The sequence below is a fragment of the Rhipicephalus microplus genome, chromosome 5 (genome assembly GCF_043290135.1).
Source record: "Rhipicephalus microplus isolate Deutch F79 chromosome 5, USDA_Rmic, whole genome shotgun sequence".
NCBI classification, from domain to species: Eukaryota; Metazoa; Arthropoda; class Arachnida; order Ixodida; family Ixodidae; genus Rhipicephalus; species Rhipicephalus microplus.
Window position 1 is genome coordinate 160,762,173 of NC_134704.1, and position 72,089 is coordinate 160,834,261.

Genomic DNA, 72,089 nt, shown 5'->3' on the forward strand with positions numbered 1-72,089 from the left:
GTGCATATGTTTTGTGATTGTATATACGTCACATGCTTTTCGCATGTCTTTCAACTATAGATTGCTGCCCCGCCGCGGATGAATACAAGTATTTTTACACCCACACACAAGCTTGAGCAGTGGAAGGTTGTTTCCCGGGGCTCTCTTGCGATTGAGTCGGCCACCACAGGGAATTAGAGTGATACGCCATTAATCCCTGCATCTAGCTGTATTCCACTTAGTAGCTCTATCGCTTGATGACAAATAGAGCGCGGGGCGCGACGTTATTGCGCACGACCATGCCTCGCGTAGTGGCGACATCAGCCTTTTGCACCGGCCCGCTTGCTTCGATTTGCTTCAGAGCAAAGAAATGTCATACCTTGAAAGATTGCGTACTGCACTATGTCAAAATGTTACTGCTTTGTAGCCATCCTATTATTCATTGAGAATTGATAACTCTGATATCACTACTGTAGAGCTTTGCGTCGGCGACACGCACCGAACGTGAAACCGCACTACGTCTGTCGTAGAAGCAGTAGGAGGCTGTCGTCTGCTAGAACAAAAACAAAACAAAAACCTGCGAATATATTCATAAGTTGTAACTTGTTTTTTGAATAACCGTTTATCAATTTTAAAGTCATTTTGCCAGATAACATACATTTTTTTTTCAGTTTATAGCAGCGACAGATGTTTTTTTTTTTCCTCACACAGATATCCAAGTCAAATCCATTCACAGCTAAAGCCACATGTTGTTTGTCTTTGTCTCCGTGGGCATGCTCTCTCCTGTGTTCGCGCTGCTACACACGAGGTACGAAATGTTAAATTTACGCAAGGAAGCGCCGTTCCTCGTTCGTGTGATGTGCTAACATTGCGCCCTATTCCCGCGGTTGTTCGAGTGTGGATCAAGTGCGAGTCGTCCAAGGAATCGGCGGGTTGGGCGGGCGCTCGAAGGACTCCGAGGTGACGGCTGACGCCTGTGGTCGCTTCCCTCAGGACAGTGTGAAAGAAACTAAAGGTAAGGGGGACACTTTTTTATGTAGACCAAGTATGCCACTCAGTGCAAGTGTGTCTTGCTGCACTCGAACGAGGCGTCGTGAAACGCCAACCTTACGCGCCTTTGCGAGTGCGGTGGCCGATTCGCTTTGACAATGCTAACGCTAGCAGAGCCATGGCGCATCGGCGCGGCCTTACTGGAGCTAATTCGAGACAACTGCGGCAACATGCATGTGTATGGTGATCGATTTTTTCATATGTGCAGTGTAGTAAGGAAGATGCACACGGCGCTTGCTACGTTGTTGATTAAACGAAGCCTGCAGTGCCATTTGATGGAAAGCAGCATTTTGTTTACGTTCGCGGGCGATACAATTCCTAACTTGGCTCGATTCACCTAGCCAACCGCCTAAGTGGGTTGATTAGCATACGTTCACGGTAGAGCGTTATTATGCCCCTAAACAGTGGCGTGTGCTTGTTAAAAGATATAATGTGTGTGCCTAGTGTAGAGAGAGAGGTGTTCGTGCAATCTGCATATGTACCTGCAAGACGCTTTTGCTTGTAACTAATAATGTACCGGCCAGCACCTTCATTGTACGCCTGACTTTGAAACAAACTTGCATGCACAATGTGAGATTTTGTAATCTGCCAGAGTTGCTTTTTATAAAATAATACACTGCCAGCATGTTCAAATAATGTTTCGCTGCTGTGTGGCAGGGGTGCGGTTATCACGCTGTTGTGTAGTTGCTGATGCAAGCACTTATAGTTTTGATGCGTTAATATTTCTCATCTAACTCATCAGGTGTTTGGCTGTTTCAGCACAAACAAGGCAAAGAGAGAAGGAAGACGGGTAATGACAGGACCAGTGCCGACTTTTGTTTGCAGGAGAATACCCATGTTGGTGTATTTATTGTGACAGCCTTTCTGTGTTGCTTTTTTGCCCAATTTATGCAACAACACAGTTGTCAGCAATATGAGAGAGAACACTGAAATTAGCTTTTAAAGATCATGGTGACTAAATGCCTAGTAATTCACAGCACAAAGTAACAACAAAAGACATCAGTATGATTAATGTGGACGAGTACAGTCTGGAATCTAAAAAATATATTGTGCAAAATGTTGCCTAAGTAAGAAACCTCTCTATGTTTGCAAATAGTGTGACGTCACTTCGAGCACCGTGCCAGCCATTCCCTCCCTCTGTGCAAGGGCTGGTTGGCAAGGAAGTTGTTTGTGACGTTCCTGATAGACCACCGAGATGTATGCGATTCTAAAGCTGTAGCCTAATATATACGTAATCTTTTGTGCAGTTACATCGCTGCATCTGACACCTACAACTTATTTGCATATTTACATTGCTCCCTTAGGACCTAACACACAAACTTGTTGTTTGCATTGTCACTTCATGAATATCGAGCGGTAAAGGTACTGAGTATATGTGAAACAAGAATCTCTGCTTATTACATGAAGACATATGAGGCCTTCGATAAAACGAGTTATACCTTTATTGGGCTTGCGTACTCGTCGGGGTGATTCATACATGCAGCTTCAGCAAATGGTATCTTCCAGCCCGGTGACCATGCAATTTTTTTCTGCACACAGCGCAAACACCGAGATGTACCCACTCGCAGATGGTCGCGTCAAGTGCATATTTACTTTGACTAAAATGTCGAATCAAGTTTTTTCTTCAACCGGTCCCTGCCATGAGTGCTAACGTCCTCGCAAACAAGACACATTGTTATTGAGACTGCACGCACCACACACAATATTCTCTGTTGAACCAATATTCTCAATACCTTTCAATGCACACTACATGCCGCAATCAACAGTGCACATTTTTGAAGACTATGCCACTGTTCCTCGCACAGGCCACCACGTGTGTTCACTTCTTCAAGATAAACAGACAGCGTGGCAAATATTTTACCACACAGCTAGATGTTTGCTGACACATACTACAGCTAATGTCGACATTGTAACGTGAAGTGTAAGCTTTGAAAAATTAAAACTTGCCCCAAACACCGCACGACTGTACCGGGCTGAGCCACCAGCGGGAGTGTTTTTCCAGCCACACCTGTTACATGTGCCAGTGACATCATGCTGTGACGTACCTCGGTATGGCCTATCGCTGCATACTTTATGTGAATGAGGGTCCTGTTAGTGAAAGCAGGCATTGTTGATTTCGTAACTTGTTCATTCCCAACTGGACCTTCATTTGCACGAGTTGTCTGACTGATATTCAGGCGAACTTTTGTGCAATAAATTATACAGTTGGCAGTCTGTGCTTGCTCCATACTGTTGTTACTGGTGTTTCTTGTTGTTACTTTGCACTGCTCATTACTGCTCACCTACAGAAACTAGCCTATCTTGCTGCTGTTTTGGACAAGATGCAGCTGGCAAGTGCGATAGTGTTCATAACTCTAAATTCTCAAGCAAAAATTATCGTTTCATATTCAGTTAGTTGCATTCATATCAGTACATTATAAGATATCATTGATTAAACATTAATCCGTGTTCCTTCACATAATGCTCACAACTTTTATATCAAATTGAATGGTGTTTATAAAAAACATGGGTTTTAGCTAAACTTTATGCTCTTTTCTTGAACAGCTGACAAAACGCTATTGGATGCTTACTTGCCATGAATTGGACTGTGTTTGAAATACATTGCAATTCTTCACCGGACTGCCAGTACACTTCACATTGGGGGAACATTTATTAACCATGGATTGATTAATTAAGAACGGAAAGAAAAAAGCGGCAGGCCGGGATACTTGATATTGGTATCCGTTTTGCTACCCAGCGCATTGTCATGCAAACTTCCTATAGAGTGGTTATGCGTCTTGCATGTGTGTCTGTAAACCAAGAACTTTGGGTAGAACTATATTTATCTTACAAATTGTTGCAGGACTGTGGAGGCTGTAGGGCTGCTTAGGAATGGTGGAATCCCTGGACATGTGTTCAACCTTGCTGCATCAGCTCCTTGGTGTTTTCATGGCATCTTTACAGATGTGTTGGGTGAGTAAAGCAAGCAGGTTTCAACACAAGGAAAAGTATAATATGGCAGCACCTCTTGTGCGTGCCTTACATCCCAAGTATATCAAATATTTATCTTGCACCTTGTGGCCTGTAATTTTTAAAAAAATACTTCTTTTTGCTTTATATTTGAGTCTTGATGCTTCGACAGCAATGTATTTGTGTTTGACAGCAAGTGTTCTTAAACAAAAACTGATCTCAATAATGACAAAACACCCTTCATACTTGGTCCTTAGCATAAGTTAGCACATACCTGTAGCAGATTCAATTATTCATTTTTTGCTGGGATGATAATGGGCAAGTAGCAAAGGCAAGTTCAGATTGGAGTGGTAGGTGACGTCTGTTTAGGCTCTGCCATATTGCTTTGCAACCAGAGTTACTTGTGGCCACATATACAATGAAGCCACATGACGTGCATTCTAAATGAGATTACCATATCACATTTCGCTGCATCTCAATGTGTGCCAAACAAATGCAGATATCATTAGCTTGTCACTATAAAGGGATACTAAACCAACACAAGGTTGAAATTTAGTCGTGGTGTTGCAGCTGTGTATGACTCTACAATGGATGCATAGCCGTGATAATTGCTCTATGTTGTCGCAATAGTAATGTTACACACATTGTATGATACAAAAGAGGTCCCCGCTTATTTCGCTTTTTTTCGCAATGCTTCTTTCTTGTCTCTTCTTGCCATGTGCTCCTCCTCACTGTACAAGGAGCAAGAGTAGGGGGCACACAAACACGTATTTAAAAAAAATGTTGTAAGGTGAGCACTGAGAAGCTGAACACTTCCGAAAGGCTCAAAGAGGTAAAGGTATTGTTTCTAGCTACTTTTTGGGCACCCACAGCTAGTTGTGCTGCTGCAGTTAAAAAATAAGTTAAATGTTAAAAGTTAATTGGAGGTGGTTTGGCACCCATAATTGCAGTTACATACAGAACTAAGTTTCAATGCGTAAGCAAAATCTGTTCACTCTAAATCAATTCTAATGATATCTGAAATTCTGGAAATATTCACAGAATAGCTCAGGAAAAGGCTAAGTGGTTGCCCCTTGAACGTGAAGGAGATACCCTTCTTCTGAAAGGTCAATAGACAGTCTAGTAGTTTCGATATTACATGCACTATAAAATATTCTGGTGTGGTGCTTTTCATGCATGTTATAATGAGAGGGGTTTTTAATAGAACTGTTGTAACTTTGCCCTGCGTTGCTGAAATTGTTCACATAGTTATAATACATGAATCACTTTATGCCTTTTGATTTTATGCGAATGGTTTACTTACCCAGTCAGTTTACCTTGATTTGGATAAAAACATAAATGCTCTAAACTTTTTTTTATTATACAGCAGGTTTATTTTTAAAATACGCAGCCATTGATGTGAACACAGTTGGTGGCGTGCTTGATTAATCCTTCACTATCACCACTCTAACTACACCTGCTACAGTGCATAGTGTGACAAAAGTAATGGTACTTAACATTTTCTTTGTCAGCCTACTCACCACTCTAATAATGAGAATTACCCGACAACATTACCCAGTAAAATATAGGGATGTTATAAAAAGTAATGTCAATTCAATTGTCAAGAAACGTTGCCAAGTTACGTTTTTGTTCACTTTTCTTTTCATAATTTTGTTAAAGTTACTTTTGATAACATCCCCTATAGTTTGTTTGGCATCATTTTCGTTAGTTCTCATTATAATGCGTTCAACAAAGACAACAAACCATTAAATTTATAGTTCTTTCCTTTACTCATGAATCTGAAACAGGGAATCTCAGTAATCTTAGTGGTGTGTGACTTGTTTTTTTTTTTTTGATCAGTTGTGCATGTGTTCAAGTACATGCATTTAGGTGGGAGGGTGAACCATTGCCACCTTCTGTGACTAGCAGATTTTCTGAGAACTGACAGATGCATAATGCTGCCAAAGAAGTATAGGGATATTGGAAGTAATCGTAACGCAATTGCAATCGTAATGTAATTGCCAGTAGGCAAAAAAAAGGTGCCCACACTCGCCATAATGGTAACAAGCAGCGCTGACTGACTCTTCCATGTATAAATGCACATATATACCGTACAAAATGGAAGAGGGATAGCCGCCATGGTAGCTCAGTTGATAGAGCATTGGACATGTTATTCGAAGTTCGCAGGCTCTGTCCCTGTACAGGGCAGGTTATCTTTTTTTCCTTCTACTTTTCTTTCTTCACAATTACAACACTTCTATTCTTCTTGAACACTTTCTGGTGTAAAAAAGGTACCTTATAATCTGAAGAGGCAAACAGAATGTGCCAGTGCACGAGTTAGCTCTTGTAGTGGTTACAAGTAAGATATGTTTTGAAGAATAAATCATTCTGCCACTTGCCTAAAGAATGGCTACAGGACATGGCACTGGATGCACTTTGTTATTTTTGAATCAAGCTATCTTGTATTCTATTTTTATAAATTACATGGGATACACATGACGGTATCACACACTTTAATGCCACAAAGATTATGCAGTGAACAATGTTATAAATGCGAAATTGCATAAGGGTAAGGTGAAAACTGCACCCTCAACGAGAATGTACAGGGAGCACAGGGTGCAGGCGTCATTCCTTCTGCCCATGCTTTTCAAGTGCGAGCTGTTTTCACCTCGTTCTGACCAACTAACTAAATTGAGATGTGTTGTTATAGTGCAAGAGGATGCTCCACGGGAAACTAGGTTTGTCTCAAACTCTGTGTGTGTCTTTCAATCTATATGGTGCCCGGTTCAAGAGCTCATGCACACCAGATCGTGTAAAACAGGACCGTGTAAAATGGACCGTGTAAATAAAATAAAATGGACCATGTAAATAAACAGGATCGTGTAAAATGTCGTTTTACACGACATGCAACTGTGCAACTGTAGTTGTGGTTGTGCTGAATGACCTTTCTTTATATACACTACATAACAAACTTGCTCCTTTAGAGTCGAGTGCATCGTGAATCTTCGGATCGATTGTAAATGTTTGCATATGCGAGGCCTTAAGTTTTATAAGAAATTGCTCAATGTGCCACGAGGAAATGTGTGTTCAGCGAAAATTTGCATATCATTATATACAACTCTTAAAGCCTCGTCTACAACTTTGTGCAGGTTGACCTTGAGCAGAAAACGAGGAGCGGCAGCAGCCCCCAGAAAAGAGCAAGCACCCTCCAAGCTCCCGAAGCTCTCTTCGACAGGAACATCATGGTCACTGTGTGGCATTGAAAGCCATTGCAAGGAGTGCCTTATCAGTACACTGTGCTGCTCTTTCATCGCAGAAGACGAAGTTGACCACTTCAGAGGAACTTCACGCTGTGTATTGTGAGTGCTTCAGTGGTTTTGTTTTTGTCCAGCCAGCAGTTAAGAAATCATGTGTAAGATTCAGCCGGGATGGCTAGAGGGAGTCGGGCAGGCATGTTTGGACATTTGTCTAGCCAAGTAGTGCCAATTTTCGTACTGGTCCTGTTGGAGTTACTGCCACAATCACAGAAGCTACGTCCCCTCTCTAAATGTACAGATGTGTCGGGGAAGATTAGCTGCATTAGGTTTTTCTATAACTGATAGCTGCCAACATTCTTCATTATATAGGAGTTTTGTTCCTCACTTATGGGTGTAAAGTCCTCCACAGAAAAAATGCAACACGTCTACTTCCAGAAGGCTCCAAGGCCCTACTTGTAGGGTTTTTTTTTTTTTTTTCGGCTTGCCCCGCCGTGGTGGTCTAGTGGCTAAGGTACTCGGCTGCTGACCCGCAGGGCGCGGGTTCAAATCCCGGCTTCGGCGGCTGCATTTCCGATGGAGGCGGAAATGTTGTAGGCCCGTGTGCTCAGATTTGGGTGCATGTTAAAGAACCCCAGGTGGTCTAAATTTCCGGAGCCCTCCCCTATGGCGTCTCTCATAATCATATAGTGGTTTTGGGACGTTAAACCCCACATATCAATCAATGAATTAGGTTTTTTCGGCTTGTATCATAAGCACCTCGTTTGGGTGTACATGAACATTTTATAAACATGTACAGCGAAAAATTTGGGTGGCCGGTCGCTTTGTCGTTATCATGTTCCTTGCAGTATTCTTAAGCATGTTATGCATTACGTTGTTAATCTGGTTCATGTGCATAGAAGACATCACGAAGTTTTAGGCTACAGTATAAAAAGCCTGGAAGCAAGCTATCAATAATTTTTTAACAGAGTTGCCTAATCTCATACATGATACATCAATAAACTTTCGTGGGTATTCATCAATGTAAGCTCGTCTTAGTGTTATCCAAAATGAAGATGTGAGTCGATAGATGGAAACATCTAGTAATCGGGGTGAACAGTGGAAGTGCCTCAGACAGGCTGGCCGATGTTGGGATAGGAGGACCTATTTTTTAGAAGTCACCTTGTCATCCTTGGCGTGTTAGTTTAAATAAGGTCAGTAATGACATCATCTTTTGGTGTAAGCGTGTGTGCCTGTTGGAAATGTTTGTCTGAAAAAAAAAACAACCTATAACGCAGAAGAGTGCAGCCCTTGCTTCTTTTCAAGTTAGGTTGCGCTGATACAAAGTGTTCTCCTGTCGGAAGTTGGGGGTAGGGGAAGCAAAAAAAAGATAAATGATAGAAAAGAAGAGAAAAGAAGAAAGAAAAGGGGGATGCAAAGTAAAAGTAGTGCTACACTGCTCCTACTTTGCATCCCCCCTTTTCTTCTTTTTTTTTTCCTTGTTTTCTTTTTCCACCTTTTTTGTTACATTTGCATTGTCCCATCTAGTGCATGAATCAATGACACATGGCTTTGCTATAGCAAAGATGCCTATGTGGTGTTGGATTGAACAGTGCATTGTACTTCATTCAGTTAATTACAGACTGATCAGTCTTGCAATAAGTGCTTCCTGTCTATCACCACACATGTTCAAATGAAAAGTTTGTGCTTGGCTCTTAGTATGCTGGTATATAGCTTGTGTCTTGGACTACTCAAAATGAATGTTATTTTGCTGCTGTTTATGGTAATGAATTTATCCAACATGAAAATATCTTGCCTTGCGAACTTTGTCGGACCTGCCTTTCTTTTTCTTTCCTATGCAGGCATTGTATGTGAGGGAGGCAGTAACAGAGAGGTGATAGCTTGAGCTTCGGAAGAATAAATGCTGGCAGTGAAGCAATTACACATCAAACATCCCAGCCATTTTGCCAACCGTACTAAATGTATTTTGAAAAAAAAATATTGTGCTCGGTTACTGTATTGAAAACAGCAAAATGCTAAAATATATCGCAGAGAACAAAATATTAGGCCACATTGGTGCCTTCTGGACTTCTCAGGATGTCGTCTGGGTGTTGTTTGTAAAAAGTAAAAAGTGTTTCAAAAATACTGCCTCTTCTACACCAAATTCGGTCTAGGTATTAAGTAAAGGTGATTGTGTGTAGTGCATGAAGCTCAGTAATATTAGTGCAATTTTTTTGCCACATCAAAAGCAAGGAAGAAGTTCTCTTTATATGGCAAGTTATATGATTACACTTTGTCCTGAAGTAGAAATGAATTTTTGAAGTTTTCTTATGATGGCTGTTTTCTGCATTTGATATACGACAGCTTCCGTTCCGAAGTTCTCCGTGGCCCTCAATAGGAGACTTCAAAAATCATTTTCCTCATTTAAACAAAAATTGTAATGATAACACTTGCCATATAACAAGAACTGTTTATTTGCTTTCAACTTACACATAAAAGTAATTTTTAATTAGACAAACACACAGCTCAAGTTGCATCTCAATGTGGACAAAAACAATTATATAGTGATATTTGTAATCTGGACCTAACATTATTTTTTTTGGTGAAATATAACTTCTGTGCAGTGAGTATTAGTGGCTCAAATATTCATACAAAGTGCAGTATTGCCATACAAGAAATGCAAACGATAAACAGTTTGGCTGAATTCTTCAAAGCCTATGTAGCGGAAAAATTGCACTAATGTTACTCGGCTTCAAATACTTTAAGCACCTTTACTTAATATGTAGATCAAATTTGATATGGCAAGAAAAAGTGGTACTTTGAAATTTTTCTCACAAATAACACCCGCACGACATTCTGCGAAATTCTGAAGGTACCCACGTGACCACTACTTTTTTCTCTTCAAAACATTTCTGCAAATAGCTATTTTCAGAAGAGTAAATTACCATCATTTTTTAAACTATACATCTGTGATGTTCGCCAGGCAGTATGGTTTGTATGTTTGGTGTAGAATAGCCCAGTGCGAAAAACAACAAATGTCTGAGCATCCTTTGACGCTCGGGCAATTTCGAAAGCATTTGTTTGTTAGCAGCAATTCAGTTAAGGCCTTGTCTTTATGCTTAGGCCCAGAAACAAAAAACAAGTAACCAAAGTAGTCCTAAGAGTCATGCAGTCTCGCTGTTCCAAGGCTTGTGGAGCCTAATTTAGTGCAAGCTTCACCATTTTTTAAAAATTCAGATTCAACCAACAGGTTTTGGAGGCACAGTGCATTTTCAGCTAACTTGTTTCACACCAGTTACTTTGATAAAAAGCGGGAAGTAGAGGTAAAAATACCATTTTAAAGGCATTGTAGCTGATAACAAAAAGAACTGCTTTCTTTTTTTGTGTGGTGCTTTGCCTGATTGCTGTGCTTTTTGTAGTATAGTTCATTCTCTAGTGAACAGAGGCCTTAAAAACTAACATTAGCCATGTTGAGGTCGATTTCTTGGTTATAATCATAGTAGCCATATTAAAAATATATGACTTCAAACTTGATTGTTCTTTTGAAGATGTTTTCTTGCATAATGATATTTCAGAGTCTTAGTCAATTTTGTTATAAGAAAACGTGATGTTATAATAGGGTCACTTTTTGTAGAGTCGTTCAGTTCTACCTTACCTTTTATATTCCTAATAGAGCAGTTATTTTCAATATTGGTATTTAAAATGGAATGAGCATGCTGTATGTAGTAAGGTGTAAGCACTTACAGATAGCACATGCAACCAACTTTTCTGTTGGCAGTTTATTTCTGTTATTCTTGATTTATATGTGGGGTTTCACGTCCGAAAACCACGATATGATTATGAGAGACGCCGTAGTGGAGGGCACTGGAAACTTCGACCACTTGGGAATCTTTAACGTACACCCAAATCAGCACACGTGCCTACAGCATTTCTGCCTCCATCGGAAATGGAGCCGGGATTTGATAGCGCGACCTGCGGGTCAGCAGCCGAATTTCTGGTACTCTTGCTCCCCTATATCTGTGCAGTTCGGTTATAGTTATCTGGCTTGCACAGATTTTTAATGGCACCTGCCTTGTCCTGCTTGCTTTCATGGTGATTTTAACCTTCATAAGTTACATAGGTTTAACTCTCAAAATTGTTCAAGATGCCAATTTTGTGCACAAACTGTATAGTATAAATGCAGCAGATATACATGCACACACTATTAAATGTACATTGAGAGCTTTCACTTGCAGTTTCTAAAGTTTTACTGTGCAGGAAGCATTTAAATCATAATTTCATAAGGACATATTAATCGGTTATCTCTACCATTGAAAATTGTGACAACCTAGTTATTTTCACTGTGATAAGCATGCTGTTTTCTTTGATGTGGCAGAACTAATTTATACACTCATTCCTTCTATTATTCACATATGCATAACATGAAGGATTGTGTGCCTTACATTTTCAGTTTCATTCTGTGTGTTATATTTCTTGTGCATGTGAACTAATGTGCTAACATGTGTCTCTGACATTATTTGTGCCAATTATTTTTATTTCCAGGTGCCTATGAAGGACGCAGAAGTTCTATGGCAGTGACCTTCCAAATTTACAGTGGTGCCGGAGCCTCAAGCAGCATTTTGCCGATCTCCACAAGGCGTTCATGATACAAACACAGCGCCACACTTTCACAGTACTATGATTATTATTTATGTTTAAACATTTAGTTCTAAAATTGCTGTTACATTGTGTTTTGTGCCACCATCCTGTGGCTTAGGTGGAGCTCGTGAAATTACGGTGTAGTCACCTCATTTGTGTACCATCAACACTGCAATGTCACCATTCACAGCTGGAGCATACAGACAAATAAAAAAATATATTGATTGTAGCAGGGCTGGTGTGTATAATAGTGCTTCTCTTGATAATAATAACTTTATAAGTTCTTGAGGTCTTGCATAGAACACTGCATTAATGTGTTGCAATGTAACCACCATTTATGATCGCTAGCATGTTAATTTAGTAGTTTTGTAATGTATTTTATTTGAAAGGTAATTTTGCTTCCGCATCACGACAATTAGAAAGATGCCGATGATTCAATCCCTCATTAAGTAGCTTCTTAACACATTTGTTTCTTTCAAGCTTTTGTTTACTCATCAAGGCTGTTTCAGATAGCAAACATATTTCACCTTCATGCAACATATTAAGAGTGAAATATTCATATATATTTCTACACAGTACTTGCTTTTTCAAACAACCTGAATGGCCAATTGCTTTTACTCAAGATCTAGGATGTCTATTTGATCTTTGCAAGATGCAGCAGATAGCTGCATAGTTTCTGCATTATGCTGATTTCCGTAAGCTGCTTATCGGGTAATTTAGCATGATATGGCACTTTCCGTAAGCTGCGGATGTCCGCAACTTTCTGCACGATATGGCGCTTTCCGTAAGCTGCGGATGTCCGCATCTTTTCGCATGATATGGCGCTTTCCGTAAGCTGCGGATGTTCGCATCTTTCCGCATGATGCGGCTTTCCGTAGTCTAATAATTGCGTATGTACGGATCCGTATATGCGGAATGTTTCAGTAGGGGAAAAGAAGGTGCGGCATTTGATGCGCGGAGTAAAAGAACAGCTTTTCGCTGGGCTCGTGCGCAATCCACCAACGACAGTCGCCCAGTTCATCAGTGAGGCGACCACTATGGAACGTACGCTGCAGCAGCATTCGTCACAATATGAACGCCAGATCCCGGCCACCGCATGCTCTATCGGCTCTGACAGCGAGATACAGGCCCTCGCAGACTTCATTCGAAGTATTGTTCGGGACGAACTGCGACAGCTTCAGGCAGTGGGATCCCATCAACCTGTGTCAGCCCTCACGGATGTAATCAGACAAGAAGTCCAGCAGGCCGTCACACCCCTGACCCAAATCGCACCACCGATTGCCGAGGCCCCAGTCCTGACATACGCAGCGGCATTGCGATCCCCTAAGCCACCGGCTACAGATCCTGCTATGCGGCCCAGGTACCAGGTTATGCAGTCATTCCACGCCACTGCTTCGAGCCCGCCTCTCGGCTCAAGGTTCCCGAGCACACCCACCTATCTGCCGTATACCTCAAGACAAAGTGGTAGCAAGGCAAGCACGTGGCGCACCTCGGATAACCGTCCGCTCTGCTGTCACTGCGGCGAAGCGGGTCACGTATACAGGAACTGTCAATACCGGCAACTAGGTCTCCGCGGCTTCCATCCTGATGCTCGATGCCCGCGCTACGGTGAGCGCCCCCGGGAAATCGAAGCCTATCTCACGGGCCAGCGAACACCTTCGACTGTTCAGCACCACCAGTCGAGATCACCGTCGCCTCGCCGGTCTACGTCACCCAGTTTGCCCTCATCGTCCTTCAATCTTTTCAGGAGCCGGTCACCAAGTCCCCGCAGGGGAAACTAGGAACGGCGACTTCTGGGGGTGAAGTCGCGGCCCGGCGAACTGTAAAAGACCCTCATTCGACGCAACGACCAGACGAGGACCATTCCGGTTTTTCAGTGTTCTCTGACAGCAGAAAGATCGTTTCTGCCGAAATTGCAGTCTTCGTCGACCATCATGCTGTCAACGCCCTCGTCGACACCGGCGCCAACTATTCCGTAATGAGCGCCGCACTGGCATCTGAACTGAGGAAGGTTACCACACCATGGCAAGGACCCCAGTTGCGCACGGCAAGAGGCCATCTGGTGATGCCTACCGGTATGTGCACGGCACGAATTCGTATACGTACGTCGACATTTGCGGGCTCTTTCCTCGTATTGCGCGTGTGCTCTCGGCCAGTCAGTCTAGGAATGGACTTCCTTCGTGAATACGGTGCCGTCATCGACCCCCGTGAATTACTTGTGTCGTTCGAGGATCCTTTATGCGCTGCAACTGACAGTACAAGATTCCGGAAAAGAGCGCTTCGTGTTACCGACGATTCTGTGACTCTCCCACCTCGAAGCAGCCTCTTTGCCGAAGTAGAATTGGGACAGGACATGTCTGACGTGGTAATTGCAGACGCCAATTTGTCTCTCCTTATTTCACGACAAATCTGTGTTGCCCGAGGAATCATTCAGCCTAGCAATAGGCATGTTCACCTGCTGGTCACAAACTTCAGCGACGAATATCGCCACCTAACGAGACACACTGCCATTGCATATTGTGAAGAACTTGCCGATGCCGATGGTTCGCCCACGTTAGCTTTATTTTCATCGAATGGCCACCCTGACGAGGCCTTCGCGAGCACTTTCGACGTAAACGAGAGACTACCTTCGGCTCAACAAGAAAGCCTTTTGCGTTTACTCGGCTCATTTCAAGAATGCTTTGCCACTACGTCAAAGGTTAAACAGACACCACTTGCTCAGCACCGTATCATCACGGAACCCACCGAGAGACCCATCCGACAACACGCTATAGGGTGTCGCAAAAAGAGCAAGACGCTATACATGACCAAGTCCAGCAGATGCTTCAGGACGACGTCATTCAGCCATCAACCAGTCCCTGGGCTTCGCCAGTTGTGCTAGTAAAGAAGAAGGACGGTACGTTGCGTTTTTGCGTTGATTACCGTAAACTGAACAAGGTCACCAAAAAGGACGTTTATCCTCTACCCGGATAGATGACTCGTTGGACCGTATACGCAACGCTAAATATTTTTCTTCCATGGATTTACGTAGCGGCTACTGGCAAATCACAGTGGATGAGCGCGACCGCGAAAAGACGGCGTTTATTACTCCCGACGGCCTGTACGAGTTCAAAGTGTTGTCTGTCAGTCTATGCTCAGCGCCGGCTACTTTCCAAAGAATGATGGATACGGTTCTCACAGGGCCAAAATGGCAATCATGTCTTGTTTACCTTGATGACGCCGTGGTCTTTGCAGACACGTTTGAACAACACGTCCAACGCTTTCATGCAGTACTTCAGGCAATCAGAATAGCGGGGCTTTCTCTCAAACCCGAGAAATGTCATTTTGGATATGAAGAACTGAAGTTCCTTGGTCACGTTGTAAGCCATGCCGGCATCCTCCCAGATCAGGAGAAAACCCGTGCTGTTGCCGCCTTTCCCGTGCCCACAAATAAGCACGACCTACGCCGATTTCTGGGGCTCTGTGCGTATTACAGGCGCTTTGTCAAAAACTGTCCGAAGATTGCTGAACCCCTCAACAAGCTTACGAAAGACGGTGCCTCGTTTGTTTGGGGTCCCGATCAGTGTCATGTGTTCGACACCATCCGAAACCTCCTCCAGGCTCCGTCTGTACTAGGTCATTTTGACGAAAGCGCTGACACGGAATTAATCACTGACGCCAGCAACGTTGGACTAGGAGCGGTATTAGTTCAGTGGCATAATGGCGTAGAGCGCGTGATCGCTTATGCGAGCAGAACGTTATCCCCAGCGGAGAAAAACTATTCTGCAACCGATAAGGAATGCCTCGCTGTTGTCTGGGCCATAACAAAGTTCCGCCCATACTTGTATGGCCACCCATTCAGTGTAGTTAGCGACCACCATTCCCTTTGTTGGCTCGCAAGTCTCAAAGATCCCTCAGGTCGTCTAGCACGATGGAGCCTTCGGCAACAAGATTTCGATGTCACCATCGTCAACAAATCTGGGCGGAAACACACCGACGCCGACTGTCTCTCACGTGCACCGGTCGAAAATGCACACACTGACCTTGAAGACGACGACACTTTTCTTTCTGCCGTATCAGCAACCCGCTTGGCTGAGCAACAGCGTCACGGCTCGGAGCTCATTCCGCTCATTGACTACCTGGAAGGACGCAATTCCCACTCTCCTCGAAGCTTTGCACGCTCGCTATCCTCCTTTTGTTTCCGCGATGGAGTGCTTTACAAAAAGAACTTTCATCCTACGCAAGCTATGTATCTGCTTGTTGCGCCAACTACGCTTCGTGGTGACATTTTACGTGCGTGTCATGATGAGCCATCGTCCGGACACCTCGGCTATACGCGCACGCTGCAACGGATTCAACGCTCCTACTACTGGCCACGTCTCTCAAAGACTGTGAAGCACTACGTTCGCACATGTCGCGACTGTCAGCGACGTAAGGTTCCACCTTTACGACCAGCGGGACTACTGCAACCAATAGGCCCACCAAAGGCGCCCTTTCATCAGATTGGCATGAACTTGCTGGGGTCATTCCCCTTGTCTTCGTCTGGAAACCGGTGAATTGGGGTCGCTACCGACTACTTTACACGCTACTGTGAAACCAAGGCGCTTCCAAAAGCAACCGCAGCAGATGTCGCCCAATTTTTCGTGAACAGCATCGTCTTACGTCATGGTGCTCCAGCTGTCGTCATAACTGATCGTGGGACAGCTTTCACCGCAGAGATGCTGCAGGAAATCTTGCGATTAAGTGGCACGGAACATCGTAAAACAACGGCTTACCACCCTCAAGCAAACGGGCTGACTGAACGACTCAATAAGACAATTGCAGACATGCTGTCGATGTATGTGGACATCAATCACAAGAACTGGGACGCCATACTTCCCTACGTAACTTTTGCGTATAATACTGCTGTTCAAGAAAGTACCGGTTTCACACCTTTTCGCTTAGTCCACGGTCGCGAGGTCACGACGATGCTCGACGCCATTCTCCTGCCCGACAACTTAGGAATATACGGCACCGATGCCGCCAAATTCGCGCAGTGTGCAGAATAGGCCCGTCAAATTGCTCGTCACCGTATTCAACATCACCAAACCGCAGACGCACGCAGCTACAATCTTCGTCACCGTAAAGTTATTTTCAAACCCGGTGATGAAGTCTGGGTGTGGACCCCTATCCGACAACGTGGCCGTTCAGAAAAGCTTCTTCGCCGCTACTTCGGCCCTTACAAGGTTGTACGACGTCTCAGCGACGTCAGATACGAGGTTCTACCAGAAGGCACTTCGAGACGTTCCCGTTTCACCCCGCGACCTGAAGTCGTTCACGTTTCACGGGTGAAACCATACTTTTCGCGCTGTGAATCGCCAGTGAGTTAGTGACCTTATTGGTCTCTCCCTTACATTTTTTCCTATTTTTCTTATTTCTCATTTAACTCTTGGCTCCACAACCAACAATGTTATTCCGCCTTACACCATTCATTTTGCTTGCATGGTAATTTTCATCTCATTTTCTTTCTTTTTTTGCCTTCATGTACAGCATCGAGAGGATGCTTCTTGGGAGAGGGGGTAATGCCACCATTTATGAACGAGCTGCTGTGGCTCATACCCGTTTTGGGCTAGGAAGAAGAAGAGATTATTTTCGTTGCTCTGGTTCGGGTGAACTCCTGGCTGCAGGTCTTGTTTTTGCTCGCGACAATATGTTATACACCGCATATCGAATACAACGATCAAAATTTTAATGTTGTGATGATATGTTACAGAATAATCGGAACATTCACATCGATAAGTTCCACTGAAACGAACGTGACAAGACGAAAAGTTAGTGCAAGCGAGTTCGTATTTACCGCCATTACAAGCAGCGCCAGCGGCAGGTCTCACCTATTTCGAAAACCCGAGAGAAAATTCCGAGTTGCCGCGAAGCACTAATGGCGCCAGCCGTTAGGTTTTCCACTTCGCGCGCTGAGTGCGGCGCATAGCATGGAGAGAGACAAAATAAACAGAAAATGCAAAAAGCAAAGCCGCACCACAGCTCCCCACGACAAAGGGGAGAGCGAGAGAAAAAAAATGAAAAGCAAGATGAGCCTTAACAGTCGTGTGCTTTGTTTACGACGCGTAGTCAAAGTGAAGCAGACCACCATACAAAACTGCTTCAGGAAAGCAGGCTTTGTGCGCCAGGACCAACCTCCCCCGCCTAATGAGAATGAAGCCTGCACAGACACCACAGATCTCGATGAGGAGCTCATTGCTACTGGTGACAGATAGCAAGTGTGCCGCGTTAGCTGAGCACTTCCTCACGGCAGACAGTGCTGCCTCGTGTTGCGAGGAACACACCGACGAGGCAATCGTCGTGGATGTGATGTTGCGACAGACGTTGGCATTGTGTGACGGCAGCAGTGACAGTGCGACGGCAGCAATGACCGTACAAATTTTATTAATGTTGACCTACGCGCTGGTAGACTTCATGCGTGCCCGAGAAATGTTGCCAAAGCATTCGCAACAGCTTGAAGGTATGCGAAGCGCATCACACTGCTTAAGCTGAAGCTTCTGCGGTGTCACGGACTGCCATTTTCGCGACCCGGCGTTACGGCAAATAACGGGCGCCGTACTACCCCGCTGTGGGGCAATGTCACGGACTGCCATTTTCGCGACCCGGCGTCACGGCAATTAACGGGCGCCGTACTAACCCGCTGACCGGCAAGAACTGCGGGCGCATGAAAGAGAGCCGGGAAGTGCAGAATGGGGTGTTCTTCTTCGAACGTCGCCGCCGACGTTTGATCTTTTGTACCTATGGCGGCGTCTGCAAGGTCGTGGAAGGCCGCGATGTACCCCGAACAAGGTTTAGACTACGGGACGCACCGGCTGAGAGCCAAACAGTCTGATCGTTCCCAAGGGAAAATTTCTGGTGGCCATGCCGTATGACAGCACCCCAACAGGTTGTCACTCTCACTAGTTGAGGGCCCTCTCCTAATTAAAAAGGGGTGGGGTCTATATATTTTTGGGGCAGAATTTGAACAACGAAACGCGCACGATTGGACCCATGTAAAAGTCTCTTGTCCCAAAGAAAGAGAGCGAGGGGACACGAGGGGAATTTAGGCGCAGGATTCTGCCCTGCTAGGCAGGCAGAATCCTGCGCTGACCTAGTCGCTGACCTACATGGTTTAGAAACAGATCAACAAGTATCTCATCTAGAAGTTTTTAGTGTGGCTCTGTATCGGCTGGCCACCTAAACTTAGCCGTTCGTCTAGTTGTGACGCGATATTAACGTCTGCAACGTAGACATCGGGACTTCGCCTCGAGTTAGCTCAACCTGCCCGAGGTCACCTGGAAGCACTAGCCTCCTGGAGCCACCAGCGTTGCAACACCGCCGACATCGCAGTCGTGCCAGAACTCTCTTCGGCTTCTCGCATCCGATCGTCGGGGACGCAACGCTGCCGATCATCACACGTATGCCTTCAATTGTTTATATCTTCGAACTTTCTCCTCCGTAGTTCTATTGCTGTTTGTGTAGTTTGTAATAGTTCTCTCTCGTAAGCTGATTTATTGTTTTTATGAGTATTTTTAGTTGTATCAAGTGTTGATGTATTTTGTTAGTTGTGTTGAAGTGTTGTACTAAATCCCGTGTGCTGCAATATCACTAGAGTAAAGTTTGTTTTGTTTTCTCACGTCTCTGATCTCTTCACTGTCTCTGCTTGCGTACGGAACGAACTAACCTGCTGTCATTCCGGTCGCCGACTTCGCAATGGCAACGCTAGAGTGGCAGCTTGTAACATGCAGAAACAATCGCAGGTATCAGACTTCATCATGCCAAAGCCATAAACGCTCTTCTGAATATAAAAATGAAGTTTTTTTTAATCCTTTAATCTACATCATCTTTTCATTGGTAGAAAAAGCGAATTTGAGCCCAGAGGTACAAAAGGTACGTCCGGTGGCGACTTCTTACAGAAGTCGAGATATAATGATCATGTGTTGTGACAATCATATTTTCAGGTTTCCACGATATTTTTGTGAAGGCATTGTAATGCAGAAAAGTCTTTTCTTCTTTTCCAACTCCTCCGCAAGCTCTTCCTTCATTAAATGCGCTATTTTCAGACAGCGACCATTAGACATGAATACAAGTTGAAGGGGGGAAGCTGCACCCGGTCAGTCATTGTGTGGCGCCACAAATGAGTGAGCTACCACTGGGGCCTCCAGGATGACCGGGGATCGAAACTTAAACCCTTGTGTACGCATCAAGGCTGCTTTTGAGAATGTGCTGTTTCCAGAAAGTTTACAGCTTTATTACAAGGCAGAATTCACGCAACCATGTAAACTCGTGTTTCGATTGGTTAACTTCTGCTTGCCTTATTGGTCCTAATAAGCTATTTTCCGACTGGTGGACAGTGGTGATCTTAGTACCCATGGATGCTGCAAATCCCATACAGGCAGTGGCACAGGCTCTTTTGATTGAGCGGACTTGGGATCAACACCACGTCTCAACACCACTGACAACGGCCCCAGTCATGCGAACCAAGGGGTATGCCATTTTCTCCGTTTCACATTTGTGATTCAGTGTAGTGTAAATACCAGTTATGATAAATGAATAAACCCACAATAAGTGCTCTCCGAAATCATCGTATCGACTTGTCATCGCTTGCCTGTGTAGACTTGCTACCACGCTTCTTCGTCTTTCTGGTTATCAAATGGGTCTGGCTTGTACACCCCGAAAATTCCCTACAAAGTGATGGAGGCTGCTCGGTAGCGTTATTAATGCTCTAGTATTATGCCCCAAGTCAACAAATATCAGAAAACTACCTTAGATTGCTCCACTATGACAAAACCCCTTAATTCCCTCGCCACTATGACTACCTCCAAGCAAAACCTTTCATCCGACCTCCAGCCGGAAGAGCTTATTTCAGAGTGGCTACTCTGCTACGAACATGCTGCATCACTTAACAATTAGTACGAAGCCACGAAAGTAAGATTTCTATATTTAGTGTTACACAGTGATGCAAAAAAGTGGCACACTACACAAATTCTAACTGGTGCCCCAAATTCATGGGAAGAGTGGGCGACGCTCTTGACGACTTCGTTCACCATTCAGCACTCTGTTGAGGTCACCATTTTGCATCTACAAAAGTGAACGCAGCAGCCGTCTGAGACCCCCGGGCAGTGCTAGGCAGTACTACTATGATACTGTACGACGTCGTGTTAGGGTGAACGCGCCGGTGACAGAGGAAGACCGGTTACAGCAGCTCTGCACGGTTTGCAGCAAGATGTTCAGGAAAAAGTTATAATCACAAACCAGGAACCTGTGCTGCCTTCCTCCAAATTTTGCAGCGCATTAATCAGGCATCCTTAACAAGACTTGCATCGCGGACACAGCCGATTCACCCACTATTCACCCGGGATGCAGCTGTGGATTAAAATCTGTCACAAAACGAGCGCTAAAAAAGGGCGCGCCGCCGAATTCTCGCGACGAAGCGCAAGAGAGACGCCTCGAGGTCAACGATAAAAAAAAGAAAAGAAAGAGAAACAAGCATGCAAAGACTCCCCGGGCGTGTGTCTCTTTTCCCTCGGAAGCGTAGGTTCACCGACGAACCTGCTCACATCGGCGGCCGAGCAAGCCCTGGAAAGTTCTCGATAGAAAGGGGCGTGGTGATGCAGGTTTGAGTCATCAGTCACAGAAGGTCCTCGAACCGTCTCGCGCTTTCCCCAGCCATCGCTGCATATCGCGCCCACGAAATGATGAGAATTTTCTGAAATCTCGCGCGGAAGGTATTTAACCGAGCAGCAGAGATGGGAGATCAGGAGAAGAAAGTATGCGCCAGAGTGCGTAGGGTGTTCCGTCGTATCGTCGGCGAAGGTATTGTCCTCAGTGACAAAGCAGGAGAAGAAGGTATTTCGCGCCAGAGTGCGTAGGGTGTTCTGCCGTGTCGTCGGCGAAGGTTTTGTCCTCAGTGACAAAGCAGGAGAAGGAACTTCACGCCAGAGTGCGTAGGGTATTCCGCCTTGTCGGCCAAGCCTTTCGTCCTCAGTGACAAAGAAGGAGAAAAAGAGGATTTCCCCCTGACGGGTGAAGACTCGTCCTACAGGCAAGAGTGTGTGTCTACCACCAGCGAGCGAAGACGCGTGGCAACAGCTGCGTGTGGGAAGCCGACGTGTTACCGGCGAAGAAGTTTGGTGCTTGGAGAGCGGCCAATTGAAGACGCGAGGCTTCCTGGAAGCGAAACTTCAGGGGAAGCGGAACAACAGCAGTGCTGGACTTTGAGTGAGTGATTCTGGGAAGAGTCTCATTCAGGCTTTTGTTCCGAGGACTTTGGACTGAATGAGTTTTAGAACTCTTTAGTCTAAGTGTCTTGGATGTTCGATGCATGCGACTGCATTGTAGTGTGTATTGTTGTTTGTGTCCATTGTTTCGAGTGTGGCTGATTGTACTGTGTAGTACGTTGTTTGGTTGGTGACATATCGTATTCAACTACTGTCGAGTGTGCATATTTTTGTATTGATTTGATCTGCCTTAATTGAGATTATAATTTTGTTTTGCTTATCAACTCTCGGCTCTGACTTGTTCTTTGGGCCACATCCGGCGTCCGCTGGCGCGTCAAATAGGACCAATTCTAAATTGTCCACGCTTTCATGGTGCAGTTCGGGGGGCCGATATTTCGCTCCTTGGAATTAGCCCGGCGATTCCCTCCCTAAATAACGGTACCTATGACAAAAGCATCGCTTCTCCGGTTATAACAACACCCACTGCAAGAACAATGGAGCCCCCCTCCTGCATGTGTCGCCACTTGCGCCAAGGCCAAGTTGCATATCCCGCGAGAGACCGCCGGCCGCGAGAGAGACTTGAAGGCGATTGCAGACTCCATTGCCTTACTATCTGTCCATCTAAAAAGCATCGCAGACAAAATGCGTAGCCCCCGAATTCCTTGGCCACAGAGTATTTCCCACGCCAACAACAGGCAATGGCAACGCCAGAGTTGCTCCCGCATCGGCCCAATAGCACAGCAGTGCTGGCAACAGTTTTGAGATGGCAGAAACAATCAAGCGGCACCCGCTGAGAACCAGAATGGACATCACGACCTAACGGAACAAGGAGAACGGCCTGATCTAGAGGGCTAGTCTTGCCGTACCATCGCCGCATTATCTGAACGTCAGCTGATCACAGTCCCAGTTATACGACAGTTTGAGTGGGCTAATGTTGCCACGCTTTCTCGCCTTCCTCATTATGCCACCCCCGTAAGCGAAGAAACTCCTTACTTTCGAGCAATGGGAGGCTCAGTTCGCCAGCTCTGACCCAGAGGTGCAGCTTGCACTTCTGTGTCACGTCAGGCAGGCAGCAGCAGCCAGTGGAGTCCTGGACTGGGGGCTCACCCGTCGAGCTCATTACCCCTGTTCCAAACCCTTGCGAATAAAGTTTTTCCGTCCTTCCCTTACCGTAGTTGTTTCTGATCGGGGAAATGTTGAAAAAAAGCAAAGAGAGGAGAGAGGACTCATGGAACACCTCGAACGGCCAAGTGCTCCTGTTGTCACGAAACTTAAAGGAACGGCACGGAGCTTTCGGCTGGTTGATGGTGTATTGCATTGAAGAGCACAGGGGTTCTGGGATCGCACGGTACTCATTATTCCACACAGCTTCAGATGCGAGGTTATAAGACAATGCCATGAATAAATAATGGCAGGTCACCTCGGATTCCAACAAACTTGGGAGAAAGTGAGAAGGCGCTACTAGAGTCCTTTAATACCGTTCTGGTCACGAGACTTCTCTGTCACTCTATGGGAGAGCTTGATATGCTGCCATAAGCGGCCGCTACGCGGCGCAAGCTGGGATAGGGGTAGAGGTGTGCGCCGACTGGTCGGCGCACACCTCTACCCCTATCCAGAGGTGATGTGACATTTTGTTGAGAGGTGACATTTTGTTGTACTCGCGTGCTCAAAATGAGAAATAAAAGCAGTCTGTGAACGAGAGTTTTTGGTTGAAAAACATACCTTACAGGAAAGCCGCCTTGCAGATCACTGTAATCCGACAGACTGCATGTGCATTCAGTTCAGGGCAGTCCGAAGTAATTGTCGTCTTCATCTCTATCCGCCAAATGGGGAGGGGGGGAGTAGTAGTTAGAAGAAGGCGCCTAATTTCTGCAGCCCAGCAGGGAGCGCAGGGCGCAGCGCATAAGGATTAGAAAATCGAGAGAGGGAGAAAGAGAGAGAAAGCCAAACACTGCCTTCTTTTCAACCCAGGAAAGAGAGAAGGTGCATGTTCAGTTCGTCACACGGCGAGAGAGAAACATAACGTAGGTCACAGTGCAATATTACGCACAACACATCACAGCGCAATAACATTGCATCGCATGCGCAGAATAGGGTCTGCAGTGCTAGGCAGGCTAGGGCTTGTGAGAATGGAAGACTTGCAAGCACCACAGAGTGTGGGAAACATACCTGACCAGGGATCCCAAGCTCTCAGCCAATTGTTCAGCGCGTCTCGTGGCACGTCGAACAAATCAAGCAACCTCGATTTCAAACAGCTCTTCCTAGGCCGTCAGTCAGTCAGGCGTGTCCAAAGAGTTTTTGACGAGGGGAGCCAACAGCCCTAAAGAATCGGAAGAATGACTTTCGTGTTGTCACCGCTTTTGGCGCACCTCAAGAGCGTTGATCCGGAACAAATCAGGATAGGCTTAGCTGCAATCGTCCCCCGCGTCCAAGCGGCGCCTAGCCAGGGAGGCCGATCTTAACATCTTTTACAGACCCACGCACATAAGCACGCACAGTTTCACTTCAAGAGGGAATTGGTAGTGGTCGCAATGACGTACGTAACGTGCATCTACTAGAAAAAGGCGTGCAGTGTATGCGAAAGCTTTTTTTAAAGTCTTGTAATTATAGTATATTTTCATAATATAGCCGAGGTATGAGGTGGTTGTTACTCGCATATATTTGGGTTAAAGTACTACAAATATTTATTCGCCGTGCATGACTTCTAGAAATGACACTGCGAGAAAAGGGAAATCGCTCCAACGTTTTTAAAACTAAGTTTGCTTGTGGGAGTACTTGTTCTCTGTCTGCGCTTTTCCATGGTTCATGAGTGTTAAGCCCCGCTGCCGCTTCTATAAAATGGTGTACAATAAGCCGTATCAACGCAGTTACAGGAATTTCTACAGACTACCAAGCATACGATCACCAGTAATTTTCCCTCTGGCATATTTTGATTAAAAGAAGCGACATACTTTTGCTGAAAACCCGATTTATGCACTGGGGCCCGGTGCACAGATGTTGCATGTTGTAACTCTTGATAATGGCGAGTGCGAAGACGGCAAGTAAAAGCCTTTATGCTATTGCCTGTGCATCCGGTGTAACGAAAACCTCTAGTCTTGAGAATGTTGGGTTAAACCATGCACTTTGCCCATTGCTATTTTTCATCATGGCGTTTCTGAATAAAATTTTTGAGTGGTGCTATGTGGAGCACGCGGCAGTAGTGCCGATGTGCTATTTGGTGCTGGTACAAAGAGAAAACTAGCTTGTATCTCTTCTTCAATGAGTCATTTAATTAACCCTATTCTAGGGGGCTGCATAGAAGACTATACGCCTGACACACTTGGAAAAGTAAAGCACATCATAAGAAACCACTGCTGCTAATTGAAGGACTTGTAGACCATCACCATCTAGACTGTGGTGTTCTGCAGAAAGATGTTGAGCAGAGATGTTGACACTGAAAGGATATTGACGTGTCAAGCTTCTCGTTAATTACACCCGAAGATTTATAAATTGATACAGCACAACGATCATGCAAAGAATCCGCAAAAATAAAAAAAGGTATGCTTTGCGGCGGATAAGTTGCAATTTAAAGCCAACACATTATTACTGGTTAATTAAACATGGTCCTTCAAATACTTTTCAGTTAGTTCATAACTGTGACTTCTCTGTCATGCAACATTTTTTTTAATTTTATGAATTCTTTGCTTTTGTCGCACAGGTTGGTATCATTTCCCACTAAGCGGAGAGCTGCGCGTGGTTTAAATGCACCTGGGTAGGGTTTGCATTTATTGTTGACCAAAGCTATAATAATGTGGCACTCAAAATGCCGAAAATCAAAATGACGAACTTTTGGAATGCCGAAATTTAGGACACCGAAAAATCAAGATACCGAAAGATACCGAAAGATACAAGGTACCGAAAGTGTAAAATGTCAAAAAATCAAAACACCTAACTATCCAAACGCCGAAATATCAAAATGTCTGCGTCACCGAGCTATACTGGAAGATGAAGTATCTAGCTAAATTAGAGGTTACACCAGCACACTCGTTCACCCTCATTTCTAGTTGTCCCGTTACATTTATCTCAAGCCTTCATAAATATAGCAAACTATAAATTTTTCCACCTCCAGTCGCATACAGAGTGATTTCTTGCTTATCGCAAACACTTTGCTCTGTAAGCAGTGGGGTTGTCGCTCCCTTGACGATGCCTTGAAGTCTGGCTTGCTTCTTCTTCATGGTAGTAATAAACCAAAATTGCATGGCTGTCGTAGATCACTTTCTTCGAGATTGTCATGCGAGTACCTTCTACAGGAAGGTCGGTAGTCACTCTGGCGTTGCAGTCTTCACTTCTTGCACCTCCAATAGTGCCTAGAATACACCTTCTTGTCAACAACATAAACATAACCACAACTGCAACAAAGTATTGGTTTTCCTTTTTTGGTAACACACCCCGCCACATCTTCGTCCATTTCCCTCCGAATCGGGAGTATTCGCGTGCATGGTTCAAAGAGTTTTCGGCGATACGTCCTTTCAGCATTTTGATTTTCTAGCATTCGTCGTTTTAGGTGTTTCGATTCTAAGGCATTTAAATTTTTCAGCTTTCTGGCATTCGACCTTTTGATAAATCGGCGTCTTGATTTTCGGCATTTTGAATGAGACCCAACCTAATACTTTCTAATAAATTACTCCAATCAGCCCTCGTGTCCACGCAGCAAGTACTTCATGCTAGGATTAATTGTTACAAGGCATGGACACGTGCAAGCACACAGATAACTTAGATAAGCCGAAGATAACTAGTGTATAATTTTCTCACCTAAAGCAAAACGTAAACAAAAGCTTTCAGTCAGTACGCAATGAAAATCACTGCTAAATGAACTGTTCAGAATATTTTTACTTGGACCATGTCAGCGTTACTTATGAGCAAAAAAAAGATTTTTTAGCAAATTTTGTCACCAGTTGTACTCACTATTTTGCATTACGTACGTTTAAAATTATTTTTCGCCTACAGGAAAACTACTCCACAATTCTTTAATACAATCTATTTCTTTTCACTATTATCTGTCTATGGAAAAAATCTCCAATATGGGCCATATTTCTCTTCCTTAAGGCAGCAAAAAACACCCATGAAAGGGTTTGTGAAAATTATTTCAAGTTAAAAAGTCCCCTGTGCAATTGGACAAACTTTTCTCTATTTTAATATAGGAGTGAGTTAGTAAAAATTTTATTGAGAATATAGAATGGATTTTTTGGCAATACACTTTACGAGTCAAGCTTCAAGCTTCGAGAAAACAGTTCGCATGCGTCTTACGATACTGAAAAATGTATGTCAAGAAACATTTCACGGGAAAACCCTTTGCTCTATAAATAGATGATCCTCCGTTTTTTAAAGCTAATTTCTAATGGTCGAGCGCCAAGGTGTGGAGAGATGGCATGAAATGGCCCAGTGATAACACTTGCCACATAAAGCTGTTTGTTTGCTCCAGATTGCGGTATAAAGTTAATAAAGTGACCTTCAAAAAAAGTACGGCACTAGCGACGAAGTTGTGTACGTAGATGCCGCGAGATATGGGGACGGGAGACACGCACACGCCGCTGCGGTCGTTGACCGTGCGGGCAAATGCCTCGCGAGCGCCACGGTAACCACGGGACATACGGAGGCGGCCGAAGAAGCCGCGATAGCCCTAGCAATCGCCACGGTGCCGAACGCTACGATCGTAATCAGCGACTCGCAGGCAGCAATCCGCGGCTTCGCGCGCGGCCGCGTCTCGCGGGAAGCGGCCCGCATCCTTAAGATGTGCGGTGATGGTGACTCAGCGTCGCGATCGCCACAACAAAATTTAACAGTCTTCCTCCTTTGGACCCCGGCACACACCGATGTCCCGCTTCCGGGCAACGAGGCGGCCCACGCCGCGGCTCGAGGTCTCCCTCGCCGAGCCGCGGCACATTCCGTGGCCGCCGCCTCCGCTCCCGAGAACGGGGCTTCTGATCTGCCGGATCGAGACACTTTGACAGACACGCAGCGACAACACAGACCACAATGGTCGTGGGGTGATCGTCTCATCACGTTCCGAGATATTACGCAACACTACAGACTGGAAAGGCGAAAGTTCCCGCCACCGCATGACAAATTAAACAGACACGATGCCGTAAGCTATCGCTTACTACAAACCCACTCTTACCCCAGCCCGGTCGTCTTACGCCACTGCTACCCGCACTTACACATTCCCGATCTATGTAAAGCACGCGGGCACAGAGCAACGCTGCACCACATGCTCTGGGAATGCGCCGATAACAATGGTCGAGAAACGGCCGCCGTTCGCGATGCGCCTATGGCGGTTGCCAATACCAGGCAACAGGAAGCCTCGAGCTCACTCGTTTCCGCCGCCGTCCCGTCTGCGGGAGCCGCGGGGGACCTTCTCCGTCGGCGACGCCGCCGCTGGGAGGCGGCGCTCAGAAGCTCGGAGCTCAACGACCAGCTCTGGGCTGTCCGGAAGGCCGAAGATGCCGCCCGAGTTCAGGGACTCAGCGCCGCCATCTGAGGCCACCAAGACCAAGCTGCCGGCCAATTTGTAATAAAGTTTCCTCTCTCTCTCAGCTTTTTGACATTCGACCTTTTAATAAATCGGCGTCTTGATTTTTGACATTTTGATAGGGACCCAAGCTAATACTCGCTAATAAATCACTTCAATTAGCCTGAACAAAGCTTAATATGTTCTCTAAATGCTCCTCGCTTCCACACAGCTTGTATTTCATGCTAGGATCCATTGTTACAAGGTATGAACACGTGCAAGTACACAGATAACCCAAATAAGCCGAAGATAACTAGTGAATAATTTTCTCACCTAAAACAAAAAGTAAACAAAAACTTGCAGTAATTACGCAATGAAAATCACTACTAAATCGACTGTTCAGTATATTTTACCTGGAACACGTCAATGTTAAACTTACGACCACTTATGAGGAAGAAAAAAGCTTTTTTTAGCAAAATTTGACGCCAGTTGTCCACACTATTTTGCATTACGTACGTTTAAAATTATTTTTCGCCTACAGAAAAACTACTTGACAATTCGTTAATACAATCTATTTCATGTCACTATTATCTGTCTATGGAAAAAATCTCCAATATGGGCCATATTTCTCTTCATTAAGGCAGCAATAAACACCCATGAAAGGGTTCGTAAAATTTATTTCAAGTTAAAAGGACACCCCTGTTCATTTGGACAAACTTTTCTTTATTTTAATATAGGAGTGAGTTAGTGAAAATATTATTGAGAATGTAGAACAGATTTTTCGGCAATACATTTTACGAGTCAAGCTTCAAGCTTTCCGAAAACAATTCGCATGAGTCTTACGGTACTGAAAAATGTGTGTCAAGAAACATTTCAGGGGAAAATTCCTTGCTCTATAAATATATGATCCTCAATTTTTTAAAGCTCATCCCTAGTGGTCGCGCGCCAAGGTTTGGAGAGATGGCGTGGAATAGCCCAGTGATAACACTTGCCACATAAAGCTGTTTGTTTGCTCTAGATTGAGGTATAAAGTTAATTTTCACTTGGAGCCCCATGTGGTGTAAATTTTGTCTCAATGTGGACCCAAATTACGATTTTCTTAGGCCGGTATTTTTTCCTTACAAAAAAAGAACTTTAGTCTCCTAAAAATATAGGCATAATATACTCTCCCCAGAACAAGCATTTTCTTACTCAGGTACTTATGCATAACGCAACAACACAAAGAAATGAATCAGGGGCAGCGTCAGGACTATTTTACTGGTGGGGCACTACTGATAAGTGAGTTCCTTAAGGGTGAGCAGGGAGGCAGGGAACTTAGCCATTGTGTTGTGACTATGTTCTCTCTTGGGGGGGCAGTGGGGGGCGAGTGAAAATTGAGGAGGGGGGTAGCTCCAGCTCCCCCGTGCCCGCCCCTTGCGCCGCTACTTGGAAAAAATGCAAACAGAAGATTTCGGCAAGATTTCTGGTTGCTTGTATGACAGAAAAATAGCAGCAATATTGTTCAGCTCTTAACACCTGGCACAAACGATCTTGCTTAACATGAAAACCAAATTCGCCATTCAAACGAGCAAGGTTATAGTAAATTTTGCAAACAACACTCAGACTACACTCTGCGAAATACGGAAAGATCCCACGTACGGCATAGGTTGGCAAAAAAATAGAACTTAGTCAGACTAACGCAATAACCATATATAAAAATATTTTGGTTTGGACTCACTCGAACTGAGACTAACGAAATTTCTCTTTATATAAACTCACTCAGCCTCAGACTCACCGATGTTTTTGTCAGCCGGATCCACTAATGTTTTCCTCAAGTATACCCACTCTACTCAGACTGATCAAAACGTTCCTCCAGCGGACTTACTTGGACTCATAGGCTCGCCAAATGTTACTAAAACAGGCGCACTTGTCTGAAAGTGAGCGATATTCGACTTGGTCAGACTCATACAATAAACGTCGAAGGAGCACCATTAAAAAACACTTGTGAAAGAATTGCAATTGCCAAGCAACCTAGAAATATATATATATATATATATATATATATTTATATATATATCGAACGAGCATCGAATGCGTTATTCGAAGGTCGTAGGTTCGATTCCTGCTCACGGCTGGTTATTTTTTCATCCACTTTTCTTTCTTCCTATTTACATTCCATTGGTTCTAATAACTTCCCCTGTACATTCCTTGGCGTTACTGTCTGTTAGATCTCATTAATATTGTGTTAAAACACGGAAAAACGAACCCTTAGGTATACTTACTTTCCCTTAAATATAAATATAAATATATATATATATATATATATATATATATATATATATATATATATATATATATATATATATATATATATATATATTTAGGCTTTCAACTTACAAAAACAAGTTTTTCCACTGCCTCTAAATAATAATATTAAAGAGAAACTTGACATTACATGCAATTTCCGCGACAGGCACATGCGCGCTGATAGCACTAAATACAATAAGTACCATATGAATTGGCTGCTGTAAAAACCTGTGCTATTTTGAAATTTGGTGATACTATGCTGGTACATACATTCGCCCACGCTTGTAATTTGGTAATAGTGCGGTAGGTTGGCAAAAAAATAGAACTTAGTCAGACTAACGCAATAACCATATATAAAAATATTTTGGTTTGGACTCACTCGAACTGAGACTAACGAAATTTCTCTTTATATAAACTCACTCAGCCTCAGACTCACCGATGTTTTTGTCAGCCGGATCCACTAATGTTTTCCTCAAGTATACCCACTCTACTCAGACTGATCAAAACGTTCCTCCAGCGGACTTACTTGGACTCATAGGCTCGCCAAATGTTACTAAAACAGGCGCACTTGTCTGAAAGTGAGCGATATTCGACTTGGTCAGACTCATACAATAAACGTCGAAGGAGCACCATTAAAAAACACTTGTGAAAGAATTGCAATTGCCAAGCAACCTAGAAATATATATATATATATATATATATATATTTATATATATATCGAACGAGCATCGAATGCGTTATTCGAAGGTCGTAGGTTCGATTCCTGCTCACGGCTGGTTATTTTTTCATCCACTTTTCTTTCTTCCTATTTACATTCCATTGGTTCTAATAACTTCCCCTGTACATTCCTTGGCGTTACTGTCTGTTAGATCTCATTAATATTGTGTTAAAACACGGAAAAACGAACCCTTAGGTATACTTACTTTCCCTTAAATATAAATATAAATATATATATATATATATATATATATATATATATATATATATATATATATATATATATATATATATATATATTTAGGCTTTCAACTTACAAAAACAAGTTTTTCCACTGCCTCTAAATAATAATATTAAAGAGAAACTTGACATTACATGCAATTTCCGCGACAGGCACATGCGCGCTGATAGCACTAAATACAATAAGTACCATATGAATTGGCTGCTGTAAAAACCTGTGCTATTTTGAAATTTGGTGATACTATGCTGGTACATACATTCGCCCACGCTTGTAATTTGGTAATAGTGCGGAATGCTGTAGTATAAAATTTTTGTCATCAGAAAATCTGAGAACTATGACTTGACAGGGTCGCGTTCTTCAAAAAGCCTGTTACCTGTCCCGAGTTTCGTACCAGGTAAGGAGCATTCATGGTTCATTATTCATGAAGTCTTCCTGCAAAACACTACAAGAAAAACTTGTCTTCATTGAATGCACTGGTGTTAGTGCACATGTACGTGTTATCCTACATAAGCTGAGTCTATCGACAATAAATCATCAGTTGCAATACAGCGCCTGTGTTTGCGTCTTTTTAGGTATGCATGATTGTGTTGTATTGTATGCTGCTTCCTCAAAAGGAAAATAATGTTTAGGTCATTAGCTACCAGCTGCAACGAATAAAAAAACAAGATGCAACATTTCTTTTTCTTTCAGTAATCCTCTTTCTACCCCCCCCCGCCCCCCGCACACACACGCACACCAGAGCTATAAGCGTCCAAGAAGGAAGAGGGGCTGTTTACGATTGCGCACCTGTCATTGCTTCTCTAAATGTTTCGGTGTGAGGGAAGTTGTCCAAGCAGCGAGGATATAATGTACGACAGGAATCAAATGTGAACATTCGACATAAGCCTGTCTGTTTTGAATAGAAACTGAAGGAATGAGAACTCGAACCAAAATTTATTTAAGGAAAAAAAACCCGATGTTTCGAAGCTGGTCCGGCTTCTTCTTCAGGGGTGAGGGATTGGCTTCAAAACGTCGTTTTTTTTAATATGTATTGGTTGGACTTTTCTCATTACTTCGATGTACGGATAGAAGTGGGGATGGTGGTAAAAGAAAGGGTTGCCAGAGTGGCTTTCGCAATACTTCATTAGGCAAAATATCTTCTCTTTTCAACTTGCTGTGTAATCTAGCCTTCTCATCACTCTCGGCTAAGCTTTGTATTGTGCTCGGTAGCTCAGGGTGAGGTGAGTTTCCGCGAACCTTACCTGCCTTCCAAACCAGTTACTGCATGCAAGCTTCCCCTGAATGGATGAGTTTGTGGTTAAAGAAAAGGAAAAAAGACGCTATCTTTTCTTGCGAGAGCAGGGCTCAGTGGCTTGAAGGGAGGGAGGAGAGAAGTGGAGAAAAGAGTTTAGAAGGAGGAAGGAGGAGAAGGTTTGGAAGAACGTGACGGCCATGGCTGCCAGAGCAGAAAGAGAATAAGGGCCGTTGGCAGGGCAGTCCCAGTCGTACGACTTGGAAATGTGGAGCTGCAACCACGTACGCACATACCTATGGCCATTCCCACAAGAACAAAATGTACTAGACTACCTTTCTTGGGCACCCCGCAGGGGCGCCTGCGCAAGTAGGCGTTTGGTGTGTAGCGACACCACGGACCCGAGCTAACGGGGGAGTTTCTACTCCCTCCCACGCCTAGCCGTGCGTGGCTTTGCCGTGTCCGGGGAAAAGGGGATCCTGGGGGTTGAGCCGACGCTGGGTGATTGGACCGTTAAGGCCCCCCCGGCAGAGGCAACACACCCCTTTGGCCCCGGCTTCAGGTAGACGGCACACCTGGGCTGACCCACCCAGGGGAAATCGGCAGTCGCCTTTTCCTATCTCCCTCTTCCTACATCTTCGTCTTTATCTCTTACTATTTATCTGTCCAGTCTTCTACTCTCTTCCGTTTACTTCCAAACTTCCTGGCGGCTAGGGTTAACCCTGTGCAAATAGCCTACCTTGGTCTATGCGCATTGGGTTATAGTTGCGTTGCACGGCTGGCGTCTGCAGGTTTTAGCATCCACAAACTTGTAGCGTCCCTTCGTTGGGCTCCGTGGTGGGTGGCCACCAACGCTTCTGAAGAAAATTAAACTGGCATGCATAGAGCATTTCCCTTATTAAGTGATCGTACCGCCTTAAAGCGTGTACGCACCGAAGACTTAGGCTTTTTCAACCGATCAAGTGAAAACTTCCCCATTTTCATTTTATACATAGTGAGATATTCATAATCATATGTGGGGTTTAACGTCCCAAAACTACTATATGATTATGAGAGACGCCGTAGTGGAGGGCTCCGGAAATTTAGACCACCTGGGGTTCTTTAACGTGCACCCAAATCTGAGCACACGGGCCTACAACATTTCCGCCTCCATCGGAAATGCAGCCGCCGCAGCCGGGATTCGAACCCGCGACCTGCGGGTCAGCAGCCGAGTACCTTAGCCACTAGACCACCGCGGCGGGGCATACATAGTGAGATAAGCAGCAAGCAAGCCAGAACTGTATCCCCCTTTGTAGTAGCCAGATGTCTCACAGAAACTCTTGGAGCCGGGTACTAAGTTACCAAAATGGCCAGCGGAGACCTCCTTTTTGAAGTTCAAGAAAAAGAACAGTTTGAAAAGCTACAGAATCTATCAACTTTTGGTGACACTCCCATCACTGTAACGCCGCACAGAACGATGAACACAACCCGTGGAGTAGTATCTGATGCTGATTTTCTCGGCTTGACTGAAGAGGAACTTCTGGGGGGGTGGGAGAGTCAGAATGTGACCATTGTACAAAGGATCACCATTAGAAGACACAACAAGGTAACACCAACGAAACCCCTGATACTCACGTTCGCTTCCAGTGATCTGCCAGAAAGTATTCAAATAGGGTACACAAAGACGTCGATCAGACCATACATACCTAACCCGCGTCGTTGTTTTAAATGCCAGAAGTATGGCCCCGGCTGACAAAGCTGTCGTGGTCACCAAACTTGTGCACAATGTGGAGTGTCAGGCCACAGTTCTGACAATTGCGAAGAACCATCACACTGTGTGAACTGTGGCGGAAATCATGCCGCGTACACACGTTCATGTTCTTTCTGGAAAAAAGAAAAAGAGATCATCACTCTAAAGATAAAAGAAAACATTACATTTAAAGAAGCAAGAAAAGGAGTCTCGCCATTTTATGGCCCCACATATGCTGATGCGGCGCGCCAGGGGGCAGTGTCGCACCAGCCCTCGCCACTCCTTCAACCTGCGCAGAGCGAGCCATTGGCTGTGGCGCCTGCCCCCAAGGCGGCAGTAGTTGAGTCTACTCCGCCTACTATTGAACAGAGACCAGAGACTCCAGGGTCCTCGGGTCTCAAAGCCTCACCTCGCCAGGCGAGGCCCAAGCTTTGAAAAACCAGCTCGCATGAGCGGGCATCCAGTGCCTCCGAGGAGGCAATCGATACGGCGGCCCCCTGGTGCCAAAAGAACGGCGCGGCTCTCTGGAGCGCGCCAAGAGAACTAAAAAGCTCATAACAGAGCCTGACAATGGCCCTGGTACTTGAGCTCGACCTTTCAGCTTAAACAAGTCACTCCCTTAACGTACACACAGCAAAACTTTACTTCCAATATGGACACACAAAAAATATACATTGGAACGTCACAGGACTGCTTAAGAACCTCGACGACGTACAAGAGCTTTTATACAAATACTCACCTCCAGTGCTGTGTGTACAGGAAACACACCTACAATCCTCCAATACAAATTTTTTACGTGCTTACGTCATATGCCGAAAGGACCGAGATGATGCTGTGGCGTCATCGGGTGGCGTAGCCACTATTATTAACCAAGGAGTAGCGTGTACACATTTACCACTCCAGACATCTCTTGAGGTGGTGGCTGTTCGAGCGGTACTTTTAAACAAACTCGTCACCATCTGCTCTTTGTATGTACCTCCCCCCCACCGTCTTGAAAGACGTGAATTTCAGTCTTTAATAGACGAACTGCCAGAACCTTATTTGCTTCTTGGGGACCTAAATGCACATAGTGGACTGTGTGGCGATTCTCGCTGTGATGCACGAGGTCGTCTCATTGAACAATTTCACTTCTCTTCCGGTGCCTGTTTGTTGAATAGGAAAGAGCCAACATACTATAACGTTGCCAACAAAACTTACTCGTCTATCGACCTCAGCATCGTATCACCTTCACTCCTACCCCAACTCAAATGGAAAATCATTAATAATCTATATGGTAGCGACCATTTTCTCGTAGCGTTGAGTTCACAAACAACATATGAAGGTCCTCTACACGTTCCCAAATGGCTGATAAACAAAGCTGACTGGGAAAAGTTCCATAACACTACACGTTTGAGTTGGACAGACATATGTAGGTTAAACATAGATAAAGCTGTGCAGTATTTCACAGCTTTTCTAACTGACGCAGCAGCCAAGTGCATACCGCAACATCTGGAATGCCCGGCAAACGACACGACAAATGGTGGAACACAGAGTGTCGTAATGCGCGAAAGGAACAGAACAGGGCATGGAGGTTGCTGCGGAACTCGCAAACAGCGGAAAACCTTGAGAGCTTTAAGAAGACAAAATCTAGAGGCAGGAGAACGCGTCGGCAGGCCAGAAGAGAAAGTTGGCACAAGTTTTTATCAGGGATAAATTCGTATACACAAAAGGCCAAAGTCTGGAACATGGTTCGTAGGGTAGCAGGAAGAAAAGTACACTCACTCCCACTTGTAAACACTCAGGGTGATACCTTGGAAGATCAGGCAAACTTCCACGGTGCACACTTTAAACGGGTATCCGGCTCATCCCACTATACTGACACTTTCCAGAAATACAGAACAAGAATAGAAAAGCAGAAACTCGAACACAAATCCACTAGATACGAAGCATATAACCAAGCTTTCAGTCTAGCTGAGCTCCGAACATCTCTAAACTCCTGCAGCACTTCTGCCCCAGCTTCTGACCGCGTGGTGTATGAAATGCTAAACAACCTACCAGCAGAAACACGGAAAACCTTACTCTGTTTGTACAATGCTATCTGGTTTTCTGGCACTATCCCTACCTCCTGGAAAGAGGCTATTGTTATTCCCATTTTGAAAGAGGGCGAGGACCGTTCTTTAGCTTCAAATTATAGGCCTATTGCACTTACAAGCTGCTTGTGCAAAGTCTTCGAAAAAATGATAAACTGCCGACTTGTACATATCCTTAAAACAAACAATTTGCTCGACCCATTTCAGTGCGGGTTTCGAAAAAGTAGATCCACCACAGGCCACCTTGTTCGTATCGAGGCACAGAGCAGAGACGCCTTCGTTCATAAACAATATTTTCTCTTTGCGTTCCTCGATATCGAAAAGGCTTATGATACAACATGGCGTTTTGGAATTCTAAGAGACCGGTCCCACTTTGGTGTGTGCGGAAGAATGTTTCACAAAATCGAAAGTCACCAGTCAAACCGGACATTCCGTGTCCGTGTGGGCAGTGTGCTCTCCCAAACATTTGTCCAGGAAACAGGCGTGCCACAAGGTGGTGTGCTTAGTTGCACACTTTTTATTATCAAAATGAATTCGTTGCACTTGTCCATCCCCGCAGTATGTTCTATTGTACATATGTCGACGACGTTCAGCTTGGCTTCAAGTCATGCAACTTGGCCATGTGTGAGCGGCAGGTTCAGCTGGGTTTAAACAATGTCTCCAAATGGGCAGATGAAAACGGATTTCGACTTAACCCACACAAAAGCACGTGTGTCTTGTTCTCTCGAAAAAGAGGCACGCACTCGGAACCTGACATTCGACTGAACGGGCAACGTCTGTCCGTCAAAGCCGAGCATAAATTCTTAGGCTTAATCTTGGACAACAAGTTGACCTTCGTACCACACATAAAGTATTTAAAAACAAAATGTTTAAAAGCCATGAATGTTATAAACGTGTTTTCACGTACTACTTGGGGTAGTGACAGGCAATGCCTCATGAATCTGTATCGAAACTTCGTTCGCAGCCACTTAGATTATGGGGCCTTTGTTTATCAGTCTCCAACTCAAAGTGCTTTGAAGATGCTGCACCCTGTGCACCATTTGGGCATCCGCCTTTCTACGGGTGCTTTTCGCACCAGCCCCGTAGAAAGCCTTTATGTTGAGTCAAATGAGTGGTCGCTTCATCTGCAGAGAACTTACATGTCCTTTGTTTATTTCCTTAAGGTGAAAGCGGATAAGAAGCACCCCTCACACTCTACTCTTAATGATTTGTCGAGCTCAATTCTGTTTCAAAACAGGCCTTCGATGAGGCAGCCCTTCTCAGTTCGCCTGAAAAGTCTAGCTGAGGAAACTGGAGTCTCACTTGAACACAGTTTAATGGCTCCTGTAGCATATCCGCCACCGTGGCAATGGCCGACTATAGACTGCGATGTGTCCTTTCTAGAAGTTACAAAACATGCGCCTATTGCCCATATTCGAACATACTTCCTGGAACTTCAACACAAATACACACGTCCTGAGTTCTTTACAGATGCCTCCAAGTCCAACTCCTCTGTGTCCTACGCTGATGTCGGCCTTTCCTTTTCGGATGCTGGCCCTCTACATCAAGGCACAAGTATCTTCACAGCGGAAGCTTACGCGATACTTGTGGCACCTAAACACATCAAACAATTACAAATACAAAAAGCAGTATTTATACAGACTCCCTCAGTGTGGTAACGGCTCTGCACAGTCTTAAAGAACAAAAAAAACCCTGTCCTTGTCTCACTTTACTCCATTTTGTGCACACTCTACACACTCAAACAACATGTTGTAGTGTGCTGGGTGCCAGGGCACCGTGAGATCGAAGGCAACGTGAGGGCGGATCAGCTCGCTGCATCCATCCACAATAGCACTGCCCTTACACCCATATTAATCCCGGCCCTTGATCTTAAGCCGACTCTCAAACGAAACTTCACGGACTACCGGCAGAGCGAGTGGGATACACACACACAAAACAAACAACACATTATCAAGCCACACCTTGGTCAGTGGCTGCCAGTATCAAAATCGCGTCATACAGAGGTAATACTAACGAGACTCAGGATAGGACACACGTACACGACACACTCATATCTTTTGTCCGGTGGCGACCCACCATTGTGTGACAGATGTGGTGAAGCACTAACAGTTCTTCACATTTTAATTCAGTGCAAACAATTGGACAATATAAGAAAACAACACTTCCCATTACCCTACCGACAACGTATACCTTTACACCCTGCAATGTTCGTCGGTAGGGAACCGCTTTTTAGTTATTAATCATTGCTAGCGTTTTTAAAAGAAATTCATAGTTTTCATATCATATACCCGGGCATTCCGTAGCACGACCTCTCCTTAGAGGTTTTCGCTGCGGTGGCTACACAAGAAAGCACTTGCCTCCCGGCCCTTGGACGCAAGGGTATGAATGAGTGAGGCACTTGTGCTAATGCCATACATATCCACCATCGTCTTTTATTATCACCAACTTTGTTCATCCATTCGCACCACACAAACCTTTCACGGCATGGTCATTATTTTATTACTTGTATGTTTTACCCGCCTTACCGCGAGGAATTTTATGGCCCTTACACAGCCGCTAATCACAATCATCGTCCACATTCCTTGTCCCATGAACTGGCGCTCTTTGGCCATCAATCGGCCCTTGCGCCAAAAAACACCATATATCATCATAGCTTTCTTGGGCAACAATACAGAAAACTAGCTAAACGAGAAAACTAAATTAAATAAACAACCGATAATCCAACCACCGATTGTCACCACAGCTGCGGAAGGAAGGACAAACGTAATCCGTGACCTAGGCAAGAGCGGCTACACAGAGGCATTTATTCGCAGAACACTGTGTATAAGAAAAGACACGGGAAACAGGACACCAATGGCGCCGCAACGACGCCGCATGTCGACCCAACTTGAGCGCAGCGAACAGCGAACGGAGCACAATGGCAGAACACTGCGACACCACTTGCAACATGTTTGCCCCATACCAGTCCCGAAGGCACGGTGTAGAGCTCGTTGCGTTTTGTAGTCTTTCTGCATTCCTTGAAGAGCACAAAGAGCGCGAAAGATTGGGCACGAGAAACTTGAGCGTGGAAAACGACTTTGCCATCAAGCCTTTTGCAGTGTGGACTGGAAAAACGCAATGATGGGTGAGAAAGGACAGGAAGTTCTAACGCGCTTCAAAGATGACTATGAAGGGAAAAGTGTTTAAATGGGAATGAAAAAAAATCTACAAAAACACGGGCGTTGCTATGTTGTGTCGGTATAACAGAACTGCAGGCCGTTTAGAAAAAGATGGCAGCAATATCTCATAAAGAGACTCGAGAATTAAATGCCTCTCTGATGGCCGAGAGGTAAAAGAATGGTTCGACCATGTTTCAGCTTGAATAAATTTATTTCCGCGAGTGATGAAGGATAACGTACGGCATGAATGGTGCGCCTCTGCCTCCTTTCTTCTTGAAGTATGGCCGCGAGAATTTTCGTGATACCCTAAATTGCGCAGCCGCTGTTTAATTGGTAGCAAATGACATGACAAAAGCCCATGGTCTGTGTCGTCGTACATTTTAACAAAACTTGAAATCCAGCCAGATGGCGCATTGCTATCGGGAAATTTTCAGCGCGAACTAATGCTTCCTCACGACGTTCACAAGCACCCGTCCTGTCTCTCTCGTTCTTCTTAACGTCTCGTTTAGCGCTCACAACTTTCCGAATCGCCACATTTGTTCAAGAAAAAACTAAAGTGGCATCTGAGGGCATCAAGCAGTTCAACACAATAAAGAGAGAGAACGGGTGCTCGATTGCTCACAAATCGGGCTGCTTTCTCGTCTTTGAAGCCACATTAATAGTGAATCTGGAGCTTGGCACTTATTCTCCGTTGATTAGGTACATAATCATAGATCAAGCTCAGAGTAAATTCTGATGTCACATAATAAAGATGACTTGGAGTGGCACATGTGTCCCAACAAGCTGCAGAACCTAATTCCATGCCTTCGTACCGTCATGCTCGTTTAATACGAACGTTTGTAGATTGGATTACAGAAACAACATTAAAAGACCGAGAAATATTTAGTTCCTCCGCTCGTTAGTAACGCACTTCGTTATGTATTCTTCTGTTCTCTGGGAGCAGATCACGTGAGTTTTGTAGCATGAATTAACATAAAGTGCTGTTTCTATTTCACCACAGTCAGGGAACGGTGTACTCTACAAACACATCACCTACATAAAACTTCGTGCCAACACAATGCATACAATCCTCAATTACATCACCAAAAAAATACAGGTTTCACGGAAAGAATTTCCTAATGCTTCGTTATATATTCAAACGTCAAACTTAAAAATAGCACCACCATGAACGGGATTAACTCCATTGCCAAATTTCACTGCAAAAAGCGCTCGAATAACTGCATCATCTTAGGACTCGATATAGGGCCCAGCCTATAGCCGGTATTTTGGTCACATATAGGTGACCAAAAACATTTTTCTCTGCAAAACATTTTCGCAATAGACTGCTTTCATGGAGTAAATCAGCCCGACATTTTTCGAATACACCTGAGGTAGTCACCAAAAGCCTTGGACGTTTGGCGTGGGATGACCGATCAAACTTTACGTCGATACCTATCACTTTTCGTCTCCACTGCCTCTTTCCAAGTTCGTGTTTTTCCTTTCTTGTCATTCAACTTCACAGTAATTTAACAAATACGCATTATATTGGTTCTATAGAAGAAAATAGCTTGTGGTATACGCATCTTAAATAAAACTTAGCCGTGTACTCACTGTTTTGTATCAATCATTTCACCGTTCTCATCTCACCATATTGCCACGTGGTTGCGACGGCAAAAAATATGGTACTTGGGTTGCTCAAGACGACTTTTTATTTCGTGAACGTGTGCCTAGAAAAGTACGAAGTAATAGAAATTCACGCTTTACGCAGATAGCGGTAATTAGAGCATTAGTCGTCGGCAATATGATCTGCGTGAAGGTACGTCGCCATATATGCCCGTGGCATGGAACATCATCCGTATTGTAGGTGTCTCAAGCTTATCAGAAGATTCTAAAATAATCTAGAATTTTCGCAGACAGCCAAGCGTGCTTTGCGCAAGGCAATTGATTAATATGTGGTGTTTAACGTATTAAAACCACCATATGATTATGAGAGATGCCGAAGTGGAGGGCACCAGAAATTATGACAACCTGGGGTTCTTCAACAAGCACCCAAGTCCGAACACATGGGCCTACAGCATTTTCGCCTCTATCGAAAATGCAGCCGCCACGGACGGGATTCGATCGCGCGAGCTGCGGGTCAGCAGCCGAGTACCTCAACTACTGAACCACAATGGCGGTGCCTTTGCGCTAGGCAGTGACATAAAAATACAAGCGAAGTGGCAGTATAATAATGTTGCGATAAAATTTCAGCAGATGCGACAGGTTCCACTGTGAATGCTATTTCCATACAGAACCGTCAGCGGGTAGCCACGCGTTGCTAGGTGGATCGACGTCTTCGGGTATTTTGAGTAGGCTAAGTTTCTACCTAAAACATACGGCGTGACGACAGCACTCACGTTGACTGTAAATTTTAGTGAAACGAAGTGCACGCTTCGGTTGGATGGTATGCATATTATTAAGAAGCTGTTGTGTATTCCTCAAAGGTCGAGCAAACGTTCACTATCACGTGCTGGATGAAAAGAATATATCTATGTAATGTTTACAGCCAGCCTATAGACCGCAACCACAGTAGACGGTGTGGGCCGACATCACTCCTGTAAGTCTATATATTTAGGGTTGTATCCGTTACAGTAAAAAGTAACTAAATACGTTACTCGTTACTCTAATAAAAAAGGGAACGTTTCACGGCTCCAAGTTATATATATACATAAAAAAGGTAACGCATTACCATTACCGTAACCGAAAAAACATAACGAATGTTACCTCTGCCGTAGCTCCGGAATCATCAGTGTTAATCAATGTGTCTTTGCTGCAGAAACCCACAATGAGAATTTTTAAATTTCAAATTTATGTTTCACGCATACTAACCCAAGCAAGGAATATACCCAATGTTCAATTAACGAGAATTTTTTGTACAAATGTGCTGAACCTTAGCAATGTTATATAGAGGCTTAATGATGCCTGCCCATGTGATGGCTTCTGACTCTGCAGTGACCCAGAGCGAAACCTTTTTTTTTTCATTGGAGCATTATACACAAAGAGAGGTTTAATAATATACGGTACTCACAAAGAAGCTATCATTGAACTCTCAAGAAATTTACAACAATCGGCCTTTCTTGATCCTTCAGCACCTTCAATAAAGCATGTCGAAATCGGTACTGTTGGTCCTAGCAACCGAAATGGCCCGCCGTGCGCCAGTATGCAATCACGGAGGCCTACGGTGGACTACATTGGTGCCTTTTTATTGGAGAGGGGGGTATTGGGAGATGTCGTGGGGAGGAGGGGGGCACTTGCAAGTTTGTGACACCAGATGTGGCTTGCAGACGCGTAAGTCTAGAAAAATCACGAAGGGGGACACACATCTTGCAATAGCAGCCATATTGTTTTATTATTTTGCAGGTTTTATTTTTGTTTATATAAGAATTAAAATGATGCCTAGAAATCAAATTGACAAACGAACGTAGGTTCCCAGCACTCGTAGTTCCATTCTTCTATTTAGTCTTTTCCGGAACCAGTCGAGAGTGGCAGTTGCGATTTCAATTGTCTCACACACCTGATGGGTATTGAACACGTGTACACGCTACAAAAAGCATTAAAAATTGAATGTTTTATACATACTTATCAAGCATTCTTATTTGTGACGTTTTTATGAGAATTTTTAATGGGGCCCACTTGCAAGTGGCGTTCCCCTCCCCTCACCGAGCACAAAGGGGTCGGGGAGTCAACGTTCTCTGCAGGCGTACTCAACGGGCTTCCAAGTCATGACCAGTGTGGACTGTGTATCTGAGCAAATATTGCATTTGTTCTCATCTGCACATATGGCCATCGACAGGTTTTTGTCTTGGGGGTAAGCATTTCCCAGTTGATGCTTTCCACTTGCATCACGACTGAGGGAGCGGGTCGTGTTGGTGTCACTAGAGTGCTGGCGGAGCTTGAAGTGCTGGCGGAGCTTGAAGGGTTGAAGTGTCTTTTTTGCACCACCCACCTCGCCCACGCCCATGTCTACACTTCATTCATTGAACACCGCGCTGAGAACTAGTTGATTGTTTCCTTCCACTTCCTATACCGCTGCATAAAAGATTCTCACATTGTGAAAAGTAGGTATTTTGATTCGTTTGAAGGAAAGTTACATTCAAAGCATGACAGATACTCAAAAAAGTGGTTTCATGCAATAGTAATGAGAAAACTCGAAGCAGAGGTGCTTTTTTTGTGCAGCGTACAACGTAAAAGCAAGATCGGATTCGGTAAAAGCGAACTGAGCGACGTGCGTCGGTGCTTGCTCAATGTTCAATGAAAGAAGGTTTCATGAAGTATGACGTAGCCAACAACAAAAACAAACTGCTGCATCCTAAATTAAAAAAACAAGCAAAGTGCTGCACATTCGTGGTAGAACATGGACATATATTGAAATACGCGTATTTTATTACGAAAGCGAAATAAAAACTGTTTTGCAAAACGCTTAGAATTTATCGTAGTGTCGACACATTTGTGTAGTGTCATTAGTGCTATTTGGATGAAAATCCCTGAATTTCAACTAATTCAGTAACCTGTGGCAGAAGAACCTTTTGAATTTTTAGTTTCAGTTTCCCCGCCGCAGGCGCCGCCGCCGCCGATGAAATAACCGGCGTGCGCCGACGACGCCGCCGCCGCCGACTCTCAGCGACCCCCACGCCGCCGCCGGTCGAAATCGCCTCGGCGCACACCTCTAGATAGGGGGGCCATCGCTCCGTTGCGCCCGGCCATTGCCCGGCAAAACGCATAGGCAACGGCGGCAGCTCGAAGGCATTGTGTAAAGGCAGCTCGCGGTATTCCTTCGAACAAAGTTTCTGCATCAGCGTCATGAGAACTTCAAGGGCCAGTGCTCCGCGTTCAAGGTCGATGGCATGAAAAATTGAAGGATCAATGCCTAAGACGTGCTGTGTAACAGGCTCCAGCTCCGGATACAGGAGCAACAAGGAAAAGGCGTCGCTCTTCTATTTACCCAGCAGCGCCGAACTTCGGGAGAAACGGAAGAGATCTATACCGCGGGTGGAAGCTGGCGGTTTCAACTTCGACAGCAAGAATGTTGGGGCTTGTGAAAAGCATTTTGATGCTACCGACGGTCAAGAACCGATGAACACATCGTAAACTGGGTGGTCGTGCCGCTTCAGCGAGAAAAACTGAGGCTTCGCACCGATACCGTTCCAAGGATTTTTAACAGGCCCCTGCCTCCCTGACAAAGCCGAAACCGCGTTACCGGCCAGCGATTCAGGGGCAACCAGCGAAGAGGCGGCGTGAATTGCCACCTGAATGCGCAGCAGTGGAATGCCAAAATGCGAACAACGACTCGGCAGGAGAAGCTAGTGACGGTAAGCTCTTGCGCCGGTTTGGCCACGGCGTTACTTTCTTCCTTCAGTCGCATGACCCTGTGTTATAGCGGCTCATGGCATTGAGGTACTTCTGAACAGTGTTATTGAATTGTTTTTACAGATGCGGTAGCCACCGATAGCGAACACGCAGATCAGGCGAGCCCAACGGAACAAGCAGTGTGTTCCTTTGTTGAGGTACAGGCGCGGAGGATGCAGCTTTCTAGTACGAGGCCACGACTCGAACGGTGTCAGAAGAAGCTTGCCAAGATGAGAGTCCTGGCCAACAAAAATGCAAGTCTCGTGCAAAACTTGGACAAACTATCCCCTCAGGAGAAGCTTATTTTCGATCAGTCCGTCATGAAGGCAAACGCGAAATCTCCGAAAGCTGCCAGGTAAGCTTCATCCGCACATAACTGCCAAGAAGCTACGGATATAACCGCACACATTTTTCGTGCCATTCTGTTGTAAACTGTCTTGTAAATATTTTTTGAGGGCAGTGCACGCTATCATTGCATGTCAAAGTAACCCTAAATTGCCTATTTTGCAGGATCGCACAATGCAAGCTGTCTGCTCATTTACTCGAGTAAGCTAGGTGCACGTTGATAATGAAAACGACGAGGCATTTTTAAACGCGTTGTTTGTGTATTGCGGTATGAGGAAAGATAGTGTGACGCATGTTGTGCATTTTTTTCTGCTTGCTGTGGTTATTTACTTGCACTGTTCACTCACCAGCCTCGGTTTACCTGAATGCACAAGCAGCCTGCCCTCTGTTTAGGTACAAAAAAGAATGGATCCGTGACTGCCTGCTGCTGAAGATTAAATTGACAGCGCTCTATACAATCCTTCATGAGAATGAGTACCTTCCCTTGCCTAACCCTTGCACCCTCTACATGTACCTGAAGAGCCTGAAGGCTGACTTTGGTTTTGAAAGCACTCTGTCCACTGTCCTCAAAGACAAGCTGCAAGTACTTTCTGAGAGAGAGCGTCGAGGTTTGGAACAATACACTAACTTACTACTGCATTCTATGACTTCAGATCTCATAGGTGTGCATAGCAGATGTATTTTTTACAGGTGTCCTGATGTTAGACGAAATGAGCATAAGGAAGAGTCTGCACATTATGGAGTCCATGCTACTGATCCATGCTACCCTTCACGGAAAGTACAGGCACTAATCGGCCCACCCCATGTTTTCAAATGCATAAAGAACAATCTTCAGAAGGTTGTAAAGTTTCTGGTAAGCAATAATTCGTATCTACATTAGGTTATTTCCATTGCGAGCAGTAGCTTTATTTTTTTATCACAGCTGCCGTAAGGACATGAGGTGACCACTGCCACTTCTCGGCCCTGCTGGAGTACGAGGAATAACACGCTGGTATTCGTGCTGTCGCTAAGCTCACAAGGGCTCACATCTTCCCCAACGCCTTCCAGAAGATGAGTGTGCGGCTTTCTGTTCAGGCGAGTAACCATTCTTAGTACTTAGTAACGCTACTACAGGTGAAGTTATGACGTAAAGCTTTGCTGATGATTTGCTAACAATGTCAAAAAAGATAAATTCCAAAGAACTCCAAAGAGCTATTTCAGTAATTAGTAAGGCTACTTGCAGGTGAACTAATGACGTGAAACTTTGCTGAAGATTTGTTAACAACAATGTCTAAAAAGACAAATTTCAATGCAAAGAGCTCTTTCGCTCAAAAACAGTGTGCCATCGTTTTCAGCTTTTCAGCGAAAGCAGATTATCTTCAATAGTTTTATAGCAAGCAAGAAGGCTGCCAGAAGCTGCATAACTCTACGGCTACCTACGACTTCACGAAGCAGATGAACAATCTGTTTGACTGCCTCAACTCAAGAAGACCACAGGACGTGTAATAGAACGAAGCAGAGCACATTGCGGTGAGTGAGTGAATATGTTTTTCTTCTAGTGTACTCAACGTTAAAATTTCTTGCATTACAGACATTGAAGGTGAACATAAAGTGGCTGGAGGATTGCTGCACATACATAGAGAGCCTGCCAAACCAGAGGCAGGTGTGCTTCCTTAGCAAACCAACTTGTGGTGCACTGAGGATAACGCTGCACAGCACGGTGGCGCTGATTGATTGCCTCTTGAAGTCTGACTTTCGTTACGTCCTAGTTGGAAACCTCGGCCAAAACCTCTTAGAGGTAATTTAGGTACATTTTGGCATTGTAAGAGGGTACCAATATCCTTCCTTTTCCCTGTCCAGCGATTCTTTGGAATAGTCAGGCATGTTTTAGGAGATGGGGGCCAATCAACTCTTCAGCAGTTTTTATTCATCTACCGGATGCTGTCGGTAAACAACATCGTGCGGCCACCTAAGCGAGCTTCAGTTGATAGAAGCGGACTACAACTGCTTCTCACTTTGCAAGGTCTTTTTGTCAAGGAAAAGCCCTCTACAGCTCAGGTAGTTTGCAGTTAGTGTACTGTAGTTTCCTTTCTATCACCAGAGTCCCCATCACCTCGAAAATTAAGGAAGTTGTGAACATTTCAGGTGGACGCACTAGCTGTTTCGCTGGACGATGTCCTGCTGTAGCCAACAACAGACTGCATGGAGGACATTGGCCCACTGTCAACTAAGGACTCCCTTTGGATTACCTCGGCGGATATGCGGCCAAGAAGTTTTCTACATTGGATTGCTTGGCCTGCATCGAAACAATGTTGAGCGCAACGCGTCAGCCATCTGCCTTGATCCAAACGAAATAGAGGGGCTATCTGAAAGTGCCTTGCAGCCATCTTCTCGCTCTCCTGAAAATTGTTCAGGAGCATGTAGAAACGTACACGGTGCAAAAAATTGCATGCGGTGACATGTACGCAAGGATTAGAATTGTTGAGAGCATTTTGCTCGACAGCCGCACAGCGTCAGCAAGTGTAAGTTGTGAGTCGCACTTTTTAAGGACAGCAGCTGAGGTCCTCCACTTCTTTTTGAGATGTAGAATACATTTCTTCACGAGAGAAAAAACAAAGCCTCGCAGTCAACTGTGCGTGGTTCATGTTCGGCAAGTGGGCGGCGGAAGACACAGTGTTAAGCATAATGGCTGTGTATGTTCTAGGACTGCAGCGTGTGCTACTTCGTTTCCCGCCATCCCTTGATGCCCCAGGATCCAGGTGACGTAGGACAGAAAGCAGAAAACTTGACTGGGTCCCACCTCCCTCCCCTTACAAGGCACCGAGTTTGTAACCTTACTGAACACAGCCATAATAGTTTCTAGTGCTTGTCTTCTCCAAGGCATCGTTCTCTGTGCATTTTGCGTAAATAAAACATATTTTCAAACTTGCTCCTCATTAAATGCACCTGATAGGAAGCTTCCATTCATATTTACACACCTAAATACTAAGCGGCGTATCATTAGTACCAAATTTCAGATTCATTGCTTGCGTTAAATTGTAACCCTGCCCCCCTCCCCCAAGCATAAAAAAAGTATGGTATGCTACTTTGGCAGTGTGGCAAAGGTCGCCAAGCAGCTAGCACTGGCATCGAAAGAAACTTCCCGATTAGGCTGCTGCACATCCCTTTCCGAAGAAATCGTGGGCTGTCGGCCAGTAATTAATGCTGCTCTATGCAGTAAACATAAGGAAACGTCCAGAGACGGGTGTCTCGACTAAATTACGTGTAAAAAAGAGAACACTCAGATTTTAGGCACGTGAACCTCATGCCTATTCAAGAAGCACCCTTAATACCGAAGCGAGTGGTCGCAGAAGCGCTGAGATGCTATAATCATGACATCGAAAGTACCCGCATCAAGAAAGTGATCAGCGCTCACAAACGTGTGTCCAGAACTCTGCGCTTTTGGGTGCAGACTCAATTGAAAGGTCTAGAATAAAACATCTAGCTCGACCATTTTATTCATTCGATTACTTGGGTAGCAGCGCACAAGAGTCGAGCCGGATATAAACCAATGTGAATGCCCCTGTCTTACGTAGTCGTGTTTCGTTCCGTTCACCTTCTTCCCTGTATTTGCGGCACTGCCAGAATAGAAAGCTTTACTACCGGATAAACAAAATCACCCTTTGGCCAGGCGCGAACACGTTGTCGAGAAGATCCAGCAGTATCTGCTCGCATCGGGAGCGCGAAGCATAAGCATCGTCTTCAAACACTGGCGAGCAACGACGTACCGCTTCGAGGCATCGTAAGTACGCGTATAATTGGGCTATGAGGTAATTCTTGGGTGCCATTATATACAAATTTCAAATCCGGACGGAGGCGGTCTGTTGGTGACGTCAAAAAGTGGGCGGTCCGCAGCGGTCGCGAGGACGAAGGGAGGTGAACAGCCAATGAGCGAAATGAAGCCTTGCGTCGTCATTTTGACGTGGACTTGGGGACCGTATAGCAAAGTGAAAAGTGTTTGTAACGTGTTGAAAAATGTTTAACTACTATTGATCACTATTAAAATGTGTTGGCACAAGTTTTCAAACGTTCAATAAGGAATACGGCCTAATATAAACGTATTTTTCTCGTTATTGTTCTGAAATGAAACTAAATTTAGCGGGACGGTAAGTAGTGGCGCTAAGTACAACCCCGTTTCAAGCAGTTACTGTTTCCATATCTCCACCACTATTCAAACCTAAACGGCGCAACTTTCGAAGTTGTTGGCTCAGTCGAGCGCAAACATGGTGGAGGGCAACGGCACCAGCAGCCAACAGCAGCCGCGGCTCATCCGCGTTTCCGAAGCTCAGTGCGCGCTAGTGCTCGCCTTTATGGACGAACACCCCCAGCTCGTGGCGAAAGCCATCGAGCTGCGGCACGACGTCACCGACCGGCGGCGGCTGTGGCAAGAGCTCAGCGACGTGCTGAACCATGAAGTGCCTGCGCAGGAGTGGCAAGCTTGGTGGCGCAGGCTGGTGCACGAGACCCACCGTGACGCCGCCGCCATCAGAGAGGCACAAACGTGAGTGACCATCGAATGGCGCGGGCGATTTGTTCTTTGACATTGGTGTATATATTCAGGGGCACTGGAGGGGGTTGTCTACCTGGCTTCCGAGGCCGGGTTCTACAGTTGACTGGGATTACACGCTTCAGTGGCGTCTTTGGTCTCACCTATCTACAGGTAAGCACTCTGCCACCGCAGTATCACGGGTTCCTGAGCGGGTGCCATGACAGAGTTTGATGTCTGAAGGGGTGCCTTTGGCGGAACCTTGTTAAATGGGAATATAGCGCAGGAGAAAGTATTAAAAAGTGGGTAGGTTTATTAACTAAAATCTTAGTTTGCAGCTCTTGCAGTACAAGGGGTATTAATTTATCATAAAACACACAATGCCTGCGGGCAAGTGCATGCACTAAAATGGTGATACATGATATCTATGACCACTGAATAGCTGCAGAACATTTCCGCAGATGTTTAGTACGTAAGGTTGCAAAATGGCCACAGTAACGAAAACCCACTTTCTGAAAGATCATGCTTACTACACTTTCCAGCAGGTGGATGTTCCCACTGCTGCGGTGGAAATGGATGTGAAGGCCACCGAAGCGGCTGAAGATGGCAGTGACACAGTAACACGCAAGCATCTGAGAACTTAGTGCTTTATTGAGTGCAGGACTGGAACCTTGAGCAGGGCGACAAGGTGCTCAAGGTGAGTAGACCCTTTGTTTACATTTTATATGGGGGCATAAGCCTTCTCATGCTCTATTATGATGACTGAAACCAACTTGGGCAGTAAACAAGAACCATGCATTGTGTTGAGGGCATGGTATCGGGTATCTGCAATGATAAACTGCCGGGCAAAAGGTTCGTTAGCCCTGAAAAGGGCTCTTTCATGGTGAGATGATGATATATGGTGTTTTTTGGCGCAAGGGCCATTTGATGGACAAAGAGCGCCAGTTCATGAGACAGGAATGTGGACAATGATTGTGATTAGCGGCTGTATAAGGGCCATAAAATTCCTCGCAGTAAAGCGGGTAAAACATACAAATAATAAAATCATGACCATGCCGTGAAAGGCGTGTGTGGTGCGAATAGATGGCAAAAGTTAATGATAATAAAAACGATGGTGGACATGTATGGCATTAGCACAAGTGCCTCACTCATTCATACCCTTGCGTCCAAGGGCCGTGAGGCAAGTGCTTTATTGTGCAGCCACCGCAGCGAAAACCTCCCTGGAGAGGTCGTGCTACGGTATGCCCGGGTATATGACATGAAAGCTATGAATTTCTTTTAAAAACGCTAACAATGATTTGTGACTAAAAAGCGGTTCCCTACCGACGAACATTGCAGGGTGTAAAGGTATATGTTGTCGGTAGGGTGAAGCAAAGTGTTGTTTTCTTAGAGTGTCCAATTGTTTGCACTGAATTAAAATGTGAAAAACTGTAAGTGCTTCACCACATCTCTCACACAATGGTGGATCGCCACCGGAGAAAAGATATGAGTGTGTCGTGTATGTGTGTCCTATCCTGAGCCTCGTTAATGTTACCTCTCTGTGACGTGATTTTGATACTGGTGGCCAATGGCCAAGGTGTGGCTTGATAACATGTAGTTTGTTGTGTGTGTGTGTATCCCACTTGCTCTGCCAGTATACCCTGAGGTTTCATTTGAGAGACGGTTTAAGATCCAGGGCCGGGATTGATGAAGGTGTAATGGCGGTGCTTTCGTGGGCGGATGCAGCAAGCTGATGCGCCATCATGTTGCCTTGAATCTCACGGTGCTCTGGCACCCAGCACACAACAACATGTCGCTTGAGTGTGTAGAGTGTGCATAAAATGGAGTAAAGTGAAACGAGGACAGGGTTTTTTTTTTGTTTTTTAAGACTGTGCAGAGCCGTTACCACACTGAGGGAGTCTGTAAAATTACTGCTTTTTGTATTTGTGATTGTTTGATGTGTTTAGCTGCCACAAGTATCGCGTAAGCTTCCGCTGTGAAGATACTTGTGCCTGGATGTAGAGGGCCAGCATCCGAAAAGGAAGGGCCAACAGCAGCGTAAGACACAGAGGAGTTAGACTTAGAGGCATCTGTAAAAAACTCAGGACGTGTGTATTTGTGTTGAAGTTCCAAGAAGTATGTTCGAATATGGGCAACAGGCGCATGTTTAGTAACTTCTAGGAAAGACACATCGCAATCTATAGTCTGCCACTGCCACGGTGGCGGGTATGCTACAGGAGCCATTAAACTGTGTTCGAGTGACACTTCAGTGTCCTCAGCTAGACCCTTCAGGCAAACTGAGAAGGGCTGCCTCATTGAAGGCCTGTTTTGAAAAAGAATGGAGCTCAACAAGTCATTAATAGTAGAGTATGAGGGGTGCCTCTTGTCTGCTTTCACCTTAAGGAAATATACAAAGGACATGTCGGTTCTTTGCAGATGAAGCGACCACTCATTTGACTCAACGTAAAGGCTTTCTACGGGGCTGGTGCGAAAAGCACCCGTAGAAAGGCGGATGCCCGAGTGGTGCACGGGATCCAGCATCTTCAAAGCACTTTGAGTCACAGACTGATAAACAATGGCCCCATAATCTAAGCGGGTGCGAATAAGGCTTCTATACAGGTTCATGAGGCATTTCCTGTCACTACCCCACGTAGTACGTGATCACTCTTTTATAACATTCATGGCTTTTAAACATTTTGTTTTTACATACTTTATGTAGGGTACGAAGGTAGACTTGTTGTCAAAGATTAAGCCTAAGAATTTATGCTCGGCTTTGACGAACAGACATTGCCCGTTCAGACGAATGTCAGGTTCCGAGTGCATGCCTCTCTTTCGAGAGAACAAGACACACGTGCTTTTTTGTGGGTTAAGTGAAATCCGTTTTCATCTGCCCATTTGGAGGCCTTATTTAAACCCAGCTGTACCTGCCGCTCACATATGGCCAAGTTGCATGACTTGAAGCCAAGCTGAACGTCGTCAACATATGTACAATAGAACGTATTGCGGGGAATGTACAAGTGCAAAGAATTCATTTTAATAATAAAAAGTGTGCAACTAAGCACACCACCTTGTGGCACGCCTGTTTCCTGGACAAATGTTTGGGAGAGCACACTGCCCAGACGGACACGGAATGTCCTGTTTGACAGATAACTTTCGATTATAAGAAACATTCTTCCGCGCACACCAAGGTGGGACAGGTCTCTTAGAATTCCGAAACGCCATGTTGTATCATAAGCCTTTTCGATATCGAGGAACACAGAGAGAAAATATTGTTTATGGACGAAGGCGTCTCCGATCTGTGCCTCGATACGAACAACGTGGTCTGTGGTGGATCTACTTTCTCGAAACCCGCACTGAAATGGGTCGACCAAATTATTTGTTTCAAGAAATTGTACAAGTCGGCAGTTTATCATTTTTGGAAGACTTTGCACAAGCAGCTTGTAAGTGCTATAGGCCTATAACTCGAGGGTAAAGAAGGGTCCTTGCCCTCTTTCAAAATGGGAATAACAATAGCCTCTTTCCATGAGGTAGGAACAGTGCCAGAAGACCAAATAGCATTGTATAAACAAAGTAATGTTTTTCGGGTTTCGTTTGGTAGGTTTTTTAACATTTCATACATCACACGGTCAGAACCTGGGGCAGAAGTACTGCAGGAGTTTAGAGATGTTCGGGGCTCAGCTAGACTGAAAGCTTGGTTATATGCCTCGTATCTGGTGGATTTGTGTTCGAGTTTCTGCTTTTCAATTCTTGTTCTGTATTTTTGGAAAGTGTCAGTATAATGGACGAGCTGGATACCCGTTCAAAGTGTGCACCGAGGAAGTTTGCCTGATCTTCCAAGGTATTACCCTGAATGTTTACGAGTGGGAGTGAGTGTACTTTTCTTCCTGCTACCCTACGAACCATGTTCCAGACTTTGGCCTCTTGTGTATACGAATTTATTCCTGATAAAAACTTGTGCGAACTTTCTCTTCTGGCCTGCCGACGCGTTCTCCTTCCTTGAGACTTTATTTTCTTGAAGGTGTCAAGATTTTCCGCTGTCGGCGAGTTCCACAGCAATCTCCATGCCTTGTTCTGTTCCTTTCGCGCATTACGACACTCCGTGTTCCACCATGGGACGTGTCGTTTGCCGGGCATTCAGATGTTTGCGGTATGCACCTGGCTGCTGCGTCAGTTAGAAAAGCTGTGAAGTACTGCACAGCTTCATCTATCTTTAACCTACACATGTGTGTCCAACTCAAACGTGTAGTGTTGTGGAACTGTTCCCAGTCTGCTTTGTTTATCAGCCATTTGGGAACATAAAGAGGATATTCATATGTGGTTTGTGAACTCAACACTACAGGAAAATGGTCACTTCCATATAGATTATTTGTGATTTTCTATTTCAGTAGGGGTAGGAGTGAAGGTGATACGATGCTGAGGTTTATAGACGAGTAAGTTTCGTTGGCAACGTTATAGTATGTTGGCTCTTTCCTATTCAACAAACAGGCACCGGAGGAGAAGAGAAATTGTTCAATGAGACGACCTCATGCATCAGAGCGAGAATCGCCCCACAGTTCACTATTGCCACATGGTTTGCTTGGGTGAGATCGAAGAGTGAAAGAAGACAAAGACGATCTCTCTGAGCCGCTGCTTGAGTAGTCGACTAAACGAGCCCATTTTTTATCAAGTTTGTCGAGAGTAACGTGACAAGACTGGTGGAGTTGCTGGGTACAACGTCTCGCAATCCACCCGATGCCCAAGACCCCGTCCAGCAGCCGGAACACAAGCCCTGCACCCGTGGACACTCCTGTTCATAGAGTAAGCCGCCGCCAACGAGGCCTACCGCCTGAGACACCAACCACTGACGCAGCGACTATGACTTCGACACAAGATCCCATGCAAGTTCCGACACCTTCCACGCCGATCTACTGCACCGTCCAGAACCCGCTCATGCCTAGCCCCTTTCACGGAGCGCAGCATGAAGATGTTGACGACTGGCTGAGTGAGTTCGAACGTGTCGCAGCGATCAATTACTGGGATGATGCCGCGAAGCTCCGGAACGTGTACACGTGCCTAAAAGACGGTGCCAAGACGTGGTTTTTGAACAGGGATGATGTTCTGACATCTTGGCGCGAGTTCCAGCGTCGCCTCCTGGAGACCTACAGGAGTCCCGACCGCCGCGAACGGGCGGAGCGTGCACTTCAATCACGCATCCAGATGCCCAACGAGACCGTCTCGATGTACGTCGAGGACATGACACGGCTTTTCAAGCGAGCGGATCCTGCTATGGCAGAAGAAAAAAAGTTGCGCCACCTCGTGCGTGGTGTGAAGGAACAACTTTTTGCTGGTTTGGTGCGTAGTCCCCCCAAAAGTGTTGCTGAGTTCCTTACTGAAGCGGCAACAATGGAGCGAGTACTGCACCAACGGTCTGCCCAGTTTGACCGTCAAGTGAATGCTGCCTCAACTCCCGAGATTTTCGCCACCCCTGGGAGCAAGAGCCCCGAATGGATTCGCGAGATCATTCGATCTGTCGTCCGGGAAGAAATGGAAAAGATGTATGGGACAAGGCAAATCGATGTTGGGTCTATCACCAGTGTCATCCGCGACGAGGTCCAGCAGGTGCTGCACGCCCATCGTTTTCCGCCCACGTCGGTTGATCTGGAAACGGCTCCTGTGTCTACTGACAGTCGCCGTCGTACGTACGCGGAAGCCTTGCGATCTGCCACTCCTCTTTCGGGTCAAGGAGTCCCGATCCAGCCAGTGCCGCACGTCCCGATCCAGACAGTGCCGCACGTCCCGATCCAGACAATGCCATACGTCCCGATCCAGACAATGATGCCGTCAGTCGCGATTCAGTCAGCGCACGCTGATTTGGACATCGATAGTCGCCGTACACCGACGCGCAAGTCTGATCTCTGGCGTACGCCAGACAGACGACCCCTCTGCTATCATTGCGGTGAGGCTGGTCACATTTACCGCGAATGCCCATACCGGCAACTTGGACTGCGCGGATTTTCCGTCAATTCCCCTCGTCCCCGAATTGGTCAAAGGCCAAGGGATATCGAAGAATATCTCGCGCAACAGCGTGCACCCTTTACACGACGGCAATCGCGGTCACCATCTCCGAGGAGACCCGCAGCCACTGGGCCACGTTTCGGGGTGACGGCACGGGAACGCTCCCCGAGCCCTCGTCGGGAAAACTGAAGGCAGCGGCCTTCGGGGGCAAGGTCGCTGGGACTCAAAGTGCGGAAGACCTCCCATCGTTGCTTGCACGCAACGCCGAAGGCATTTCGTCAGAGAATAATCGCAGTGCCGAAGAAACGCCGACATCCGCATCTGAACTTAGTGACCGCGTGTCGCTCGACATACCTGTGCTGGTTGACGGTCTTCAGGTCAGTGCATTGGTAGACACTGGTGCAGACTATTCGATCATCAGCGGGAGGCTAGCGAAAGATCTCAGAAAAGTGATCACGCCGTGGAATGGAACGCGAATTCGAACAGCTGGAGGACACGTTGTAACACCGCTGGGTCGCTGTACCGCAAGAGTGAAAATTCGTGCGTCAACGTTTGTGCTCAGCTGCCTCGTTCTCCCCGACTGTTCGCGTCAGCTGATTATCGGCATGGACTTCCTTCGGGAATACGGTGCCATCATAAATCTCCGTGAGTGCATCGTGACCTTCTCGACTCAAGGCGCAACAGATCGAGACGCCGATAACTGCCGTAGACTTGCGCTGCGTGTTGCTGACGACAGTGTGACGCTGCCACCTCGAGCAACTGTTCCCATCGAAGTCACTTGTGAAGACTTCCAAGACGGCGACGTGGTGGCTGAAAGCAACTTATCACTTCTGCTGCTCCAAGGTGTATGCGCCGTCCGAAGTGTAGTGCGCGTCCGTGACGGACAGTCAACAATACTAGCTACGAACTTCAATTACGAGCACCGGCATCTTTTCCGTGGAACCACCCTAGCCTATGGAGAACCTGTTGCCGACGTCACGGAGTGCTTCGCGTCCGAGGAAACGCATGAGGATAAGGAATTTCTAGACCACATCGACATCAATTCGACGCTGTCAGACGAGAGAAAGGCTGCACTTCACGACCTTTTAAGGGAGTTTAGATCTTGCTTCGCCTCTTCTTCTAAAGTCCGTCAAACTCACCTCACGAAGCATCGAATTATTACCGACGATGACGTCCGCCCCATCCGGCAGCAGCCTTATCGCGTTTCTGCCAAAGAACGCGAGGCTATTCAGACACAAGTAAAAGAGATGCTCGATGACGGGATTATTCAACCATCCAGCAGCGCTTGGTCCTCGCCAGTCGTTCTAGTAAAGAAAAAAGACGGAACGCTGCGATTCTGTATTGACTACACGAAGCTTAATAGCGTCACAAAAAAGGACGTCTACCCGCTTCCACGAGTAGACGACTCCCTCGACAGGTTACGACGTGCGAAGTATTTTTCGTCCATCGATCTAAAGAGTGGCTATTGGCAAATTGAAGTGGATGAACGAGACCGAGAAAAAACCGCGTTTGTGACTCCAGACGGACTTTACGAATTCCGAGTTCTTCCCTTCGGCCTCTGTTCTGCACCAGCCACTTTTCAGAGGATGATGGACACAGTTCTCGCTGGCTTGAAGTGGCAAAGCTGCCTTGTCTACCTCGATGATGTGGTCATCTTTTCCGAGAGCTTTGAAGAACATCTGAAGCGTCTGAGAAAGGTTCTGGAAGCCATTCGCACAGCTGAACTTACGCTGAAACCCCAAAAATGCCATTTCGGCTATGAAGAGCTGAAATTTCTGGGACATGTCATTAGTGCAGATGGAGTGCGACCTGATCCAGACAAAACTGCTGCTGTCGCCGCCTTCCCTGTCCCATTAGATAAAAGAGCAGTACGCCGTTTCCTCGGCTTGTGCGCGTATTATCGCCGATTTATCGCCAACTTCTCTAAGATAGCTGAACCTCTTACGCGACTCACCCGAGATAACGTACCCTTTACTTGGGGCGTAGAACAAGATACAGCGTTCACAGAGTTACGACAGAGAATGCAAACAGCCCCTGTTCTTGCCCATTTTGATGAGGACGCTGCTACAGAAATTCATACAGATGCCAGCAACGTCGGACTTGGCGCTGTCCTTGTACAACGACACGGCGGCGTTGAGCATGTGATAGCTTACGCCAGTCGTACTCTTTCTCGAGCTGAGACCAACTATTCTACGTCAGAAAAAGAATGCCTCGCAGTCGTGTGGGCGACGACCAAATTTCGGCCTTACCTCTACGGTCGTCCCTTCAAAGTGGTGACTGACCACCACTCGCTCTGCTGGCTGGCAAATCTCAGAGATCCATCCGGCCGTCTCGCACGGTGGAGTTTGCGTTTGCAGGAGTTTGACATTACGATTGTGTACAGGTCAGGGCGCAAACACGAAGACGCCGACGTGCTTTCTCGAGCACCTGTGGGGAACGCTGTCAGGGGCTCCGAAGATGAAGATGCCTTTCTCGGAGCAGTTAGTGACTCCGAATTTATGTCAAAGCAGCGGGCAGACGATGAATTACGCCCAGTCATTGATTCCCTGGAAGGCCGCAACTCTAAGGTCCCTCAACACATTGCTCGCGAACTGTCCTCTTTTTGTCTAAGAAGAGGCATTCTTTACAAGAAAAACGCCCGTGGTAGCGACAAGGCTTTCCTACTCGTTGTTCCTACCGACATGCGTGATGAAATCCTTCTGGCGTGCCACGACGAGCCCACGTCAGGACATTTGGGCTATTCGCGAACTCTCGCCCGAGTACGCCAACAGTATTACTGGCCGCGACTATCAACTAGTGTACATCGATATGTGAAAGGCTGCCGTGAGTGCCAGCGCCGCAAGACTCCGCCTCTGAGACCCGCGGGCCTGCTCCAGCCGATCGCACCACCACGGACACCGTTTGACCTCGTGGGAATGGACCTTCTCGGGCCCTTCCCTTTGTCGTCCTCTGGGAACAAGTGGATTATAGTTGCGACAGATTATCTCACGCGTTATGCTGAAACAAAAGCGTTACCCCGTGGCACGGCCTCTGAAGTCACGCAGTTCTTCGTGCACCAAATCGTCCTACGGCATGGTGCCCCGTCATGCGTGATTACGGACAGAGGGACGTCGTTTACAGCACGAATGATGGAGGACATTTTTAAACTGAGCTGCACAAGTCATCGAAAAACAACGGCTTATCATCCGCAATCCAATGGACTGACAGAGAGGCTTAACAAGACCATAGCGGACATGCTGTCAATGTACGTGGACGTACAACATAAAACCTGGGACGAGATTCTTCCATACATCACGTTTGCTTATAATACGGCAACGCAAGAAACAACGCGATTTCCGCCTTTCCGACTTGTTTACGGACGCAAGGTGCGAACCATGCTCGATGCTATGCTTCCGTGCGACGAAAGCAATGAACTTGCTCAAGATGCTGAGCAATACACTCAATACGCCGAAGAAGCTCGTCAGCTAGCTCGCATAAACACCAGGCACCAACAAGATGCAGACGCGCGACGTTACAACCTCGGCCATCGAAATGTCACCTACCACCCTGGGGACCGAGTGTGGGTGTGGATCCCTGTCCGGCGACCAGGCTTATCCGAAAAACTAAGCCGTTATTTTGGACCGTACAAGGTTCTTAGACGAATCACAGATCTTACCTACGAGGTATTTCCGGACGGCGCAGCGTCTTCTCGTCGACAGCTTCGACCCGAAACCGTGCATGTCCTTCGGCTGAAGCCCTACTTCACACAGTAGCCCTTGTGGTTTCACGTGCTACGACATGCCGTGACATTGCGTTGCCGCTGCTGTTTGTGTTCTCGTGTGTTTTTGTGCCCTTTCTTTTTGCGCTTGGCGGAAGCGTTGGCGAAACTTCCTCATTTGCGCTGCGAGTAGTGGCACTCTCCCTCTTTTGGTTCTTTATATCTGCGTGTGTATACCTTCATTTTTTTTATTTACGAGCATCGAGTCGATGCTTTCAAAGGGGGGGACTATTGCCACATGGTTTGCTTGGGTGAGATCGAAGAGTGAAAGAAGACAAAGACGATCTCTCTGAGCCGCTGCTTGAGTAGTCGACTAAACGAGCCCATTTTTTATCAAGTTTGTCGAGAGTAACGTGACACTATGTGCATTTAAGTCCCCAAGAAGCAAATAGGGTTCAGGCAGTTCGTCTATTAAAGACTGAAATTCACGTCTTTCAAGACGGTGGTGGGGAAGTACATACAAAGAGCAGATGGTGACGAGTTTGTTTAAAAGTACCGCTCGAACAGCCACCGCCTCAAGGGATGTCTGGAGTGGTAAATGTGTACACGCTACTCCTTGGTTAATAATAATGGCTACGCCAACGGATGACGCCACAGCATCATCTCGGTCCTTTCGGTATATGACGTAAGCACGTAAAAGATTTGTATTGGAGGATTTCAGATGTGTTTCCTGTACACACAGCACTTGAGGTGAGTGTTTGTATAAAAGCTCTTGGACGTCGTCGAGGTTTTTAGCAGGCCTCTGACGTTCCAATGTATAATTTGTGTTTCCATATTGGAAGTAAAGTAGTGCTGTGTGTACGTTAAGGGAGTGACTTGTTTAAGCTGAAAGGTCAAGCTCAAGTAGCAGAGCTATTATCAGGCCCTGTTAAAAGCTTTTTAGTTTTCTTGGCACGCTCCAGAGAGCCGCGCCGCTCTTTTGGCACCAGGGGTGCCGCCGTATCCATTGCCTCCTCGGAGGCACTGGATGCCCGCTCATGGGAGCTGGTTGTTCGAAGCTTGGGCCTCGCCTGGCGAGGTGAGGCCTTGAGACCCGAGGAACCTGGAGTCCCTGGTCTCTGTTCAATAGTAGGCGGAGTAGACTCAGCTACTGCCGCCTTGGGGGCAGGCGCCACAGCCGACGGCTCGCTCTGCGCTGGCCGAAGGGGTGGCGAGGGCTGGTGCGGCGTTGCCCCCTGGCGCGCCGCATCAGCATATGTTGCGCCGTAAAATGGCGACACTCTTCTTCTTGCTTCTTTGAAAGTGATGTTTTCTTTGACTTTAAGAGTGATTATTTTTTTTTGTTTCTTCCAGTTAGGACACGAACGCGAATACGCGGCGTGTTCCCCGTCACAATTCACGCAGTGAGGCGTAGTAACACAGCTATCAGATGTGTGGCCGTGGCTACCACATCTTGCACAAGTTTCCTGACCCCGGCAGTTCTGCGAGCCATGACCAAATCGTTGACATTTATAACACCGTCTTGGATTGGGAATGCAAGGACGGACAGAGAGGTTGATGTAGCCTGTGTCTATAGATGAAGGCAGTGTGCTAGATGCAAAAATGAGTAATAAATGTTTGGTAGGTATTTCTTTGTTGTCGCGTCTGATGACGATTCTTTTCACATCCGTGACATTTTGCTCTTTCCACCCTTCAAGCAGTTCCTGTTCAGATATTTCAAGAAGGTCTGCTTGTGAAACAACTCTGCGTGAGGTGTTCATTGATCTATGAGGTGAAACAGATACAGGCAGCTCAAGGAGAAGGTCTCCGCTAGTTATCTTTGTAACCTTGTATCCTGGGCCAAAGAGCTCAGTCAGAGATTTAGCAACAAGAAATGGAGATATGGCTCTGGCTTGTTTTGCTGGCTTTTCGCTGTGACCTACATGGAATTTCGGAAAGCATTGTCTTGGTTGGCTGAAAATTGATATTTCATCGGTGCGTCCCCTCTTAAGTGGAAGACGATCTAGGAGATGGGGAAATGCAGGTGTTCCCGTAGTAGTGTACTTTTTTTTCGGCAGCAATGGCGACCACCCACCATGGAGTCCAACCAGGGGACGCTGAAGCACTTAATAGCATAAGGCTGCAGACGCCAGCCGTACATTGCCACTATACCCAAATATAACTACTCAAGGTTAAGTAATTACACAAGGTTAACCCTTGCCGCCAGGAAAAATCGGAAGTAAATGGAAGAGAGAAGAAGACAGGATAGATTTAAAGACGAGAAAAGACTAAGATGTAGGAAGAGAGAGATAGGAAAAGGCGACTGCCGATTTCCCCTGGGTGGGTCAGCCCAGGTGTACCGTCTACGTGAAGCCGGGGCCAAAGGTGTGTGTTGCCTCTGCCGGGGGGCCTTAAAGGTCCAATCACCCAGCATTGGCTCAACCCCCAGGATCCCCTTTTTCCCGGACACGGCAAAGCCACGCACGGCTAGGCGTGGGAGGAAGCCGAAACTCCCCCGTTAGCTCGGGTCCGTGGTGTCGCTACACACCAAACGCCTACTTGCGCAGGCGCCCCTGCGGGGCTTCCATGTTGAGAGATGCATCTGAGGACATTAATAAAGAGTAGTTTCAACAAATGTTTGGTGGTCCGCCCAAGGAGGGCATAGCTTGTACACAAAGCTTCCCATTTTCAAAGGATGCCATCAGGCCAGTTGATCTTCAACTGAGGGGAAATCGTTTAGCCCGTTGCAATTTTGCAACAGCTTCCAGCCACGAGATGGTTAAGGGTTTACCGGCAGCTCACTTAAACATTTACACCAAGATGATTCATTGCAGGTGCTGCGGGAGATGAAAAAAATCAACCACCCGCATCGCTTCTGCAGCACGGCGTGTGGCAGCGGCACAGGAGAAGGCGGCAGCGGTGCAGGAGGGCACTGGCCATGGCTGAGGGCTTTCTGCGAGAAAGGGATACGTAGTTTAGTTTAATTTTTCGTCATGTGTTCAATGTTTTTTCTTGTCATCATTCATAAATGATTTGTCGGTTTCAATGTGTTTAGGTGCTGCTGTTCATGTTCAATTTTATACGCTTCAGGAGACATATACATAGTTTAGTTTTTTTTGCCATGTTTTCAACTTTTTATCATTCATAATTCGTTAAGTGTTTTTGATATGTTTACGTGTTGCTGTTCATGTTCTATTTTATACGTTTTTTGTTTGCATTTAGTACATATTACTAGATTTAGGTTAGCATTTACTTTGTACAAGGAGTGCAGCATTTTTTATGTTCGATATAAGCATTTCTCAATGTATGTTCGAGCTGTTCCAGTGGCAGTGTTTTTTCCCCACATTTCGAAGGTGTCTAGTCAATCACGCGGAGACCACGAGTGTATAGTTGACATTTTCTGTTAATGTTTCTGTGATATCTGTATTGTCCCACTGTGTTTTCTAGCTCACTGTGCTTTTTGTGCAGCATTACCACATAGTGTAGTAATGTGATATCTTTTTGCATCACACTGTTTTGCAGTTCACTGTGGTAGCTTCATTTCAGCACAATGAGGCTAAGGTACAACAACTACGTTCTGAATCTTGTTTGAGAGCGCTAAGCTAGTAAGTGGTCATCTCGCACAGTTTCACAATTGAAAATGGTCATCACAGCAACATGCCAGCGATTTATTTCATCTAGTTTTCATTGTAAAGGACTCATTGCGGGAATAAATTTTGAACGTGGTATGGTTTGGGAGCCGCGAGATGGCTGAGCGAATTATTCATGCTGCATGTTATCAAAACAACTCGCCTGTTGTTTGCCGTCTTGATTTGCGTATTTTTTAGCATTGCAGCATGACTGCAGTCGAGAATTCAAATTAAATGTTACTTTAACATTCATACAATGTTAAGGGCAATGAGCAAAAAACCAGCACAACTTGACGAGCACAATTGCTCGTCAGGCCTGGCGTGCATAATTGAATGCTTGTAGTCAGTCACTATGAGAAGATATGGACTTATGTATGATGTGTTCATGTAACATGTTACTAATGGAATCGCAATTTTTATGCGTTCTGGTGAAAGAAATTATGAGACGTTGCTGCATTGTTGGCACAATTTTGTGATAGCAACATTCAGCACAGAGTGCCGCTCATATATGCTTGCTCTAATCTAGTCTGTTGTGACTGTGATCACTAATATGAAAAAGGGTGTTTCTGTTGCATATTTCATGTGCCATTTAAAGAAAATGCATCATTTTGACATTGCCACCTTGCTTCATATTGAAGCACAAGTAAGTAGTTTGTGTATTCAAATGTGGCAAACACAGCCCTGTCATGTCAAGATGCACTACAATCAGTGTAAATAAATTATGTGTGGGATATGAAAACATGAAAACTCACCGTTCCTGTGTACTTCTCAAAAGGTCCAAGACAGCCCTGCGCTGCTGTCGTCTCTCAGCAGCACGTTGCTCATCCTCAGCTGGTGGCATGTCCACAAAATACTCGTCCAAGGTCCAGTCGCCTGCATGCAACGCAATGTTGTGGAGAGCAAAGCAAGCATAGATGATTCGCGCTGCCCGATCGGGGTTGTAGAGCATCGTTCGAAAGTGCTGCAAGCAGCGGAACTTGCTGTTCAACACGGCGATACATCTTTACACAACATTGTGCATGGATGCGTGCTCCTTGTTGTATCGGCCTTCGGAAGTGTTGCACGGTTGAATGCCAAGGACTGGAATTAGGAGCCATGGCTTGAGGGGATAGCCTGCGTCTCCTGCAATATAAGCATAAAAGCTGAGTGCTCTGCCCAGATAGTACACATTAATACTTACCAAGCAGATATTCGCCAGGCTGCAGATGTGCAGCTAGGCGTGCACACAGTGAGTTGTGTTCCCTCACCCAGGAGTCGTGGCACGAATCTGGGAATCATGGGTCCATGACAATTATGCGCAGCCACGCTTTGCACACCTGCGATGAGGAGCGATATAAAGTAGTACTGCATTTATACTCAGAATAAATCCCTTTTTTCTACACATACGCAGGAAACAATGCGTACTAGTACAGTCATTGGTAGAAGGAGCTTCACTTAGAAGGAAACACAGGGTGTAGCACACTGAGGAGGGGGGAGGGTGGGGGCGACGACCCGACCTCAGCTGTACACATGGCTACGACTTCCACTGAATGATCGATAAGTGAAATCCTACGCGTTGCTCTTGGGAAAGAACACTCGTAAATGCCAAAGCCAGCTCGTGCAATTGTGATTGTAAGCACTTTCGTGTTGGAAATACTTCCCTGTCGTGTATATATTTCTGCTACGTCTGCTGCCCATATTACCGATTACCTCTAAAATGCACAACTCAATTGCGCATGCATGCCAGTGCAAAAACGGCAACTGGCTCACGCACAAAACACTTGCCACTTATTATTACCGAGGCCTTGCGAGCCACCATCTGGCTCGCACTCAATTCCCTGCAGGTTCTTTTTCATTCGTTGCATTATTACTTTTTCCAGCTTTGGCGTCACAACTGAACAATTGCTCCGAAGTGCGAGTAAGAAAGGATCCTAACGGTACTTACGATCATGACGTTCAGGACGTAATAGCCCCTTCTGGACATGAAGCTCGCCGTGTCGGCCAGTCTGAATCCCCCTGGCTTGCGAATGGTGACCAACGTGCCATCGGCACACGCCAGCACCCCTGGGATGCAACCGCGTAGCACAAACTCCGCCTTTGCCTAATCCTTAGCAGCTGTTGTCAGTGGAAAGTTCGCCACCATTTTTCGAGCAGCCACGGTAATGATCGCCTCCGTCACCTCGTGGATGGTGTTGCTCACTGCCGGCTGAGACATGCCGATGTGTTCCTCGTGACCAATGCTCTTCTGGAAGCTACCGGTGGCGAAAAATCGCAGTGCGCACAACACCTTTCTCTCTGTGGAAAGGCCACTGGCTCGCTGGCATCCGATGATAGGGTCAAGTTCGTCGCACAAGCTACGCACTGTTCGTTTGGACAGATGAAAACATTGCCGGAACTCTTCTTCGCTGAACTCTTCAAATGCATGTTTTACCTCGCGTCGTCGCCTCTGCTCGGGTAAAGCTACCGCACAGGCAAGATGAAGTACCGTGTCAGTGGGAAACGCCATGTTGTCTAAGTGCGCCGATGCCGAAAAGTCGCGAATCCCTTCCATTTCAATTCAATCCAGGCCACCTTGCAGTCATTTGAGTGAGTGGGCACGGATGCACAGACAGAATGAAGAACTTACGGCACATCTTTCTTGTTGTGCAGATTGTGGGCGTTCTTGCAAGCCATCCCTTGGATCATCGATCGCTTCCCGCGGTCGAAATTCCGTTTTGCGGCTCGACTTCGGCGTACGTGGATGTCATCTGCGCAGCCACCGATTCTTCATGCGTGTTTGAAAGCGCCGCGCCCAGTCTTCTCAACAGCGCCACGGCTTGCCCTTTCCATGAGCCACGCAGTACAACGTCAGTGACATCGTCACGACTGATAGTGGATGGTTTAAAAGCACACGCCACTTGCCACCCCGCCAGTGGGCACGGATGCACAGACAGAATGAAGAACTTACGGCACATCTTTCTTGTTGTGCAGATTGTGGGCGTTCTTGCAAGCCATCCCTTGGATCATCGATCGCTTCCCGCGGTCGAAATTCCGTTTTGCGGCTCGACTTCGGCGTACGTGGATGTCATCTGCGCAGCCACCGATTCTTCATGCGTGTTTGAAAGCGCCGCGCCCAGTCTTCTCAACAGCGCCACGGCTTGCCCTTTCCATGAGCCACGCAGTACAACGTCAGTGACATCGTCACGACTGATAGTGGATGGTTTAAAAGCACACGCCACTTGCCACCCCGCCAGTGGGCACGGATGCACAGACAGAATGAAGAACTTACGGCACATCTTTCTTGTTGTGCAGGTTGGTGATTCCTTTCTCTTGCCTTGCAAATGTTACAAGACTAGTGACCGATTTGCGATTGTGCTTCCGTGCCCAGAAGCATTGCTTGAACCTTTTTCTTCTTTGCTGCTTATGCTTTGTGGGGACATTGAGGAAAACCCTGGGCCTGACAAGACCCTAACGGAACTAATTCAGTTGGTTAAAGAGACAAATGAGCGTTGTATTAGAATCGAGACTAACCAATCGAGCATGTCACAGGCATTGTCTGATCTTAAGGTTTCCCATGAGACAGTTGCAACTGCTGTGGCTGACATTACCGTACGGCTACAAACAGTAGAAAAACGGATTAGCGATCTTCCAAATGTACAGCAAGAACTATCTATCACGCGCCAATCACTAATTCGCGTGGAACAAGAGACAATTGATCTACAAGCCCGGCTTGACGAGGCTGAAGATCGGTCTCGACGTGATAATGTGCTATTTTATGGCTTACCTGACGTGCCAGACGAGAAAGCGCACCAGTCAGAAGAAAAAATTATCACGATGGCCCGTGACAGGTTGGATGTTCGCTTATCACCCGATGACATAGCACGAGCACACCGAATAGGCAGATACTTGGCAGGTAAAAATAGACCCCTCATTGCTAAATTTTCAAATTCCAAGTCAAAAATGCTACTACTGTCTAAGAAATCTATTTTACGAGGTAGTGGCATTGGCCTTTCTGAAGACTTCTCTGTATCAACTCGTGAAGCTCGTAAAAAGCTGACAGAGTTTGGCATTGCTTTAAAAAAACCGTTTAAGTTGCGGTACAAAAAATTATATGCACAAAATAAATGCTATGTGTATGATGCTCGCACCAACGTCGTCTGCGAGGCACCTTCCCCACAAGTTGCCGTTTCCTCTAGCCCTAGGGCGACCAGATCAGGTCGTCCTTATTCTAACACTAGCTAGGACAGTGTGAGGGGTGGTGGCTCATCTTCACCATCGGAGCTTTCAATCCTGTATGCTAATATTCGCAGCCTTATTCCGAAAAGAGACCGCCTAAGTGCTTTAATTAATGACACGGATGCTGACATAATTCTTTTGTCTGAAACCTGGCTTTCCGATCAAATTGCAACAAGTGAGCTTTTTCAGTGCCACAAAACTTTCACTGTACATCGATGTGATCGCTCCGAAAGAAGGGGTGGTGGGGTCCTTATTGCTGTGAATGAGTGTTTTCAATGTACACTTCTGAAAATCCCTTGTAGATTAGAAATTGTCTGGTGCTACGTGACGATTTGTTTTCAAAAAATTGTTTTTGGCATTTGCTATCGCCCGCCTAATTCCAACGGCTCTTTCTGCGAAGAATTACATGATTGCCTAAGTCATATTTCGGCATTAACTCCCGGTATTCCAGTTTTTCTTCTAGGAGATTTTAATTTTCCATCAATCCAATGGTCTCATCCATGCCCGTTTGCAGAGCCTGCTTCAGCTGAAACGAGTTATTTCCTAACCACTTGTTTGGATTACAATCTATCTCAATTAGTGCGTATTCCCACCCGTGTTACTCCTAGCACATCACACCTACTAGATTTGATACTCACCTCATCACCAGATATTGCATCTGAAATAACTCACTTGCCAGGGTTGAGTGACCATGACGTGCTACATTTTTCCATTTCTGTACCGAGGAATAGAAGGAGCAATCGCTTTAAACTTATAAAGGATTACAATAAGATCAACTTTGAGGCTATCAACACCGAGCTTTCCTCATTTCTCGACAGCTTTTGTCTTTCTTACAATGATGCTACGGTCGAGAAAATATGGACGTGTTTCAAAGACAAAGCACTGCATCTAATAAAAAAGCATATCCCTGTAAGGAAGGTTTATCATTCATCCAACGCGCCATGGTATTCAAGGTACCTCAACCGGCTGTCTAACAAAAAAAAAAGGCTCTTTCGTGCCGCCAAGAAATCGTCATCTGCTGATAAGTGGTCCACTTATACAACCGCGGCAAAAGCATACTCCAGTGCATTAAAAGAAACTAAGTTTAAATTTTATAATAATACACTTCCGTCATTGCTCCAAAGCAACCCAAAACGCTTTTGGAATGTCGTGAGAAACCGGGATAATCTAACTATAGCTCTTACTGATAAATCTGGCGAGTCAATCCCAAGCAGCCAGTGCGCTTCCACACTTAACACTGTTTTTGCCCGTTCATTTTGTGCTACTCACCCTGACATCTGTCCACGTTTCACTGCGCCTAGCTACGTTCCCATGGAACCCATTTTACTTGACTCGTCTGGTATCCGCTCCATCATTAACAATTTAAAGAGATCGTCCTCGTGCGGTATTGATGGCATCACGTCGAAATTTTTGCAGGCTACCGCCGAATATAGTTCCATCCTACTAAACCTTATTTTCACGAAATCACTGAACAGTAGTTCCTTACCTAAAGACTGGAAAACAGGCAAGGTGATACCACTTCATAAATCCGGTGACACACACAACCCTCAAAACTATAGACCTATTTCCCTGACTTCAATTCCTTGTAAGATATTCGAACACGTCATTTTCTCCCATCTGGTCAATTTTTTAGAATCGAATAAGTTCTTTCATAGTAGTCAGCATGGGTTTCGTAAGACATTCTCATGCGAAACACAGCTAGCAACATTTTGCAATGATCTTCACGCATTTCTAGACAATGGTTTTACAGTAGACTGCATATTTTTAGATTTCGCCAAGGCTTTTGACCGCGTCAGTCACCGCTTACTCTTATTTAAACTCAGCCAGTTAAGCATTGATCCCCTGGTTTTCAATTGGATTCGAGAGTTTCTATCCAACCGAACGCAATATGTCAGCATTAATGATAAAAACTCTCCTGAAGTACCGGTTGACTCAGGCGTACCTCAGGGCTCTGTTTTAGCACCATTACTTTTTTTAATATACATCAATGATCTTCCTAACCAAATCACAAGTTCCATCTGTTTATTTGCCGATGATTGTGTTTTATATCGCAAGATTGAAGGCCCTAATGATACCCTAACACTGCAGAATGATCTTAATAACATTTCGACATGGTGTAAGCTCTGGGTTATGGACCTTAACACGTCTAAATGCAAAACAATGAGAATCTCCCGTAGTATTTCAGCATGCCCTAATTATTTACTGAATAATACTTCACTTGATCAAGTAATATCCTATAAATATCTTGGTGTGCATATTACTAACAATCTCTCATGGAAAAGACACATAGAATACATTACATCGAAAGCTAACCGCATGCTTGGTTATTTAAAACGTAATTTTTCCTTAGCTCCCCCGAAGTTAAAGCAACAGCTGTACATTACTTATGTTAGGTCTAACCTTGAATACGCATGCTCCATATGGGATCCTGGTCATGCTAGTCTGACAAACATAATTGAAAATGTGCAAAATCGAGCGGTCCGTTTCATCCTTCACAACTACCATCGAACTGCCAGTGTCACTGACATGAAACGAACACTTGGCATTCCCCTTCTTTCTTCTCGTAGGAGGTTATCCCGTCTTTGCCTTTTTCATAAAATATATTATCATAACAATGAGTTGAAGTCCCGATACATCACATCCGCATCCTATATCTCCCCACGTGTCGACCACCCTTTCAAAGTTCACGTACCATCACAGCGCACAGTCACCTACTCATATTCATTCTTGCCAAAAACATCTTATGAATGGAATCACCTGCCTGCGTCACTAGTCGCAATCAGAGACCCTGACCGTTTCCGGAAAGCATTAACGAACACGCTATAAAGCTGCATCACGTTCACAAATGCATTTACAACACACTGAAACTGCAATTTACTTCTTTACCACCTATCTCTGTACAGGTCTTGATCTCAACAAATTTTTTTTTTTTTTTTTTTTTTTTTTTGCCTTGCCCTGATGTTTTCTTTTTGTGTGTGTAACTCGATAAAACTTGCTTTTTCATGTATCATTTTTTTTTTTTTTTTGAACATGTGTATTTTATTTATTTTTTTTTTTTTTTTTTGAACTTGTGTATTGAAAAGGCATCAGTCGATTATTTTTTGTGCAACATGCACTGACATTCACTGTGATTGCGACGTCAAAGTGTATTTTTTCGTCCTATTTTCTTTTGTTAGTTCATGTATAAACTTATCTAGTTTGTTTCCTTTTGTGCTCTATCTCTTAGTGCCACTTTTTCTGTGTATTCCTTATAGTGTTTTCATTTACTTCAGCCCCTCCCCTCTACAATGCTTCTTGTAAGCCCTGAGGGTACCAATAAATAAATAAATAAATAAATTTCAATCCATCCGGTTGCTTTCGGACGGGTGCGACTGTTCTCACAACAAATCCGTGCAGGGCGGGGCCCCGCCACTGTGACGTAGCCACCATTTCCTTTTTTTCTCTCTCTCCCTCCCTCTCTGTTTGGCAGCGCGATCGCTCAACACCACCTAGACTTGGTTCGATGTGTGCTGTTCTGTGGCTGTATGCTGTGCGCGGCGTCTCCCTGTTCTGTGGCGGCGTGCGCTGTCTTGTCATATTAAGCTGTTGAATATTAAGCTGTTGAGAGGTCCTTGGCTGTTGTCAACGGGAGGTATGCTGTGCGGACATCAAGAGACCTAAATGTAAGAATGTCTCGATTGCTTCTTAATGTTTCGCTCTGCGCGTAGATTTAGCATTGAAACACGTAGATGAAGGGACTCAACACGGCAGGACAGGCTTGTTTGCAGTTGCGGTTAGTGCAACACTAGACAATTGATTGGTTTTCGCCTTTTTAAAGGTCGGGTTATCATTGTTCTGGTTGCCTGTTTAGTTTCCCTGGCACCGATTCATTTCGGTTTGAGTGGAGTACCGGGTCCGGGACATGACCCGATCTTCAGAAATTTTAAGAAACGTTATTGGAAGTGAACTGTTTTAGTTTCGGGCTCTAGTCATGATAAGAACAGCGCATGCAAGCTAATCATGACATAAAAAAATTAAAGGTCTGCCATAGGGTCACATACCTTATCTATTCTGCTCCTGTGCTCTTTAGATAATTGCCTTGAATTCAAGGCAGAGCTGCGCTTGGGCGTTTACTTTGTTTCCATTTGTGCGTTTCAGAATTAACATTTATGTTATTTTCAACACCGAAAAAGCAATCGTGCGCAACACGAGACACGAATTGTGGTTGGGTTATTCGTGACACATCCGTATGTGCCATCCCTGGTCCTGCTAAAAGTGTGAATTACACGTTAGAGCGAGGCAAGTCCGACGTTGAACTCATATGAGAAACTGAAGTGTCAGCGTTGAGCTTTTTTGTAGTGTTGTATTAAAAACCCAAGGCCCAACCAAACTGTAATGTGTTGGTGCTGCTTGTAAGCTGTAACTTAACCGTCATAAGAAAAAAGTCTGGGTAATTATTAAT

At 45.5% G+C, this 72,089-nt stretch overlaps 1 protein-coding gene and 1 pseudogene across 2 annotated transcripts; both read left to right on the forward strand.

The window, feature by feature from the left end:
* Positions 1–757: 757 nt before the first annotated feature.
* Positions 758–13,609, forward strand: LOC142818001 (uncharacterized). 2 transcript variants are annotated; one of them, XM_075896146.1, is made up of 4 exons: positions 758–994; positions 3,872–3,981; positions 7,107–7,316; positions 11,733–13,609. In XM_075896146.1, the coding sequence occupies exon 4, from the start codon at positions 12,737–12,739 to the stop codon at positions 13,607–13,609; it is 873 nt and encodes a 290-aa protein (XP_075752261.1). In that variant the 5' UTR covers positions 758–994; positions 3,872–3,981; positions 7,107–7,316; positions 11,733–12,736. The 2 variants fall into 2 exon arrangements, with proteins under 2 accessions (XP_075752261.1, XP_075752263.1); XM_075896148.1 differs by having other exon boundaries at positions 11,733–12,057.
* A 31,816-nt stretch (positions 13,610–45,425) lies between these two features.
* On the forward strand, positions 45,426–46,319 carry LOC119187400 (uncharacterized; annotated as a pseudogene).
* Positions 46,320–72,089: the final 25,770 nt, after the last annotated feature.

What these genes read in the sequence shown, in the direction of transcription:
- LOC142818001 (XM_075896146.1), top strand. Translation starts at nt 12,737, where the DNA reads ATGCGGAATGTTTCAGTAGGGGAAAAGAAGGTGCGGCATTTGATGCGC.